Source organism: Aethalodelphis obliquidens, unplaced genomic scaffold (genome assembly GCF_003676395.1).
Source record: "Aethalodelphis obliquidens isolate GAN/ISIS:26980383/991018 unplaced genomic scaffold, ASM367639v1 scaffold15, whole genome shotgun sequence".
NCBI classification, from domain to species: domain Eukaryota; kingdom Metazoa; phylum Chordata; class Mammalia; order Artiodactyla; family Delphinidae; genus Aethalodelphis; species Aethalodelphis obliquidens.
In genome coordinates this window covers 23,615,934-23,676,190 of record NW_020837959.1, presented here as the reverse complement: position 1 = coordinate 23,676,190, position 60,257 = coordinate 23,615,934, and the positions used below count along the sequence as shown (strand labels likewise).

The 60,257-nt window shown below is 34.1% G+C and overlaps 2 pseudogenes; one reads left to right on the top strand and one right to left on the bottom strand.

The window, feature by feature from the left end:
- Positions 1 to 7,098: 7,098 nt before the first annotated feature.
- Positions 7,099 to 59,509, bottom strand: LOC113625300 (60S ribosomal protein L7a pseudogene; annotated as a pseudogene).
- Positions 17,184 to 17,296, top strand: LOC113625518 (uncharacterized; annotated as a pseudogene).
- Positions 59,510 to 60,257: the final 748 nt, after the last annotated feature.

Here is a 60,257-nt window from a genome sequence, read left to right as displayed (position 1 = left end):
TCTCTCTCTCTCTCTCTCTCTCTCTCTCTCTCTCTCTCTGGCATAATAATCCCTCACAACACAAGATACCCATATTCTAATGTTCATGAACCCGTGACTATGTTACCTGACGAACATAAGGTAAAAAGTATGTGCAGAGATGATTACACATCTTGAGGTGGGGAGATTATTCTCCTTTACTCAAGTAAACCCAGTCAAATCATATGAGACATTAAAGCTGAGACGCTTTGCTCGCTGAGGTCAGAGAGAGAGAGAGATGTGATGAAGGAAGAGAGTCAGAAAGATGCAACATTGTTGACTTTGAAAATTGAGTAAGAGGGACAAGAGCCAAGGAATGCATGAGGGTCTCCAGAAGCTCCTGCTGTGCCTCCAGAAAGAAACACAGATCTGGCAACACCTTGATGTTAGCCCAGTGAGAGCCATGTCAGACCTTCTGACCTCCAGAACTATAAGACAATACATTTGTGTTGTTTAAGTCACTAAATTTGAGGTAATTTGTTACAGGAACAATAGAAAACTAATGGATTATTCCTCTCTTCATTTCATTAAAAAGTGGTAAGGCACGATATGTAGCTCTTGTTTGGGAGAGAGGGCATATGTCTGTAGATATTATATTTAATAATTGTTGTAAAAGAAAAAAAATAGTTGTTTGTTTTCAGATAAGTTTTGTGTTTGTTTCATAGCACATTGGATCTATAAGAGACTAAAAATTTTACTTTGACTCCATAAAGATGAGCATTCAAGTAACTTGCTCCCATCTTGTGTTGCACATCTGATCTAGAACATGCATAAGTATTCTATTAGGGAATGTTTACACTGTTTACATCACATTGTTGCTCATTTAAAAGAGACTATGGTGCCAGACATGACTTTGTCAAAGTACTCTTTTAATGAAATAAGAGCTAATATTACAAATAAATCCTATGGAGAAAAAAAAGGAGCATTCATTTAATCAATTATCATACAAGGCAGGACAATAACTTAGTATTAGATAATTAGTCACAGTTGTGAAATTCATTAAATGTTACAGAGAAATGCATGCAATTAAATGGAACTTTTTGGCATATCCTGACTCCCAGTTTAATTTCCCCACTGTTTCTCCTCTCATGAATTATTCATATTTTCTTTGTAATGAATGTAATATTTTATTATTACAATAATTTATCATTTAAAAGTTTCTATAATGTATATTTTGAAATATATAGGTTTATTAATTTAAAATGTCTAATACAGTATTTAGGTGCAGAAATTTCAGGTTTTTTGAGGTTATATACATATCTACCTGTACAAATTCTTAACAGATGTCCCTTGAAGGTCTTTTATATGTCAATCTAATGAATTTTGCAAAAATGTATCTTATAAATTTTAACTGAAATGCAAACAAGGATTTATAATTTTAGATGATTAATTATGACTGTTCACAGCATTTTAGAGAAGTTAGAATTCTCTTGCATCTAAGTTCCCCCTTCCATCACTTTGCTTCTTGTGATCAAGGGTAATAATTTATCTCTCCCACCACCACCATGTGTTTTTTCCCGTCCTAACACCAAATATGTGGCTGTATCTTTTCCAACACCAATTCTCCAATTCCGACACCAACTGGGTGTCCAGTAATTAAATTCAGTTCTGACACTAACTACCTAGCATTAACATCATCTCCACAGGTAAGGGCTCAGACCCACAAGACTGCCCCTACTTCAGATGCCAGCAGCAATGGGGTGCCCAGGCTACCTGCACTTCTGTCTGACTTGGCTACAAATTCAGGGTTCCCACAACCCACTTCTCAGGTCCAATAATTGACTAGAAAGACTCACAGAATTTGGGAAAGTGCTTTACTTACTATTCCTGGTTTATCATAAAGGGTGCAACCCAGAACAGCTAAGTGGAAGAGATACATAGCACAAGTTCTGGAGGGAGAGGCACAGAGCTGCCATGCTCTCTCCAGGGCACAATACCCTCCAAGCACACCCTTGTATTCACCAACCTGGAAGCTCTCCGAACTTCATTGTTTAGAGGTTTTTATGGAAGTTTCCTTACTTATGCTTGCTTCATTAAATCCTTGTCCATTGGTGATTGAACTCTTTTCCCAGCCTCTCTCCTTTCCTTGGAGTTGGGAGAATGTGTATGGGAGTGAAGTTCCACGCCTTGAATCATGGCTTAGTCTTTCTGGTGACCCGCACCCATCCTGATGCTATCTAGGGGCCCAGAGCCACCAGTCATTCATTAGCATACAAAAGGCATTCTTATGACTTGAGATTCTAAGGGTTTCTGGATCTCATGTCAGGACCCTGGGACAGAGACCAAATATATAGCTGTTGTTACATCACATCTTCACTGTGATTTTACAGCCCTTTTACAACTTTCAATATGGACCCAAACATTTCTGGTTCCAGAATAGGAGGAAGCTGATTATACTTTAATCCATGGGGGGGTTGAAGTTCATTCCTTGCCATAGGTTTATGAACACATTTTTTTGGTTAGTTGTTATTAGAGTCATACATATCCAGTAAGGAAAAACCTACCAATCTCTGAGGGTTGGTCTAGCTTGATAGCTTCAATAAGCTCATTACAAAATAATCCAGTATTTGTTGGAAAAACCAGTTTGGTTAGTGTATGTGGTGGTATGAAATGTTATAAACAATGCAGACAAACAGATGAATGAAATGTGATCCCTGATCCTAAAGCATCTATAATGTAATAAAATAGTTATTCTGTTTATTGAAGAACTAAATCTTCAGAAGATGTCGGTTTTTCTTCTGAAAATTTACCATGGCACCTGGAAGTCAGGCTGATTTCTTTCTCCATCAATATCCTCTCTATCAACCCTCTGACACATTGCAGTGCCTCTCCTTTTTATTTTTGACTTGTGCTTTGGTAGTAAGAAAAGTCTTACTTGTTCTAAATATTTTCTTTGTTTTATTGTTATATCTCTTGTATAGTCAACACTGTAAGAGCTGCAATTAGATAACTGAATCTTTTTTATGTAATTGATCATTACTTTCAACTGACCAAATTTCCATTTAATGGACTCCCACATAGTAAACCTTAAAGTGGAAGATATGTGTGCCACATTAGAAATAAAATTTAGAGTTTTTCAGTTGCTCAAAATTTAAAAGGTCAACTTCTGTACAGTCCGGAAAATCTGATGAATGTGAATTCAGTAAAACCCCTTATTAGTAGAATAGAAGAAGCACGAAAAGAAACAAGTGTATATAACTGAAGATTATAAATTTATATTTAAGTACAGTTTAAGTAAATGGCATCCTTGTTCAATGACTGCTTTTCTCAATCCATTAAGACTCTCTTCTTGCTACAAAAATAGATCAGCCATTAAATGTCTGAAATGCTGGCTTACTGTCTATTAACATAAGGACAAGAGAAAAAATTAAAGACAATTGTTGACAAATATTGTTAAAGAGAAAACTTTCTACTGACTGGGTGGAAAATATTTAGAAAAAGATAACTGAAAATAATGTTTATACAATAGCTAATGTACAGTTAGGGTATAGAATGGGTCAATTATTTTGTTTCAAAAATTCTGAGGTTCAAACTTTCTTATATCAAATTAGTTATTTTATTAAATTTTAGTAGATTATGATTTTTCAGCCTTACTATGCAAAATAAGAACAAATTAAGCAATAAATTGTAAATAATGTTCTTAAAACTAGTTATAGTCATTTTGACTAAATTTCCTTTTAAAATTGAGAATGTCTTCCAGTGTATGAGGATTTAATTGTTTATATAGAATTTTTCGTTGGTGAGTGAACAGCAGTTTTGGCATGAAGATTATTTTAAGCTGAGACATTTGAGATTCAAAAGATGTAGAAAGAAGTCTTTTGCAAGCTTCTCTTACTTGATTAAAGGCAGAACCTTCTGAGGGGAGGCAACTATAATCTCCCCTTCAAGGCAGCTTCACTCCTAGAGAGTGTAATTGCTGTAAATCCCCTTTCTGGGGGAGTTTCACCACTAGAAAGAAGAAAGATCTGAGGAGATATTGCATGAGCAAACATTATCACAAACTTCGTAACTTACATTTGTTTACCCAAAAGCTCATTGGCTTCCCCTGCACCACACAATAAGCCCATTTGTTCTTCCCATGTCTTTTCTCCCCTCTCCCTTTCTCCTAGCTAAGTGGGGATATAAACCCATTTCTCTAGTTACTCACAGAGCCAGTTCTTTTGTGCACCTTCAAATACACCTGCATATGAATACACTTAACTCCTTTAATCACCTTTAATCAGACTTTTGTTTGTTAACTCCCAGGCCCCTAATCAGTCAAATCTAATGGGGTAGAGGCAAAGTTTTCCTCCCAGCATGGATCAAACTTCTCTCTTATTTTTTAAACTGAACTTCCTCAATTTATAATATGATATTGTCTTAATGTGTTGAAGGTCGATACACAATTTTCAGATGCGTATTTTCTTTTCAATCAAGAATAAAGTTTGCAATTTTTAGCACAAATTGATCTAGGAAAAGCATCTTCATAATTATCAAAGCAATAGTGGAATAATATATAGCCCTGATGAAGTGGTTCTCAAAGTGTGGTTAGTTAGCAACATGCCATCAACTAAGAACTGTTAGCAACATTGCCGTCAACTAAGAACTGTTTAGTAATGTCTCACCCCAGACCTATGGAATCAGAAACTCTAAGTTGGGTCAAGCAATCTGTATTTTAATAGGCTTTCCAAGTGATTCGGATGCATGTCTTCCTCTCTGTCAAAATCTCTTCCCTTTCTCTGTCTCATTAGTTTACAAATCAGGATATGTCAACATTCTTTTAGTTTCTTTAGCTCATATAATTGAAATCATGCAGTATTTGTCCTCCTGTGACTAGTTTATTTCACTTAGCATAATGTCCTACAAGTTCATCGATGCTGTTGCATATGGCAGGATTTCTTTCCATTTTAAGGCTGAATAATATTTTATTTTTTTCTATATACTATAGTTTCTTTATCCATTTATCCATTTATCCATCTACAGACCTGTTTCCATATCTTGAATCATGTGAAAATGCTGCAGTAAACATAGGAGTGCATATATCTCTTCAAGTCCCTGATTTCAGTTCTTTTAAATGTATACCCAGAAATGGGATTGCTGGATTATATGGCAATTGTATTTTTAATTATTTTAGGAACTCCCATACTGTTTTCCATAGTAGCCACAACATTTTACATTCCTACCAACAACGCACAGGATTCTCATTTCTCCACATCCTCACCAACACTTATCTCTTGTTTTTTTGATAATAGCTATCCTAACAAGTGTGAAATGATATCTCACTGTGGTTTTGATTTGTGTTTCTGTGATGATTAGTAATGTTAAATATCTTTTCATATACCTGTTGGCCATTTGTATATCTTTTTTTGCAGAAATGTTTATTCAAGTCCTTTGCTCATGTTTTAATTGGATTATTTCTTATTTTGCAATTGAGTTGTAGGAGTTCCTTACATATTTTGGATATTAGCCCCTTATCAGATATGTATTTTGCAAATGTTTTCTTCCATTCCTTTGGTTGCCTTTTCAGTCTGTTGATTGTTTCCTTTGCTCTGCAGAATCTTTTCAGTTTGGTATAGTCTTACTTGTCTAATTTTTGTTGTCGCTGTTGTTGCCTTTGATTTTGGTGTCATATCCAAGAAATCATTGCCACAACCAACATCATGAAGATTTTCCCTACTTGTCTTCTAGGGGTTTTAGAGTTTCAGGTTCTATGTTTAAATCTTTAAAACATTTGGAGTTGATTTTTGTGTATGGTGTAAGATCAGGTTCCAATTTCATTTTTTGCCTGTAGGTATCCAGTTTTCCCAGCATCATTTATTGAAGAGACTGTACTTTCTCCATTGTGTATTTTTGGCACCCTTGTTGAAGATCATTTGACTGTGTATGCATGCGATTATATCTGAGGTCTTTATTATGTTACATTGGTCTATACGTCTGTCTTTATGCCAGTATCATACTTTTCAGTTACTGTATCTTTGTAATATAATTTGAAATCAGGAATGGTGATCCCTCTCAGTTTTGTTCGTCTTTCTCAGGGTTGCTTTGGCTAAGAGAAGTCTTTTGGGGTTCCATATGAATTTTAGGATTATTTTCTTTTACTTCTGTAAAAAGTACCATTGGGATTTTAATAAGTATTGCATTAAATCTGTAGATCATTTGGGTAGTATGGACATTTTAACAATATTAAGTCTTCTAACCCATGAACATGAGATGTTTTTCCAATTATTTGCTTCTTCTTTAATTTCTTTCATCTATGATTTGTAAATAGGATTGTCTTCTCAATTTCCTTTTTGGATCATTTGTTTTCAGTGTATAGAAGTGCAACTGATTTTTGTATGTTGATGTTGTGTACTGCAACTTTACTGAATTCACTCATTAATTCTAATAGTGTTTGTGTGTGTGTGTGTGTGTGTGTGTGTGTGTGTGTGTGTGTAATCTTTAGGATTTTCTACAATTATGATGATTTATATGTCCCAAAACAATTTAATATCAGATAATCATTTGAATAGGATAAACATTATTTTATACATATTTCTTCTTTGTGAATTGTCCAATCATAATCATGTCATTTGCACAATTTAATGTATATTTCATAGCCTTTGTTTGTTATAGTGTATTACTTAGGTTGAATATTATTTCTTTATCTTACACTAAAAAAACCTTTCTCTAATTTTTATCTGCCTCATGTTTTGCTTTATGGTGTTATTAAATATATCAGATCATTAAAATGCTAGTCTTCTTAAAATTACTTATATATTATATTATGGTTTCTTTCTTTGAAAACATTCTCATAAAAACTGTTTCTATTCCCATGTGATAGTCTTTAAGTAAGGTTTCCAATAATTCATTTTTTCTCTTTATGCATGCCACTGTTCACACCAAAAGGTAGTCTTTCTCCTCCTCTTAAACCTTGGTTGGCCTTGTGACTTCCTTTGAAGTGCAGTGCTGAAGGGATAATCTGGACCTCTCAAGACTAGGCCTATTATGTACCATTAGTTGTGTTACCTTTGCTGGTGGCCAGAACTACAGGCAGGAGACTTTCAGTCAAAACTAGTTAGGCAGAGAGGAAATTATTTTGGACGTTGAAGAAAGAGGAAAATATTATGAATTGGTGGAGCAGTTAGAGGAGATATAGAATGTGTCAATACTTGACAAACTTGTAAATTTGGTATAGATGATTTCTGGTAAGAAATTTAAAACTGCAGATTAACTTTTTGTACCTACCTGTGTGAAGGTGATAGTGGTATAGGTATTCCTGTGGACTAGACTTCCCAGCTGGCCTTCCCCTTGATAATGCAGTCAGTAACTCTATCCTATGACACATGGAAGGCAGGTAGACAGCCAGCTCCATGGGATCCATGTCATGTGCAATCAGTACCTTCTGAGTCTTCTTGTTCTCCACCAAATTGGTAGCACTGTTAACCTCTGCTCGAAAAACAGGTGGCCACTGAGAGGGGAAATTCCCTTTGCTTGCAGTTTTCTTCTCAGCCTTGGCAAACAGTCTCTGCTCCTTCTCTTGCTTTATCTCTGATATGTATTCATCGGCCAGCCCAAGCAGTTGAGAAGCTATTTGGTGGCACAAGGCCTGGGTGAACTGGTTAATCATGGGAGGCACTTTTAGTTGCTTATGGTGGATAGCCCTTTGCCACCACAACTGGATGGAGCAGGGGCATTTTACAAAGCAGTTGAGGGCCCTTTGGGGCTAGATGTCCTGTCAAATGCCAAATTATCGGGTCTTTTCTCAAACAGGGGATTTACCACCTTCTTGGCCTCCTGCTTCTTCACGACAGCAGGCACCAGGGCCACTTTCTTCCCCGTGGCCTTCTATCCCTTTGGTATCTTGGGCAGCTGGAAGAAAAGTTGTATTCTAATATATAGATGATTTATTTGGAAATTTGAAAAATAACTCTGAATTTTTAAACTTCCCTGTTTGTATAATTTAACATCAATATTTTGATTCATTTTGGATTTATTGATCTTATTTTTCCTAATATTTTGTTTCTTATATTTAAAAAATTCTACATATTTTTTTCCAAATTCTATATATTAAATTTTCCAAAGGTAATAAATTATAAGTTAGTGGTCTGGCTCAACATTGCAATCCTCTTTCTCTCTCTCTTTACACACACTTTATTGTATATTATAATTAATAAATAACATTTTAATTTTTATTTAAATATTGCTCATAGAATTATTTATGGCCTTGATGCCTGCTGTTGCATTGAACCAGTCTTGCATAATTTTTTTTTGTTACATACTTGAAATGACTTAAGGTAGATTGTTCATATTTACATATGTTCAGTAAAATTAAAAACACAACTCTGTGCAACATTTTATTAAAGTAAATCACAATCTTTTGTCAATGCCTGCATATTTTCTACACAATGCCTGCAAGTTTTCAACAAGGGAAACTTTCTGATGTATTTGAATTTTCTCCTTTAGGTAATGGTCACTATGTTACAGTGTCAATTTCAAACCAAAATCAGTATGTCTGTGGTCCATAGATAATTTATATATCAATTTATCAGTTACTTGGAGTGAAAAGAGAATATCTTCTTGGAATGAAAGATAACTACTGATGATAATTGATATACACTATAGACATAGAATTTTAAACCATGCTATCTTGAACAATGCTATTGTATTACAATATAGATTTACTATGGTTCTGGGGAGACCATTAATGACACAAGACTGATGGATAATTTTTGAGAACTAACTTATGTTCCTCATTGTTTAATATATGTGGAAATGTCACAGTGTCACTTTTTCTTTAATTACATTAGCTATTTTATTAAAATGTTCAATAAGTTCATCCTGAAAACACTGGATGAGGGATATTTTGACTGTCTAAAAATGCTAAAGGGAAGAGTAATTTGGGGAATTGGTTGAAGATGGGACTTAGGAAGACACAGGTCTCACCTATTCCCAGGGACACACCAAAGTTACAGCTACCTGTGGAATAATTCTCTCTGAAGATAATCAGAGGACCAGCAGAACAGCTCTTCCACAACAAACAGTAAAAAGGCCACATTGAGTAAGGTAGGAGAGGAAGAGAGGCAGTCTCCACAGGGCCCCTACCAGTAGAGTAGCGACCCACAAGCAGGAGGGATATCACAAAATATCACAAAAAAAGGAGCTTCTTCTTGAAGAATGAGGCATTTGAGTCTCACATCAGGTACCCCAACCCTTGGGAACTGCGCTGGAAAGATGAACCCCAAAATAATTGACTTTGAAAAACAATAGGGCTTATGTCCAGGAGACTCAAAAGGCTATAGGAAACTGAGACTCCACTTTTAAAGGGCTCTTCACAGACTCACCCTGGGACCCAGCTCAAAAGCAGCAATTTGGAAATCACCTAGACCATACATGAAGAAGATTCATTAACTAACCTAAAGTGTCTGTCAGAGGGACAGATGTCTCTTGAAACTCTTTCTGGGGATGTAATTGCTTGCAGGTGCCATTTTTTTTCAATCTCCTACTCTGCTAGCTTGAGGCTGGCAGGTGCCATTTATTGATAGTCTCTCTCTACCTTGCTAAGGCTGCTTGCCCTGCCCCAGTGTTACACTATTCCAAAAAATTAAACTGGAGAGAACATTTCCAAACTCATTTAATGGAGGCCTGCATTACCCTGATACCAAACCAGACAAGGATATCACAAAAAATGAAAATTACAGGCCAATATCTCTGATGATCAAAGATGGAAAAATCCTCAAGAAAATATTAGCAAACTGAATTCAAAAATATATTAAAAAGAACATACACCATGATCAAGTGGGATTTATTCCAGAGATGCATGGATGGCTCAACATCTGCAAATCAATCAATATGATACACCATGTTAGCAAAATGAAGGATAAAAATTGTATGATCATTCCAATAGATTCAGAAAAAAAATTGACAAAATTCAACATCCTTTCATGATATAAACTCTCAACCAACTGGTTACAGAAGGAATGTACTTCAACATAATAAAGGCCATATATGACAAACCCATAGCTAACATTATACTCAACAAGGAAAAACAAAGTTTTTCTTCTATGGTCAGTAACAAGACAAGGATATCACTCTCACCACTTTTATTCAACGGAGTATTGGAAGTCCTAGCCAGAGCAATTAGGCAAGAAAAAGTAATTAAAGTTATCCAAATAAGAAAGAAAGAAGTACAACTGTCACCATTTGTGGATAGAAAACCCTAAAGACTCCACCAAAAATCTGTTAGAACTAATAAGTGAACTCAATACATTTGTAGGATACAAAATCAATATACAGAAATCTATGGCATTTTTATACACTAGTAATGAATTATCAGAAAGAGAAATTAAGAAAACTATTTCATTTACAACTATGTAAAAAAGAAGAAAATACCTAGGAATAAATTTAATCAAGGTTAAAAACTGCACTGAAAACTATAAGACATTGATGAAAGAAACTAAAGAAGTAACAAATAAGTGGAAGGATGTTCCATGGATTGGAAGAATTATTAAAATGTTCAAACTACCCAAAACAATCTACAGATTCAGTGTACTCCCTATCAAAATTCCAATGGCATATTTCACAGAACTAGAACAAATAATTCTAAAATTTGTGTGGTTTATAAAAGATCCCAAATAGCCAAAACAATCTTGAGAAAGAAGAACAAAGATGAGGTATCAAGTTCCTGATTTCAAACTATACTACAAAGTTATAGTAATCAAAAGTATGGTATTGGCATGACAACAGAAACACAGATCAGTGGAACAGAACAAAGAGCCCAGACATATATGGACAGTTAATTTCCAACAAAGGATCCAGGCATGGACAATGGGGAAAGGACAGTCTCTTCAATAAATGGTGTTGGGAAAACTTGACATGCAAAAGAATGAATCTAGACTACTTTCTTACACCCTACAGAAAAATTAACTTAAAAAGGATTGAATACTTGAATATAAGACCTGAAACCGTAAATTCTTAGAAGAAAACTTATGTGGTAAACTCCTTGACATTGGTCTTAGTGATTATTTTGGGAGGTATGAATCTAAAGGCAAGGGAAACAAAAATAAACATAAGCTGCTACATCAAACTAAAGGGCTTCTGTACATTGAAGGAAATCATCAACAAAATGAAAAGGCAACCCACTGAATGGAAGAAAATAATTGCAAATCATAACCTTGATAAGGGGTTAATATCCAAAATATATTTAAGAAAACAAAACAGTCAGGCATCTCAACAACAAAAAAAGAAACAGCCCATTGAAAATATGGGCAGAGGATCTAAATAGAAATTTTTTCAAAGAATACATACAAATGGCCAACAGGCACATGAAGAGATGTTCAACGTTACTAAATACCAGGGAAATACAAATCGAAACCACAATGAGATAACATCTCACACCTGTTAGAATGGCTGTTATCAGAAAGATAAGAAATAACAAATGTTGAAGAGGATGTGGAAAATAGAGAAATCTCATATACTATTTGTTGGAATGTAAACTTGCATAGCCACCATTGAAAATGATTCGGAAATTTCTCAAAATTTAAAAATAGAACTACCATATGATCAAGCTTTTCCATTTCTGGATATTTACCTGGAAAATGTGAAAACACTAATTTGAAAAAATATATACATCCATGTTCATTGCAGCATTATTTACAATAACCAAGATAAGGAAACAAGCTAAATGTTCATAAATGGATGCATAGATAAAAAAGATGTGAGCCATATATATATATATATATACACACACACACACATATACATGTAATAGAATACTACACAACCATAAAAAGAAGGAAGTCTTGTCATTTGCAACAAAATGGAAGGACTTTGAGGGTATTATACAATGTGAAATAACTCAGACGGAGAAAGACAAATACCATGTTTTCACTTATATGTGGAATCTGAAAACAAACAGACGAATCAAATCAAAAACAAACTCATAGATAGAGAGAACGGACTGGTGGTTACCAAAGGAGGAGGTTGAGGGGTAGCAAAAGCATAGGGAGTCAGTTGTATGGTGATGGATGATAACTAGTAGACTTTTGGTGGTGATCAATTTGAGGTGTATCCAAATATCAAATTATAATATTATACACCTGAAACTAATGTAAGGTTATATACCAATTTTAACTCAATTTTTTTTAAAAAACTAATTTGGCAAAGGATTATCAAAATAGAAAGACAACCTAAAGGATTTAAGGTAAATCCCAAAGTGACAAACATATAGCTCCAGTTTTATTTCTGCCTATATGCCAAACTGAAAATGGAGATGTATACTGATTAAACTACTGAAGAGCTTACACACTAAAATTTCTTCAGGCTGTTGTTATACTACAATGAATGCCCACAGTTCAAAACACATTATAATGTACTTGGAAAATTCTTCCTATCACAGAATATATTGAGAGTGATATATATATATTTATTTATGCCACAGATTTATTTCTATGCCACAGATTTGGATATAGCTAAAAATGACAAAATTAGTATTAGGATTCAAATATATAAAAAATAAAATGAACAGAAGTTACCTTTCTTGCCCTTTCAAATGATATCTTATTGTAAGAGGATGTGAATACATTCAGAGGTAATCTAATATGCATTTCATTATTCACAAAATTCCAATAAATTATGTATCTTTCCTCTAGTGTGACATTAGCTTCTTAATGAAATGAAGCACATCTTTCTGTGCAAATATGTAGAACAAATATCTGATACTTGTTAGGTTTTATATTTTTTATTAACTAATTTAAATGAGTAATTTTTATGGTTAAATAGTGACTTTTATACATACATAATCAAGAAATTCCAACATTCACAGGACTGGATTTCAGAATTTTAGGATCAATGACTACTTCTCTCCATTTCCCCCCGTTTTAATGGGAATGCCTGTAGATGTTCCCACGTGACTGTTCAACTGCTGCATGTTGTTGAGGAGGGGCTGGAAAACTTGTCTCTATATTTTACAGTTAACTGGTTTCTTTCATTACAGAGAACTACACACAAAGAGCCTCATCCATATGTAGATCCAATCTTGTTAGGTGATAAGATTATAGACTTAGAGCAAAATCTTTAATGGGATCAGTGTCTCGTGAATGTCTCATTATAAGGAGAATCAATGTATTTTGCATGTGGGAAGGATATAAACAACTAGAGTCCAGAGGGTGATCTGTGGGGAACAGATGCTAGGGTTGCACACATGATCTCTAGCTCTTGGTGTTCACATCCCTGTGTGATCCTCTTCTGAGTGTGGACAGGGTCTATGACTTGCTGGTAACGAGTAGAATAAGGCAAGATGATGGGTACATGTTTTTACATGTTCACGATTAGGTTATGTAAGGCTGTAAACTGTGTTGCTACAATAATTTCTCTTCCTTGCTGGTTTTGCAGAAGGAAGCTGCCATGTTGTGTGTGAGTTGCATGGCAAGTTGCTAAAAGTGACTTCCAAGGAACACCCAGCAAGAAAATGGGGTTTTTAGTTCCACAGCCTTCTAAGTAACTGAATCCTGCCTCCATGAAAGATTAGAAGTGGATCATTTCAGAGTAAAGTGTCAGATGAGACCACAGCATCAGCCAACACAGTAATTGCATCCTTATGAGAATTTGAATTAACTAAGTCATGCCCAAACTCTTAAAGCTTTAGACACTATGATATGATAATAATAATAATGTGTTGTCATAAACACTAAGTCTGTGTTAATATTGTTATGTCACAATAGATAACTAATACAGAGGAATTTCATAATGATTCAGAAATCATTCTTAATCTCCAGATTGCCATCATGGAGAAAAAACACAATTATTTCAACCAAACCTCTTCTTTCACTTCTTAGAAAATTGTACTGAAAGGCAAATGATCCTAACTAAAATACTATATTTCATGTCTCAAAACAATTACTCCAGCCATTTTTGATATGGGTATTTCTTGATTGGAAAAACAAAAATAATCAGTTATACTGGGGAAGATATTTGACTGACATGTAAAAATTGAATAGGTGGAAGGGAAATGGTATATAATGTTCCATTATATTCAAGCAGGAATATTCTTATGGAGAAGTGATTGAAAGGGATGAGCATCATGGTGAAGATGCTGTACTAATAGGCTGTTTACACCCTCTGTTTTGATATATAGTCATACTAATGTTTACAAAATATAGGCTATAACTTCTCTTTCCTCAATAACCCAAAGATCTTCCCAAGTTGTATTTTCAGTGGTCATGTGACACAAGTTATAGAGGTATGTGATCAATGGAGGCTGATTCTTTAAAGATTTAAGACCATTTCCCATAATTCAATCCAAGTTCAAAAGGGAGGGAGAGGATCATAAATAATCAATTAAGTGACTACTAGAAATAGCCCTTAAAGATACATCAACACAAAAATACCTTTCACAGTGTGGCATGGGGAAATAAATACACTACATTAGGTGGAAGTAGTTTGAAGTAATTTATGGTTTTTGAAGTCTAGACCAATTAGATACCAAATTGCTGTGTGAAACTTGGGCAACTTTTTCAACACATTGTGAGAATTTTATCTTTATGTATAAAATGAGGATATAATCCATCATATAGGGTGATTGTGGTTCCTTGAGTAAATGAATGAGAATGCACTGTGTGCCATAAAATAACATCACTAATTAAAACCATTATTGTTATCATTAGTTCTGCTTCTGCCACTAATCAGTGGTGAGAAACTAAGAGTGTGATTTTCTGAAATTCATTTATGTGTAGGAGAAATGATGATGTTGTAATTAATACTGCTAATAATCTGTACCAACTATTGATTATTTTAACGAATGATGTCTTTCTGGTTGTGGAAAATAAATGACCAACATTCAGTTTTTCCCTTAAAGTTATACTAAAAGTTTCTTCTATAAGGAAATATAACATGTTAAAAGTCTAATTTACAAAGGCATTAACTTACAAAATGCTTTTTTATTTGATATTATTTTAACTATTGCATGGCTTTATGCCATTTCATGGTTTTGATTAAATCCTGAATCAACAATTTTTAATAGCCTTTGATAAGACTACAAGTTTCCTTAATCCTTGTGAACATTGGAAGATGGGAAAATGTATCCAGCTGGACCTTGCCTCAATGAATTATCTTCTATATAATCAAGCATTAAGTAATCATAATAAAAATATTTAAAGACTTACATATGTTTGGGGAAAAATGTTTTTTTATACCCATCTTGTAAAGTGAACCTGGAGGGACATTTTCCCCTATCTTGCAGTAGCAAAATAAATAAAATTATGCACAATAATACAAAAACAATGTGGGCAATTTGTGTGTATATATAACAATTATATTTTTACATTTAAATTTTTTTTGAAACAATCTCAAAGTTAATAAGTGTGGCAAGTACATCACAAATAACTTTTTTCTGAATCATCTAAGAGTAAGCTGCTGACATGATGCCCAATCACTCACAAAAAATTTTTGTGTATATTTCTTCCAATCATGTTCTAGAAAACCACAATGTAAACATGAAGATCAGGAATTGATATTAATATATTACTACCATCTACTCCTGAGACCATTCAAATTTCTCCAGTTATTCTCGTAATATCCATTAAAATAAAGGAGTAAAGTCCAGAATTACACACATGCATTTATTTTCTACGTCATTTTGATTTTATTCATTTGGAACAGTTCTCAGTTTTTCCTTGACTTTCATGACCTTGACACATGGGCATATTAAAAACCAGTTGTTTTTGATAATGCCTTTCTATTTGGGATTATCAAATATCTCATCATAATTCAATTCAGATTAAGTATTTTGGGCAGGTTTAACAAAGAAGTGATGCCGTGTCCTTCCCATCCAATCCTGTAATGGCATACCATTTTAATTTGTCTCATTACTTGTTTACTTATTTTGACTTTGAGCACTTGATTAAGATGACACATACTAGTGTTATCCATTCTAAAGTTTCTCTTTCTTTTTCTCTCTTTTATTTTTTTCCCTTTCTTTATATATATATAAGTACTGGGATGGAGATAGTCTGAGACTTCATCAAACATCTATTCACTAATTTATATTAGTGTAGACTCATGAGTTCTTATTTTAGTTAATCAGGTGTAATCCATTAATATCATCATTTTGACATTTAAGTTTTTTACAGTGAGGATCTCTTTAAATGGACTTACATATCCTTTGGCATGCACTCATCATTCTTTGAACTCTTCTTTATTTTCTGGCCTAGAAAATACCCCATTGGAATCTCATTTTGTATTTTCCTCACCCCACTACTAAAATGAGTCATTTCTCAATGGAATTCTAGGTTATTTTAATGGAGAATAGAGTACAGAAAAGATTTTAGTGCTAGGTGTGTTCATTGTTATTGGTATGTCACTTCTCATAGGACCATTGTAGTAGATAGAGCCAGAAATACACACACACACACACACACACACACACACACACACACATTTATTTCTATATCCATCTCAATAGGTTAAAATCTCTGAGTTTACAATATCTCTAATTTAAATCCAATAACATAGGGTTGATTTTCATTTTCTCCATTTCTACGCAGTCTCCTCTTGCATGCCCTTCTCATACTTAGGTATTATATACTAAGCCAGGCTTCAGCCTCCCCAAGAAGATACCCTTCTTACACTGCTCTAAATCCAATACTCTAGCCTGGGCAGCTGCTGTCATCTCTGCCCCCCTGCCCAAGATTGAGTTCTAATCCTGTTCTGGTACCAATAGCCCTTGCTGGGCTGTCTGTTTCCTTTGAACACCATCCTCACTCTACTTACTTAGCCTCTGACTCTGGATTGTGGAGCACCTTGATCCCTTATCAACACAACACACACACACATAAGCACCTGTCTTGCTTATCCCCACCTACTGTTTGTGACTGGAGTCATCAGGAAGGGAAATAGGTGTGGAAAAGGAAGAATAACTACAGTTTATTTCAATATGTTGCATCACATGTTAGAATAACAAAATCCCAGAATGAGCCAAATTTCAAACCTCACAAAAACAAACTCTTGTACATAGCACAAACTCTGTGACATACTGTCTATGACTATTGAACATTTTGAAGAATGGTATCCTAAAAAAGTATCTATTTTAAACTCATTACATGTTCATATTATTGGGTTAAATGTTTATTGTTATCTTAAATAAGTTTCTTGTGTCATAAGATTAAAAACTCAAATTGTTGTTTGATATAAGAAATTTAAAGAGTGTTACAGTAGTGCTCGCTTCAGCAGCACATATACTAAAATTGGAACGATACAGAGAAGATTGGCACTAGCACGGCCCCTGCGTGAGGATGACATGCAAATTCGTGAAGCGTTCCATATTTTTTACCAATAGCATTTTTCACAGAACTAGAACAAAAAGTTTCACAATTTGTATGGAAACACAAAAGACCCCAAATAACCAAAGCAATCTTGAGAAAGAAAAACGGAGCTGGAGGAGTCAGGCTCCCAGACTTCAGACTATACTACAAAGCTACATTAATCAAGACAGTATGGTAGTGGCACAAAAACAGAAATATAGATCAGTGGAACAGGATAGAAAGCCCAGAGATAAACCCATGCACCTATGGTCAACTAATCTATGACAAAGGAGGCAAGGATATACAATGGAGAAAAGACAGCCTTTTCAATAAGTGGTGCTAGGAAAACTGGATAGCTACATGTAAAAGAATGAAATTAGAACACCCTCTAGGACCATACACAAAAATAAACTCAAAATGGATAAAAGACCTAAATGTAAGGTCAGACACTATAAAACTCTGAGAGGAAAACATAGGCAGAACACTCTATGACATAAATCACAGCAAGATCCTTTTTGACTCAGCTCCTAGAGAAATGGAAATAAAAACAAAAATTAAAAAATGGGACCTAATGAAACTTAAAAGCTTTTGCACAGCAAAGGAAACCATAAACAAGATGAGAAGACAACCCTCAGAATGGGAGAAAATATTTGCAAATGAAGCAAATGACAAAACATTCATCTCCAAAATTTACAAGCAGCTCATGGAGCTCAATATCAAAAAACCAAACAACCCAATCCAAAAATGGGCAGAAAACCTAAACAGACATTTCTCCAAAGAAGATATACAGATTGCCCACAAACACATGAAAGAATGCTCAACATCACTAATTATTAGAGAAATGCAAATCAAAACTACAATGAGGTATCACCTCACACCAGTCAGAATGGCCATCATCTGAAATCTACAAACAATAAATGCTAGAGAGGGTGTGGAGAAAAGGGAACCCTCTTGCACTGTTGGTGGGAATGTAAATTGATAAGCCACTATGGAGAACTGTATGGAGGTTCCTTAAAAAACTAAAAATAGAACTACCATACGACCCAGCAATCCCACTACTGGGCATATACCCTGAGAAAACCATAATTCAAAAAGAGTTATGTACCACAATGTTCACTGCAGCTCTATTTACAATAGCGAGGATGTGGAAGCAAACCTAAGTGTCCATTGACAGATGAATGGATAAAGAAGATGTGGCACATATATACAGTCGAATATTACTCAACCATAAAAAAGAAACGAAATTGAGTTATTTGTAGTGAAGTGGATGGACCTAGAGTCTGTCATACAGAGTGAAGTAAGTCAGAAAGAGAAAAACAATTACCGTATGCTAACACATATATATGGAATCTAAAAAAAAAAAAAAAATGGTTCTGAAGAACCTAGGGGCAGGACAGGAATAAATACACAGACATAGAGAATGGACTTGAGGACACAGGAAGGGGGAAGGGTAAGCTGGGACAAAGTGAGAGAGTGGCATGGACATATATATACACTACCAAATGTAAAATTGAAAGCTATTGGGATGCAGCCACATAGCACAGGGAGATCAGCTCGGTGATTTGTGACCACCTAGAGGGGTGGGATAGGGAGGGTGGGAGGGAGACGCAAGAGGGAGGAGATATGGGGATATATGTATATGTATGCCTGATTCACTTTGTTATAAAGCAGAAACTAACACACCATTGTAAAGCAATTATACTCCAATAAAGATGTTAAAAAAAAGAGTGTTACAGTAAATCATAAGTTATGTATTAAAGTTATATTTTAATTAATTCACATAAGTTTAATGCTAAGATATTAGTATGAGATATAATCATATGTAAACATATTCTGCTATAAAATATCAAATTAAGAAATAGAGTAAAAAAATCAGTATTATATATATACTGTCAGTGCAGATTGAGTCAAAGGTCTTTCATGACCATGTAACAATATTAGTGAATTTATTTCTGAGCTTTATATTCTCTTATACTGATGTATATGTCTATATCAGAGCTAGTCTATATGATGTTAAATTGAGTAGACTTGTAAAATAGCTGTTTATACCACAAAACCATTACAATATGCTAAGAATTTTTAAGTGGGTAAAGATAATGTGTGGATTACTAATCGTGGTAGAATAACAATAATGTTGACCAGTGATAAAGATAATTTAAGAAATTGTAATTGACAACAAATTGTTTAGGTTAAATCAAACCACATCCAACCACACTCAGAATAAGCAGTTTTATACTAGGCTTGTATCTACTATAAGATGAGAAAATACAGAAGGCAAAATTGAAAATTTTAAATAGCAACAGTATATAATAGAAAGATACAACACTCAATACAGACATCTTCTGGGGAAACAATTAAGATTCCAAAACTGAAGTACATAAGAAGGGGACTTGTCCACCTGGATGGTGGATATAAAAATTGCCAAGGAGGGGAAAGGGAAGCTGAGACGAAGTGAGAGAGTAGCATTTGATAAATTTTACATTTACCAAATGTAAAATTGATGGCTATTGGGAAGCTGCTGCATAGCACAGGGAGATCAGCTCGATGCTTTGTGATGACCTAGAGGGGTGGAATAGGAAGAGGGAGGCTCAAGAGGGAGGGGATATGGGGATATATGTATACATATAGCTGATACACTTTGTTCTACAGCAGAAACTAACACAACATTGTAAATTAATTATACTCCAATAAAGATGTAAAAAAAATAAAATTGCCAAGAAAGACGTGAAAGTTTTGGCTTTGGTGCTATGGTTCATTAAACATATCTGAAGTCTCAGCTGATTTAATATGAAAACCCTAGCTCTCTATGGCTTATGGTAAAATCATACCTGCAGTGGGGGAAACTAAGAATTATGAACTTCAAGTTATGAATAAAATTATACAAAATATTGCACATCCATTAATTAATATAAATAATAAAATCTGACAGAATTAAGTGTTAGAATCTGACTCCAGATGCTACATAACTGGTAGGATTTTAAGTGGCTTCTATTTCTGAAGGTTGAAAATGCCACATACCCTACAACCCAGAAATTCTGTTTGCCAGTATATACCAAGGGGAAACTTTGCCATATGTACTCTGGGATACATTTCCAAGAATGGTCAGAGCACTACTTTTCATAACAAATTTCAGAAAACAAACTTGATTTCACTGGTGGGAAAATGGATGTATGAGCAAGACAGAATATTATGTGGCTGAAAATGATTGAATTAGGGTAAACACAATAATATAGATAAATCATAGAAACGTAATAGTAACTGGAAAAACAGATGACCCAGGAATGTGCATAAAGAGTGATATCCACTTTCTAAGTTAAAAAAAATAATAATGTGTGAGTGTGGGTGTGTATCTGTGTGTGTGTGTGCATATGTCGTTTTTAATAGCACAATAGACGCTTTAAAACTGTATAACAATGATTGTGAGATTCAGGATGGTTTCTCAGATGAAATGCTGGGGGATAATGGTGCCCATGGAGCAAACAGGTCAAATTTCCCAGTAGATTTACTGGCATTTATTAACTAATGAAAACAAGATAACCAATGTGAGAAAATAAATATAAAAAGACCATGCAAGAATTTAAAAGATTGCAATAATTCTAATTCTATGTAACTATGTTTAAAAAAAAAGTATACCCATTTGTGTTAGAACATTTGTAACAAATGCAGTCTCAGAGTACTAATCAGGTTTTTAATAGTAGCTTTGTTTTTATCTTCAGTGTTTAAAAATTAAAAGTTTTTAAGAAAATCTGAAGTATCTTAATGTGAAGAATGTTTAAGTCATCAATCAATTTTAAATTTTGGAGGAAATGTAATTTCTGAAACTAAAGCACATGCTTTAATAATTATTTAAGCAGAATGGGTGTTGGGTTTGAGTGGAGTTAGTAGGGCATCCATGCAGAGATAAGTGGCAGTGACTGCAGTGTGAAGTGTGAGGGGGAGAGAAGTGAATCAGTGCAGGGGTGCAAACTGGCCTGGGGTTATTGCTGAATTGGTGATTCCACATAGGAAGTTAGGGGTACAAGTTCAGCAATGGGGTGTTAGTGTCCAGTTAGTTTGAAGAAGGAGGCTTCCATGCATTTTCCAAGCTGGAGTTGATGAGGAGAGAATTTGCATGGTAGAAGACGTGACTTCTTGTGGGATGTCACAGTTCAAGGAGAGTCAGGTGTTTAGATAGTGGTGGTGGAGTGGCAGAATCCCAACAAGAACCCAAATACATTGAGCAGGGTGTCCACACACAGTGCCAGCGCTTGCTTACATACTGAGAAACTAATCAAATAAGTAAACACACTGAGAAAAGCAGGAGACTGGTTACTCCTTGTCTGAAAAGGGAGATACTTACAAACATGGAATTTGAGAAATCAGTGTGCTCCTTGATTTTGATAGATGATAGAGGTAGAGAGATAGACAGATGATAGGTGATAGATAGGTAGATAGATAGCTCTGTGGGTGTGTGCACGCGCATGTGCGCACATGCACTTATACATGTGTGGGAAGCTTGCTCTGTCCACTGTCAGGGCATGAGTGCAGCAACATTCAAATAACAATGAAAACATCAAGGTCTAGATCTTTGTTTCCAAATATAATCCTCCACAGTTGTCTAGAAACGAGGATTCCTTGAGGAAATTACAGGTTTCTGTGCTAGGGGAGGGAAAGTACAAGGTGAGACTGGAATATGTTTTGTACCAGACAGTAAGAACTCAAAGAATGATTGGGACATGATAAAAATCACAAAAGCCAGCTTAAAGAATTTTCATGGACAAATATGGGGCACTTTGAGCATCAAAATAATAATGCGAATGGATTAAAACTCACTAAATACAAAAGGAATCTATGAGTCCATCGCAATATGAATAAGTGAACTCTGCTTCAGTAATATGGCTGATTGTCTGAGTACCTGGAGTACAAGAAATTACATAGGGTGAGTTAGCTGCTTCCTCAGACCTGAAAACATAACATTGGGTCAAAATATAAGTGCACTACAGATATGAATTAAGATATTTCTGTTTTAATAATGCTGTAATGGAGACAGAATTAGGAGTTATCTACAGTCTTGTGAAGTTCTCAGGGCTATTTTAATTTACAGAACCATTAAGTTTTGTTACACACCAGAAATATCTTGAAGGGAAAGAAATGTTACTATGTGTCACTGTTACCTTTCAAAGTGACCAGCCTTATGTGAAAATTGTTACATTAATGTGGTTGACTTGCTTTGGTGACCATGAAACAGGCCTCCTAATATTAGCACTCTTCTGTGGTCCCTTCTCAAATTAATTCTAGACTGGCCTGTGAGTACTTTAAATATAAGTATAAAATATACTGAAGTATTTATAAATAGATTGTGGTATATAATACCTGCAAAGTTCTATTACATGATTAAAAACCAAAAAAATGTGTGTGTGTTTGGGGAGGGTGATATAGATAAACAAATGACCAAAATGTGAGTGTGGGTAACAGGAGTTCTGTGTTCTATTCTGCAATTTGTCTATAATTACGAAAACATACTAAGATAAAAAATAATGAAATCAATGTTTATTTAATAATTTTTATTGAGTGGAAGATTTTTCAGAGACAGTTTACACAAATTAAAGGCATTAAGTAATGGACAGGTGTATACAATTAAGGTCTTTTGGCAGAAAGCATCACTTCTAGATTGTAGCTGAGCTGAAAATAAACCTCTGCTGAGCATTTCCTGAATTATGGGTCTAAAACATTCTCCTTAGCTCTGGCAACTTGGTGTTTTACTCATGCTGTCTTATAACTTGTGCAGACTGAAAAATGATATTTCATATCATTACTCCCCTGCTTCATCCAGCCACTGAGAAGAGAATGTTGAGTTTGATAGGTGTTCAAATAAATGCAAATTGGCCCTCAAACAATCACTCGCCTACCTGATTTTTAAAAAATCATACATATTTGAAAGATCCAAAATGATGCAACTGAGCTTCTTGGTATTATATAAAGTAAAACTCATGTGAAAACTGAACACAAGCTCTCAGAATTATAAATGATGTACTTTATCCATCCAAGCTAATATGTGGATAACCATTCATTGTCAAATAATCCCTTTTCCTCAATATTGAGTTTTCTATTGCTTGTTGAACTTTTCACCTCCATTACTCACTTAAGGGTTTCATTAATATTAGTTCATCTCATTTTGTTTTTATTCCCGTATTAAACACAGAGATGGAAAAATAAAGCCTTATATTAAGCACTGACAAAAAAAAGGTATTTAATTGCCTCCGGTTCTTTCTCAGCCTCAACAAGGCCATTTTCAAATACAGAAATATTGTTTATCATTTTTAATGCTGACTTGAGATTTGCAAATAGAAAAGAATTTATGCATCTGCTATCCTTGCAGTGGAAAAAATGAGAACAGTACACATTTACACAGATAGGCAATTGGAAAATATAATAATAAAAGTTTGTGTGTATTTTTAGAATCAGAAGTCAAACTTTAAAGTTTTAAGGAGTCATTGCCTAAAAAGTGATAAGCCAAATATTTTACAGGATATGTTTAATAGAGCTATGAAACCTATTGTTATACTGTGCCATGTTTGTGTACCTGAAAGGAGTTTCAATGAAACATGCCAAATGTTACTTTTAGTCAGCATGATCAGAATAGTCTGTTTAATAATGGTACTGGTGAGTCATATACTTCCAGGTTTCTATTAAATTGAGCCATCATAGACTTTGCTATTATAACAATAGCCAGTACCTCGGGATTTAGACAATTTAAAACAGGAAGAGTTATACAACAAGAAATACCAAACCTTGAAATTGAAAGTCAGCATCTTGTAGCGATAAGTTTTACTTGGAGAGTGCATACTAGAACAAAACTATTTTAAAACATAGCAATTATCTATGTGAGGATTTTATTTTATATTACTTTTTTGTGTTAAGATATTAACATGATTCCAGAATTTTAAAATTATATATTAAAAATATTTTTAAGGATGTACCTCACCCTCAATCTTTTCAACTCTCTTCCCACTTACCCTGGAGGTAACCAATTTAATAAGTTTCTGGTTTATCCTTCCTGTATTTCTTTTTGCAAAAACATGAAGATAAATGAATGTTTTCTTATTTCACTTTTCTTTTAACATAAAATGCAGGACACTATGCTCTTTTCTTGCACTCTTTTACAAATAATGTTGCAAAAAATAACCTTGTGCAGATGTATTTTTCAATTGTTGGAGATTATTGGATTGAATGTTGAAGCATGTACAATTTTGTTAGATGTAGTCAAATTCATATTCATGAGGTTAAAACATTTTGCATTTCCAAAGCAATGAATGAGAGTGCTTGGTTCCAAACTTAACATATTATCAAGCTTTTATTTTTGGTCATTATAACTGATGAGAAATAGTTGCTCAGGATTCTTTTAATTTTTATTTTACTTATGATGTGTGAGGTTGAATATCTTTTCAAAGTTTACAGGCAATTTTCACACCTTTTAAAATAATTATTTGTTTATGTCTTTCCATTTTTTCTGTAAAGTTTTGTGTTGTTCTATTTATACATATTTATACAAGTATGCTATTATTGACATTGACTCTTTATTTGTATTAAAGTTGCAAGTGTGTATTTACTGTTTGTCATTTTTCTTTTGACTTTTCTTCTTACATTTTTTTCATACCAAAATTTCAAAAATCTAATTCCACTGTAGAAAAAAGTGTATTCTCTATTACCATGTGGCAAAGTTTTACCTGTTTCCATATGATCTAAAAATTGATTACACTCTAGCATTTTTTCTATATTCTACTTTTTAAAAAATATTTATTTGGCTGTGCTGGGTCTTAGTTGTGGCACAAGGGATCTTCGTTTCTGTGTGCAGGGTCTTTTTTAGTTGCAGCATGTGAGATCTTCAGTTGTGGCATACGGGATCCAGTTCCCTGACCAGGGATTGAACCCAGGCCCCCTGCATTGGGAGCTTCGAGTCTTAACCTCTGGACCACCAGGGAAGTCCCTATTTCTAAGTTTTTTGGGCCATTTTTTTTACCTCACTTTTACTGAGAGTGGTGTGTTAACCCTTCTGATATTTTTAGGCTTCTGTCTCTTTTGTCCCCTCTTTCTGCTCTAGTAAGTTTATTGCAGTATTATTTGGTGCATATGTATTCATATGTGTGGTACTATATTGTGGATTGTGGCTTTTAGCATTCAAAAACACACATCTTAGAATAGTTAATCCTATTTATTATATTTTGCCTGATATTCTAATAGCAATGCCTATTTTTCTCCTTGTTTTTACTTGTGTTTTTTTATTTATTCAGTTTTAAAAACACTTTGTTTTAAGTGAGTCCCTGGGAAACAGCATTTAGTATGTTCTTTCTCTGTAAGGCAATTTGAATTTTTTAAATAGGTGATTTGACCCTCATGTTTATTCACAAAACTGATATATTTGATCTCATATCTGTCAAATTACTCCTCAATATAATACTATGTTTCCAAATGCTATATTTCCTGTGTTTTCTTCTTCACAAGATATTTTTTTCCTTTGTTAAAATTGCCTTTAAGTTTATGAATGCTTGTATGTTAAGTATATCAGTTGACTTTGAATGTATGCCATTTTAACATCTGTAAGTCACCTGTTTCTTATTAATCTTTTTATTAGCTTGTTTCTCAGGTTTTTATTTACATACTTTGCCTTATATTTTGTCTATATTAGAATCAATAAACTAGTGTTCTTTCCTCTTTCATCACTTATCTTCTCATATTTGAGTTACATTATTTCTACTTTGTTAGTAAATATAACTTGTAAATGGTTATTATTCTATCCTCATTCCCACCTTCAATTACAACTTGGATTTACAATTAAATATTTTAAATTCTATTCATTGTTCATTTTCCTAAAATTTTATCATTCTTTAATAAAGCTCACCATTTCTAGAATCTTCAAAAAGTACAGTATTGGCTGCTATCTTGCATGTTAAAAAACTTTTTCTCTGGCCTTGATACTGGAAGAGCAGCTTATATAGGCAAAAAATTCTTTGTTCATAATTTAATTCCTTGATTTTCTTGAAGCTGCCCATACACTTTTGTTTCACTATGTATGTGGCTCTAGAGATGTTTGATGCAAGTCCAATTTTCAGGTATTTGCAAGTAACTTGTTTTTTCTTTACATGAGGCCCTATGGACTTTGTTTTTCTAAATGTTATTCTATATGCAGATATATCTTGAAATTGCTTTCTAAACCAATTTTCTTAGATATCCTAAAAATCCTTCAATATTAAGATTCAGGTTGTTTTTACATTTGGACTTTTTTTCTTGTAATTTTAAATACTAGTTTAGTTCAGTTTTTGTTTTTCTTTAGAGCCTCCAATTATATATATATATATATACTAGATGTCCTTTGCCTTACTGACACCTCAACCATTTTCTCTAGCACCTTTTTTACTTCTTTTATAGTCTATTTTTTATTCTATTGTTGGTTTGACTAACTTTCTTCAGTAATCATTGTTAAATTTCCATTTGATATTAATGCACTTGTGTATCTTGCAATTAAATGTTAATTTCTGTGATGGTTTTTACTTCTTCCATTTCTTTTCTCAATTCAATAATCTTCTTTTTTCTCCTCTTTTATTTTGAACATTTGTGTTTTCTGGTTTTGGATTTGTGATTCAAGATGGTTTTACATAATTCTAAATGTTTTGTAGAAAATAATCAGGAACGTTTTTATTAATTTTCTTCTTTGTACTTTCTGGTGCATTTTATTTGGGTGGGGGGAAGAGCATTTCATTAAGCCATGTTTTTATTCTCATTTTCTGTTTGTTTGTTTGGTTTCTCTTTCTAATAGAAAATTTTAAAATATTTAGACTGGGATTTCCCTTGCAGTCCAGTGGTTAAGTCTCCATGCTTCCACTGCAGGGGGCATGGTTTATCTCTGGTCGGGGAACTAAGATCCCACATGCCGCATGGTGTGGCCAAAAAAAAAATTTAGGCTGCTTTTTTTCTATTTATTTCATATGTATTTATTTCACAAATTTGGAGTGAATTCCTAGTTCAAGAATGCTTTTTCTGCCAGTGTAGTAAAGAATAATTTCTTTAATGGATGCCTTTATTCTTCTGGGGGTTTAGGAGAAGGATTATGTGGCTTCAGTGTCTTTTGCTGTTGTCCTCTTTTGTTTTGCACAACATAAATTTGCAACGCTTGCTTTATTTTGTTATATCACCCTATATCTAAAGAGTACCTGTCCCTTCCTTTTCACATTCTTTTTCCCGAGAGCAATGTCTTGAAAAGCTGCCACCTCAGGTCACACATTTTAACTTCTCTCCCTGTAGTATCTGCTCTGATATGCCCAAATTCTTTTTAAATGTTTTCAAACTTAGTATTGACATTTCTCTCTAAAAGTGATTTTAGAACAATCTTAGGCTCCCTGCTAATTCCTATTTTCTTTATTTCACATTTTTTTTTCTAGATTTCTCATAGTGTCCTTAAAAGTGTAATGACAGGTGACTCTGCTGTACTTGGTTTTCTGGAATATTTAAATATAAGTATTTTGAAATTTGCAACCATCTCTGTCATCTGTCTTTATTGTGGGCATTTGTGTGTGTGTGTGCATCTTTATTTATCTTTCTTTTAAAGTTTTTTTTCTTTTTTTGAAGAAACCTTCAGATTACCATTGGTTATCAAAACTCCCCTCATTCCATTAATGATTTTGAGAAAAATTATGATGGACTTCATTCCAATTCAAGATACACAATTTTCAGAGATAGAAAATTATGTATAAGTTTTAAAATTCTGAAATAATTGCATGTAGGGATAAACAATAACTGGTGCTCTGTGATTTAATTTTTTACATAATGTAACGTTGTGGAGGTTTTCATAATTATTATTATTTTTTCATTTTTCCTGTACCAATTTGTCAGTGTTTCATACATTTTTGCTTTTTATGGTTATCTCGCATTAAAACTGCATGAAAATACAAAGTTTAAGCACAAAATCTATTTTAGGGTCAAATAAAACCTAAATACAAGCTCCAAGAGTTTAAAATGTTAAGCATATTTGCCCAACATATTGAATTGTTCTAAAGATGCCAAATCTTCACCCTTTCTGCATGAAATACATACATGAATTAAATGTTCTCTGTTTACCAATAGATGTTGAATATGGCTTTGATACGCTTTTTTCTTTTAGTGTTTTGATGTAATGGTAAGTCATTATATCAAAACACACAAAGCTACAAAACCCTGTTGTCTAAAAAAAGTGGATGATAATTCAAGAGCTATTTTGAAAATTTTTTACGAAATTAGACACATCAAATAATTATTGAAATACAACTATGTTCCTGTATTAAACAGGAAGAAATAGAATTAAAAGAAACCAGGAAACTCATCTGTCAGGTAACAGTAAAGAAAGAGAGCCTAGAAAAATATGGAAAGAACAAGACAGAAAAGCAGAAGGAGTGGGAAGAGGAGAGGAGGAACAACAACGATAACAACAAGAAACAACCACATATAAATAGAGAAACCATACTGCAGAGACTGAAATCAGGCTAGGAAAGCTTGGGACAAAATGTAACATTATCTGGAAAACCTACCATATTAGATGAGATACTGTTGTATTACTTTTACATGGTTAATCATTTTTACCAAATCTTCAGTTAGGAGTGATTGAAATTAATATTAATATTAGGTAACGATAGTTACACATAAGCCAAGAAATGAGCTCCCAATGGCCAAATCTGAAACAACTAAATAAATAAAGTAGTATTGGATTATAAGGTAAAGTGGAACTAGATATTTATATGTCCATAAAGGTGTAACATATTATTGAATAAATAAATAAGGGATGCTATGGATTGAATTGTGTCCCTCCCTAAAGTCATATATTTAAAGCCCTAACCTCCATTGTGATTGTAGTTGGAGATTGGACTTTTGGGAGGTAAAGATTAAGTGAGATAAAAAAAAATGGCCCCTAATCCAATAGGATTGGTGGTCTTAAAGGAACAGGAAGAAAGAGAGATCCCCCCACTCTTCCAGCACGCAAAAAGGAAATGCTGGGGCTTCCCTGGTGGCGCAGTGGTTGAGAGTCCGCCTGCCAATTCAGGGGACACGGGTTCGTGCCCCGGTCCGGGAAGAGCCTACATGCCGCGGAGCGGCTGGGCCTGTGAGCCATGGCCGATGAGCCTGCACGTCCGGAGCCTGTGCTCCACAACGGGAGAGGCCACAACAGTGAGAAGCCCACGTACCGCAAAAAAAAAAAAAAAGAGGAAATGCCACATGAATAGAATAATAAGAAGGTGGTCATTACAAGCCAGGAAAAAGAGTCTTCCTTCACTAGGAATTGAATCCTAGAACTGTGAGAAATAAATTTCTGCTGTTTAAGCCACCCAGTCTATGGCATTTTGTTATGGCAACCCAAACAGACTAAAACACGCACTGAATAAAATCCCTGTCCTTACGTCAAGTGGGGGAAACTAATGTTTTAAAAAATTTCAATCTTTCTGTCACTCTCCCTCTCTCAAGATACATAATCTCACTCACAATACATAATTCCAGTCTAATAATGAGAATAATATCAAATTCCACTAGAGAGCATCCTACAAAATACTTCACAAAAACTCCTCAAAATTGTCCACGTTATGGAACAAGGAATGTCTGAAAAGCTGTCATAACCAAGCGGAATGTAAGGAGATATTAGAACAGATGTAATGTGGTATCCTGGTTAATATCCTGGGGCAGAAAAAGGACATCAGATAAAACTGAAGGAAATCTGAATAAAGTATGAAATGTTTTAATAATAATGTATCAATATGGTTTACTAATTGTAACAAATGTCCCATACTATATTAAGATATTTATTATAGGGGAAATGATATATATGGGAACTCCCTGTAAAATCTTCACAATATTTCTAAAGTCTAAAGCTGTTTTCATAAATAAAGCTTATTTTTTTAAGTAAACTACTGTTCAGTAATATTTGCTATTCAGTTAAGTTCCTAAACACAGTTACTTTGTTTTCCAGTGGGCACACACCAAAGAAAAAAAATGCTCACCACAGGAGTATAAAATACTTTTTCAGGTATCTGTCTTGCCTTGGTCTTGCAAGATGTTTCTACTTTTCAGTGTATAGTGTCATTTTGATGTCAACATTAAACAATCATCATATCTGGAGTAGCTGTGAAAAAGGAATTTAACAAAGAGTGAATAAGTATGTGGTGTGTGTGTGTGTGTGTGTGTGTGTGTGTAAGGGGGGATATTAGTAGTATGAGGCATAGATGAGAAATCCATGGATCCATGACATAGATCTTATGGGGTACATCTCTCAAAAGAAGGTGCTCATAGTATAAATGTAATTAACTTTCAGATCCTTGAATTAAAAAGAGATAGGTTAAGATGAGAGAAAAGAGTAATATTGTAGGGCAGAAAACTTTAAAAGATGTATTTCAGAAAGCTGTAACAGGAAAAAAAAATCTTAAGAACCAATGGAAAGTGCTGCCATTGTCATATGGTTTCACAATTTCTATCTGTGGAAAGTTGGGATGCAAAAACCAGTTGAAACTAAAGAAGAAATATGAACCTTAAATGGTTCTGAACCTGTTTGTCTCCACAGTGTCAGCCCTCCAACATCTATGTGTTTCTGGATAGTAATACTTTCTAGATAATGACTATTGTAAAATCATTAGTTATCTTCCCTGAGCCGTCTTTATGGCATAGATGTAATGGTCTACAGACCATGAAGTCAAAGTGTCTATGGGATCATCCAGGAATACTTGGAATAAAACATGCACTAGATAAGGATTCTCATTAAGAATACAGATGGAATTGGTGAAGTACACATTGAACATAAACCAGCTTTTCACTCAAAATAAAATTATCGAAGTTTCAAAAAAATTTGTTCCAAGTAATATTATCTACAGGTAGTAACTTCCAAGTTTTAAAACATTTAAAGATACTTAAAACACACACACAATGAATTTTTACCTGGAAAAATTAGAGGAGGTAAAACCCATAGCAACACCATAAATATTCAGTTATACTGTTTAAGTTATACAATGCTTACACACATTTCCATCCAAAAAATATTCTAAAACAAGAATCCAATTTTTACTGCCCTGGTGTATACCATTATAAAAAATGGGTCTTTTAATAATGAAAACATAAAATCATCACACTAGATACTAAAATTCTATGGCTAGAATGGCCCTAGACATAACATTTCCTGAGTATAAGTTTGAAAAAATGAAGTGATTGAAAGTCATTAACTGTTAGAAATATATATGAACAATTTGTGGATGTGATAATTTGGCCAGTCCTTGCCTCCTTTCTGAAACTTAAGGTGTATTTTAAAACATTATCCAAATTTAATTTTCTTGTACTTACTTTACTTATAAACATGTTTCCAGGACCCCAAAAATACTTTAATTATATTTAAAGAAGTCAGAATCTGATATTAATACTATATTAACTTGAATTTTTGCAACAGAAGAGCCAAGTAAGACGAGGGGTAGAAAGCACTATCCGTACAATCTGTGCACTGTAGGTGGTGATCACGGGCTAAGTAGAGTGGAGGAGAAATGTCCTGCTTATAAGAATGCAAAGCTGGACTCAACTGGCTGTAGACAATGCCACGTCACAGTGCTGCTATCCAAGATGTACAACGCCATAGCCTTCCATTTGGAAACTGGTCTTTGGGTGGGTTTAATCATGGAAGTGGGAACAATTGCCTTTTGTTTTATTGTATAGGATGAAGACTATTCTAAGAGGAAAGGAAATCTAAAGTAGGCACCTCATTAGGAGAAGCTACATATAAAGCTACGACTTTAGCACTAGTTTTAAAAACACTCCACCTTTTATTAGCCTCAAGCTTAAGTGTTATCCAGGCAGCACTCAACTGTAGCCTCCACTTTCCCTTGTGGGTTTTTTTTTTTTTTTTTTCCCTCAAATGCTTTCCTTCTCTTGTCATCCTGGTAAGCTAGAGAATAAGATAAATGGCTAAAAAACAAAGAATGCTAATTTGGTGTGAATGCAGAGTCTGCACTTTAGAGATCAGGGCATCACAACTTTGAACACTAAGTGTGCCATGCTGAACCTGATTTTGTTTCAGGATACGTCCTTATAAGTTAACTGATTTTTTTAAATGAGATAGCTTTGCAAAGCCCATTATGTGTATCAGCTTAGGAGGTATTTTGAATTTCAAATAAGTGTTTTTTTGTTAGTCCACATTTGCAAGGAGTCTTTGGAAACAAAATCCATATTTGAGTTGGGAACTGCTTATAATACTATTTCCTTAGTAAAGACAAGGGCTTTGATAAAGATATGTGGAGTGAATAAATGTATATGTATTGAATTGGTAAACGTGCATTTGTAACTTTGATTTCAGTCTATAAAATGCAATTCAAATAAAGCTGGAGGAGGTTCGACCATTTTGTTGCCCTCTATGAAACTGATAACAATTTAGATTAGACAATTTGCTTTTGTTTGTAGACCAGCCAATGCACACTTACCATTACAATAAAAATTTTAAAATAATGAATCTGGAAAACAAAGAAAATAGCACTTCCTAAGAGCTAGGAGATTATTCTGTTGTTTTCATCATTTAATTTGCATAGTAGCTAACAAAATGAAAACTATTGCTTCAATGAAATTTACAGTAAGTAAATTAGAATGCAAAATAAGGGAAATAGAATCTTTTAAGAAAACTTCAGAAATACATTGTCAAAATCAAGGAGTTATGCACAATAACGCTGAGGTTTGTGATGCAATATCTTACCATGCAGTAGGTCTCAATTTCAATTTAACAATTCTCATTCTTCTCATCCTCTTTCTATTAAAACAGGAAACTGCAAAAAGATGGGCTATGTTTTCTTTTGAATATTTCTTATTCCTAAATAGATGCAATGTTTACCTGAATTCAAACTTAGAAATACCTAGTGTTCACACTTGGTCCTGATGCTAATCCCTTTTTGTGACTATTTAAAGTTTATTTTTAGGGACTTCCTGGGAGGTCCAGTGGTTAAGACTCCACACTTCCACTGCAGGGGGCATGGGTTTGATCCCTTGTTGGGGACTAGATCCCACATGCCACACGGTGCAGCCAAATAAATAAATAAATAAATAAAAATTTTATTTCTATACATATAAGTCCACATAATATAATAAGACAGAAATATTTGTACTTAGGCATGAAAAAAGGGCTGAAAATTGTATGAGTCCAAATACATAAAGCTAGTTAACTGTTGGATTTGTGATGATGTAGGTGATCCTGCAGTTCTTTCTGCCCATCACAGACTTCTCTCTGATTTCTAATACCTCAGTTTCTCTTGAGCAGGTTCACTGGATAAACACTTCTGGGGAAGTAGAGACACAGGTACATGAAATACATAGACAGGCCTACTGGCTTAAAGAGGAACATTTCTTGACTTATTTGATTCTAACTGGTTTGGGTCATGGGGTCTCTTGGCTCAGGAGTGCTCCCCAAACCATGAGTGTTTTTTTTTTTGTTTGTTTGTTTTTTTGCGGTACGCGGGCCTCTCACTGTTGTGGCCTCTCCTGTTGCGGAACACAGGCTCCCGACGCGCAGGCTCGCTGGCCATGGCTCACGGGCCTAGGCGCCCTGCGGCATGTGGGATCTTCCTGGACCGGGGCACGAACCCGTGTCCCCTGCATCGGCAGGCAGACTCTCAACCACTGCGCCACCAGGGAAGCCCATGAGTGTTGTTTTGTTGTTAATAATTGTTTCCCTAATACACTGTATTCTCTTAAAAGTTATAAATGCATGTGGACAGTCATTGACCAGCTGACAAATGGTCTCTCTCCAACTGGGACGACAAAAGAAAACAGAAAAATGTAACCTGCTCCAAGAATATGAGCCTGACATTGTCTCTTGTGGATACAATGCTGAGACCCAAAGAGGCAATGGTAACTAACACCAGGTATCTTTGATCAAGCATCTTGAATGGTCAAGAGGATGATCAAAGGGGGGACATTTGAAATAGATTTCTAGATCCCCAAAAGAGCCACTCCTGCCCAGGATGCCACATCACCAAACTGAAAGTTGGATATCTTTCCTGTCCCTATAAATGCTCTGCTTGTCCAGAAACACTGTATATCCAGTCAGCGAATCCCTAAACTCCAAGCCAACTCTGGGCCTTCTCATCCCAAACAAGGCTGGCTATGTAGCCCCAGCCAATCAGCTCTTTTCTATTTGTCTCTTTCTTGCTTTTTATTCTTTATCCTATAAAAGCTTCCTGCTTTGTGCCATTTACTGTTCTCTGAAAAGACACTCTCCACTTCATAAAGTAATTAAAGTTTGTTTGTATAACCTAAATTGTCTTCTTTAATCATTTTTAACATTAGGCATGATAATCAGAAGAAAATGCAAATTCAAGAAGGGCAAAATCTCTTCTATGTATTACAGAGCTAAACCTGGGAGGAAGGGAAAGGGCTATAATCATAGAAGAAAAATATTTGAATGAGTAGGTGGTTTCATTTTGGTATAAATAACTTGAAAGCAGCATACTAGGTTCAGAGTTTTAATTTACAGTTTTGACCTTTCTCACTAGCTAAGCTCCTCTTGTTATATATCTCAAGTTCTTCATGATGCACTGAGGAAAATGTTATCACTTCACTGTTTTCATAATTTATTTTTTGTTCAGTGTCTGTCTCCAGCATAAAAATTTAAGTTCCAGGAGGGCAGTGAACGTGTCTTTATTGTTCATTACTATAATCCTATACTAGAGGAAGTGTCTAGAACATAAGAGAAAAAAAAAAAAGCTCAACGAATAGTCATTGAATACTAAATGAATTAATTTCTGAATGAATACAACAGTAGTTATAGCACATCACTGGGCAGTGGAATTGCAGGTATTAGCTCAAAATACTGCTCAGCCGAAACCAACCAATACAAATTAGGGATCAATAAAATAGAAAATGCAAATATCAAAGAGATACCACTACATACCTATAAGAATGGCTAAAATCCAGAACACTGACAACACCAAATGCTGAGGAGGATTGAAGCAACAGGAACTCTCATTTATTGCTGGTGGGAACACAAAATGGTACATCCCCTTTGAAAGACAGTTTGGTAGTTTCTTATAAAGCTAAACATACTCTTATCATACGAATCAGCAATCATGCACCTTGGTATTTATCCAACAGTATTAAAAACTTTTGTCTAAACAAAAACCTGCACGTAGATGTTTATTGCAGCTTTATTCATAATTGCCAAAACTTGGAAGCAACCAAGATGTCCTTCAGTCAGTAAATGGATAAATAGTGGCACATCTAGACAATGGAATATTATTTAGCACTTAAATGAATTGAGCTACCAAACCACGAAAGGACATGGGGAAACTTAAAAGCATTTACCAAGTGAAAGAGGCCAATATGAAAAGGCTGCAAGTGTATGATTCCATATATATATATATATCTTTGAGCTATAAGAAATACCTTAAAATTTGAAGTAGATTATCCTTTGGCCTAGATTAATTTATTATTCTTAATCATTAATATACTGAGTTCCAAAGCTCCATATTTTAGGATTTTCTTTCAATAAAATTATAGTATACAAAATTTTATTTGAAATAAGAACAATCCATTATTTTGTTGGTAGGGAAGGAAATGTGTTTTGTCCCCTGATGTACTAGAGCATTATATAGTCAATAAATATGACACAGCTTTTAAAAGCTTTGGGAAACACTATAGTATTCTTTAATTGTTTCATTTTTTTACATTGCACGTTGTAATAGTACCTAAAACAATAGATTTGTTCTAGTACTGAGAAAAATATGTATTTTCATAAACTGTTCAAATTCACATAATTATATAAGTATCACACGATGTTTTTTAAGTGACTACGTTTGAAATTGTTTGACAGTTCACAACTCTATCAACTACAATTAAAATAACTTTTGTTTTTATTTGAGCAAGTGTTGACTGACCTCTCCAGTATCTCTCCCTGTTAATTCCACCCACAAAGGAATTTCAAAGCTCCATCTTCTCTTCTCTTTTCTCAACTGGTATCTACCTCCAAAGTTCTGGTTTAGAGCATTCTATTCAACAATTCTTCATTAAATCCTTAAATCCAAACATTCTTTCCTGTTTCAGAATTCTGAGGTTCTAATTTCAGGCAGGTAGGAGAATACTTTCACGAATGACAACTACAAAATCCAAGAGTAAAACAATTTCAGGAATTCCTTGGACCTGCCTATCTTAATAACATCAACAACAAAACAAATGGGAAGGATGATAACAGAGAGTAGAGATGGCCGAGCAAATTCTAGCTGTCAGCTCAGTGTTGGGAGCTAGTCTCCACTGATTTTTAGTGTGTCTGCACTTTGCTTACCCTGAAGCTGATTAAGAGAAAGCAGTGGTCTTTTTTAGTTTTTGTATTAAGACACCGGAATTTGATTCATTAAGATATATCCCAAGATATATGAAACAGAAGGGGAAGAAAAGGTCCAGACATGAGAAAATGTTGATATTTCTGGTCATTCAGGCCAACTATTATGTGATATGTAATGTATGTATACATAAAGACTAGTAGAATTTCATGAAACATATAAAACTGTGAGAATTATAGAGATATTTTACAATTTAAATTAGGCATTAATTTAATTTTGAAGACTATACAAGTCAGGATAGACTCTCCTATTTGCCCAAATACTGTATGTGAAAAGATACTTTAAATGATCTATTTTATAGCTTCTTATTGTACATTGACATTTAAAATATTTTAACATTATCAAATAAAAATATTTTAAAGAATATCAATTATTTGTTTTCATTTTTGATACAATATTCATGCATTTAGGATTTTTAGGATTTAATTTTTTTCTCTCAGTATGATGCAAGATGTTATGAGATAAATGAAATTTTACAATTCATATTTCTTTTGTTCTACTTGTTTTCTCATTTGTTAAGTGTTACAGATGTGTTTTTCTGTGGCACTAAATTAATTTGCATAAAGTTGCTATATCAAATTACATCTACATGCTACAATAAAAATTGCAGTTAATTTGTTCTTTGTTGATACACTTAAAGAAAACATTAGTTATGAACAAAGCAAAAATGTGTTTACCTCATTAACACACAAAGAAAAAAAGGTTTGACCATTTGAAGTTATCTTGTCATTGTAAAAAATGTGTTTAGTAAAGATATGTCCATTTCTTTCTCCTTTAAAAAAATGTTCCATGCCTGTTTTCCTCAAATTGCTTTATTTAAGATTTCAGTTTGCTCTGTCCTAAAAATATAAACTCTGGGTACCATCTTAGGCCTATTGAATATAATTTCCACAGGAATAGTCTGAAAATCTGACCATACAAACTTACATTAAGCAAATTTGATACAAACTCTAACTTATAACATTTTAAGTGTTGCCCCCCCTGCAACATGCACACACTCACATAGAAACATATATATGATGTATGAAAATAAAATCTGAAGGAGAAAATTAAACTAATTGCACAACAAAAGAAATCAGGACTATTTCATCTTTATGTATCATTGTACCTGAAAATATTTATTTACTACTATTTTAGTCTTATCTTTGTGAAGACCATTAAAGCCAAGAATAGAAGAAATAAAAAAGGAAAGAAAGAAAGAATGAGAGAGAGAGAGAGAGAGAGAGAGAGAGAGAAATAAAGGGAAAGGAAGGAAGGAGTAGAGAGGGAGAGAGAGAAAGAAGAAAAGTAGGTAAAGCTGAGGAAGCCAATACTGAGAGACAATTCTTTATGGGTACCTGAGGTTTCCTGACATTTTGCAGAGACTTTGACTGCCTTTGTTCCAGACTGTTTTCAAAGGTATTTGTTTAGCAATCAGCCTAAGAAGACAGAAACAATGTCTCCCTTTGTAGCAGGCATGCTTACCTCCCTTATAAAAGAGTTCAGTTTCCTAAAGTCGGGATGCCTTTCATAAAATGCAAACTATTGCATTCTCAGACATCTATTTGGACCTATTTGGGTTATTCCCATGAGCCTTAGTTGCAAAGTGGACTGAGGAAATACTCTGATGTTCATGCTGCTTATATTGCCATTAGCCATAAAGTTCTATGACTCATGTCTCCTGTATTCTGCCAGCATTTCTAAAATTGTGGCAAATTATGTGCCAGCTTTTAAGTAGAGCAAAGTCACAGATCTCTCATAGTTCTTGACAATTTTAGAATGAGGATAGCATGCTGACATAGATTTACTTCTGGAAAAGGAAGAATATAGGCTTTCTGTATATTGATTAATGGGATGTGAAGAAATTTCATGGGAATGGATAGTGAACATGTTGTCCAAAATGTTATGATCTACTGGGTAATAAATGATCTTCTGCTCTATCTGGTTAATGGGGAAGAATTTGGGATAGTACTGCATGCTGTATACCTGATAATAGGTTCAAAGACAGGTGACCAAATGGTATCCTAATTGTTGGTAACACTTCTCTGAGATTAGTTCTTGTTAATCTGGCCTCAGGTCTGCCCTATTGTAAGAAGTTGTATTTATTTCCATTCTGAGTAGCCAGAAGGTTCTAACCCATTTCAGACAGCAATTATCCATTCATCCATGTCATGGAATTGCTGAGTGATAACTATGGGGGTGGTTGTGGGAGGATATCTAGAAGCTTTCACACATGTTTTCCATGAGAGGCACAGGGGCTAGGGAGGGCCATCTCCTATTGTTTTTAATAGAGTTATCATTAAGGTTATATAAAAGGAAAATCACATCATGGTCTAAACTGACTCATGGTAGATGACAAACCATATATTTAAATGTAAGGTTCTTGCAAAACTTTTGGAGAACTGTGACACATAATTTTGTTTTGAGAGAAAAGATATAGGAGTGTCTCTCTAAGATAGAGTGTCATGAGTGCCTTCCTTCTCTAGTACCTAATGGGCTCTTGTATAATTGTAACTTTATACCCATTGCATACTTCATATAATACACTACTTCATATAATACTTATAATACTACACTATACTATACTTACTATACTTACTACTATACTATACTTATACATATAATACTTATAATACTACACTATACTATACTTACTTACTATACTTACTACTATACTAATAATACTACACTACTTCATATAATACACTCAACCTCTCATATTTTAGTAGAGAGCTAAAGAGAAACTTAAGGTAGAATTCTATCATGTTACTACTTTAATTATATTAACAAATGTTAGATTAAGAGGAAAAGTGAAGGAGAAAGAGAGAGAATGATCACTGTCATACGTAACTCTGTCCATTGTAGTCAAGGACAGATTTTCTTGAAAATAAGTTATGTGAGAGATGTGAACTTAAAGTTTTTTTGCTTGTTTGTTTTGTCAAAAGCCACTCTCTTTTAACTTTCGTACAGAACCAATTATTACTTCAGTGTATAAAGACATATATTTACAATGTAGTCCATCAAAAAGGCAGCAGTGATCAGGCCAAAAAGGTGATCTATTTCATAAATGAATTAAAAATTGCTTGCCTTAAAATACTTTAGAGATGTTCTGAATGCAGTGTATTTTTTCCTAAGAATTCTAAAGGAAAATTTAAATGATTTTCACTGTTAGTGCTGATTTTACATTTCAACACATAATAGGCAACTCAATTGTATATACAACAGATGAGGAATAAACTTAACTGAGAAAGCAAAAGACTTGTATACCAAAAGCTATAAAATATTGATAAAAGAAATTAAAGACACATAAAAATGGAAAAATATTTATATTCATGGACTGGAAGACTTACTATTGTTAAAATATCAATACTGCCAAAGACAACTACAGTTTTAATGCTGGAGGCATCATGCTACCTGATTTCAAAGTATAGTCTACAGTAATCAAAACAGTATTAGCACTGGCATGAAAACAGGTACATAAAACAATGGGACTGGACCATTATCTTACACCACATTCACACACACACACACACACACACACACACACACACACACACACACAAAACAATACAAAATAGATTAAAGACTTAAATGTAGACCCGAAACTGTATAACTACAAGAAGAAAACAAATCCAACAGTGTATAAAAATAATTATACACCAAGACATTGTGGGATTTATACCAGGTATGCAAGACTGGCTCAATATTCAAAATACAACTAATGTAATGTTTCACATCAACACACTGAAAAGAAAAATCATATGATCATATCAATAGATGCAGAAACAGCATTTGACAAAATCCACCACTAAATGTGACAAAAACTTCTGGTAAAATAGCAATAGAGAGAAATTTCCTCAACTTAATGAAAAATATCAACAAAAACACTTATTACGTAGCATCATAATTGTGAGAAACTTGAAGCTTTCCTATTAAGAGCAGGTACAAGAAAAGAAAGTCTCCTCTCACCACCCCCTTTCAACATCATATAGGAAGTTCAAGCTAATCCAATAAGACAAGAAAAAGAAATAAAATGTATACCGATTGGGAAGGAAGACATAAAAGTGTCTTCTTTGTCTATGCAAAAAATTCAAAAGAATTGACAAAAACATCCTAGAACTAATAAGAAATTATAGTAGTTGCAGTATACACGGTTAATATACAAAGTTTGTCACTTTCCTATGTACCAATAATGAACAAGTGAAATTTAAAATTAAAAATGCAATACCATTTATAGTAGCACCTGCAAAAATGAAATACTTAGGTAAAAATCTAGCAAAATATATACAAGATGTATATGAGGAAAACTATAAAACTGGAATGAAAGGAGTCGAAGAAGAACTAAATAAGTGGAGAGAAATTCCATGCTCATGAATAGTTAAGATTCATGTCAATATTGTCAAAATATCAGTTCTTCCTAACTTGATCTATAGATTTAATACAATTAAAATCAAAATCCCAATAAGTTATTTGTGGATAGAAACAAATTGTTTCTTACATTGAAGTGGAGAGGCAAAAAACCCCAGAATAGCTAACATAATATTGAAGGAGAAGAACAAAGTTGGAGGACTGACACTAGCTGACTTCTTCATGACGTACTATAAAGCTACAGTAATCAGAACAGTGTAGTATTGGTAAGAGAATAGATCAGTGGAACATAATAGAGAACTCAGAAATAGACTCATGTAAATATAGTCAACTGACCTTTGACAGAGGGGCAATGACAAATACAATGGAGCAAAGACAGTCTTTTTACCCAAAGTGCTGGAACAACCAGTACATGCACCATTGGTGTGACTGCAAAATGGTAGAGCTTCTACAGAAAACATTTTTAAAAATTTCTCAAAAAATTAAAAACAGAACTACTATATGATCCAGTAATCACACCTCTGGGTAATTTAAATCAGGTTCTCAAGGAGATACTAGTACTCCCATGTTCACTGCAGCACTATTCATAATTGCCAAGGTAAGAAAGGAACATGAATGTCCATTAGTAGATGAATGGATAAAGAAAATATAATGTGTATGTATGTGTGTATATATATATATATATATATATGAACACACACATACACACACAAACACAATGGAATATTATTCAGCTTTAAAAACAAAGGAACTTCTGTGATACATGACAACATGGATGAAACTTGAAGACATTATGCTAAGTGAAATAAATTAGACACAGAAAGACAAAAAACTGCATGATTCCACATATATGAGGTATCTTAAATAGTCAAATTCATAGAATCAAAGAATGTTAGAGTGGTTGCCAGGGGTTGGAGGAAGGAGGAAATGAGGAGTTACTAGTCAATGAGTAGAAAGTTTCAGTTAAATAAGATGAATAAATTCTAGAGATCTGCTGTACAACATTATACCGTCAACATTATATCATCAACAATACTGTATTGTACACTTAAACATTTGTTAAGGCAGTAGATTTCATGTTAAGTGTTTTCACTAAAATTAAAAAAAAGCAAACAGATAAGAGTGTAACTGTCCTTCTCTAGGACACTTCTTTCTCTCACAGTAGTCAGAGAAGCAGTACTTCACACTTACAGGATTTGGTGGAACACAATTTATAAAACACTGTTCTAAGGCCAGTTGTGATTATCGATGATGATTTTTGTAATCATTAGTTCAGATGAGTGCTTCTCACCATTTAATATGCATTCAAATCACTTGGGGATCCTGATAAAATGTACATTTAGATTAAGTAAGTCTGGGTGGGTACTGAGATTCTACATATAATGAGCTCTCAGGGTACTAATGTTGACCACACTGAGAGAAACAAGGGTCTTTATCATTTAAATCAAAATTCCTTTGTTTTACATAAACATTATAACATTTTTTGGGCCAACCCCCATATATATCACTAAATTACAATAGATTGTATTTTTACTTAAGTTACTTTTATACTTATCATTCCTTAAGCACATTAAGAACTGAATATTGGGGTAAGGCAGTCTGGTGTGTATGTGCTGGCAATCATTAGAGAACACAGTCTATAATACAAAGAAAGCTCTAGATAATATCTATAAAGAAGATTAATGATGGCCTACAAAGAGTATGCTGTAATTATCACACATTAGTTGATTTATATGAGAATATACTTAAATACTGACTTGTATTACTAATTTTCAGAAAAAGGGAAAAAATGATAACATTAAGTCAATATAAATATTTCTCATCACTTGAGTGTTGAAAATATGGTACTGCCACCTCTTGGTAAGAGGTATAGTAGCAAGATAAGGGCTGTTTAAATGATTAAAAATTTTAAAAGTAATACATTTTCATTGTTTTATGTACTCATAGTTGATGACATCAGATTTAAGTCAGTTCTCTAGAGATAAATCAAGAATTTAGACTCACTTGTGAATATCTTTCCTTGCGTTGACGTATTTTGGTAAACAGTTCCTTAGAGTAAAATATTTTGCTAACCTGTTCCTCTTTATTCTGATGTCACTAACACAAAAGAAAATGGGAACTTATTTATTCAGTAAAAAGTAGTATCAGTACTCATTTTCATTATGAGCAAATTGAGACTATTTTCTTCTTTTCCCTTCACATAAAATTGAGTCATTTGGGGTCAATCTGGATAGCAAATGAAAGAAGAAAGCAATAACCAGTCACATTATTCTTAAAAGAGATGAGACTTTACTATTTGGTAACATCCCAGGACTTAATAAACTTTTAATATGATATTCATATGACTTCATGGACTAATTCATCAATTTCGTTAGGCAAAACAAATCAAAAATCAGTTTTTTTTGTCTTTTTCAGAACATGAATTGCAATTAAAACTGTTTACCAAAGGTGGAAAAGCCAAAGCACTGGCTAAGGTAGGAATGTTGAGTCTCTGATACTCAAAACATATTTGTTTAAATAGTGGATGAGAAATAAAATGGAAAGATTATACCCTTGGTACAAACTGATACCATATGCAAATTTAGGGGAGAGTTGCCAGATCTTATTTGTTTAGAGAAGTACAGCCATTTAATTTTTATGTAAAATTTTCTGTTTTGTAAATGATATGTTTCTGTTTTCTTTTTTTAAACCTATAGGCTTCTGGTTTGCGACCTACCATATAAAATACAGAATCTTAAAACAGGATGTTTTGTTAGAGATCATGTCTTTCTTCTAACAATTTTACAAATGAATATCTTAAAATCAAACTGATTTGACCATGATGTTGGTCAAAGTTCCTGGATTAGAAGGTAAATCTAATGAATGATCTTTAGTATGATATCCATTGATAATGTATACTGAAAAACACTTCAAGGCTACCCTTACAGTACAAACTTTAAAATAAAATTTAATTAGATTATATCAGTTTTCTTCCTTTATCATATCCCATAATACTGTACCTAGTATACATTATAGAACACAAGTTATATACACATCTATTCATGAATTCCTCAAAAGATTTTACAAACTTTCTTCTTTTCCTTCGATGTTTTTCATTATTCATGTCATATAGTGAATGATGGTCTTTGCTGAATATATTAAAATACTATAACATATTGATAATATTAACATGTCAATTCTTTATTTCTTATGAGGAACTCAATGTGTATTATGAAACTAGCACATTAATCTTGCATTATCTCTTTGAAGTAATGGAAAACCAGTATTATTTGACACATAATTTGACTTACAGATTCAAGAGAGAAGCTGAAGTATATTTTCCAAGTAACAAATAGAAAGCTAGTGATAAAGTGATTACACTTGGTGATAGTCAACTTCACTGGACCATGCGGTGCCCAGATGTTTAGTCAAATATTATTCTGGGGTTTCTGTGATTGTGTTTTGGGATGTGATTAATGTTTAAATAGGTAGACTGAGTAAAACAGATTGCTCTCTTTAATGTGGATGGGCCTCATTCAATCAGGTGAAGGCCAGAATAGAATAGTCCCCTGACCCTCCCCCCCAGTAACAGTGAATTCTGCCCCAATGGCCTTATACTTTTGGTTCTGTTTCTCTGGAGAACACTGAACAAGATCTACTTCTTAAAAACTGTGCCTTCTAACGGAATGAATGATGTCTCATGTAATTTTAATTGTATTTTTTATAAGGTTGTTGTTAATACCACCTCAACCATTTATTCTTCCAATAAAAATATGGTGAGTGGTTATGATCACTGAAATATACTGTTACCTGATTAATATTCTTCAACTTTCCAAGTAAATATTAATGAACAGTCAAAAGGGGTGTAAAATTCAAATAATTGTAGGGAATTTGGAATATGATCAGAAACACTGAGAAATTTCCACCTTTCTTACATTACAGCAAATTCTCTGGTAAAACATTGGACCACAGTGGGAAAGACAGTAGAAAAACATCTAGTCACTCCTTTGAATTTTGCTCAATTTAAACAATTGTTTCCTCAATTTAAACAATTGTTTAAACAATTGTTTAAATTCCTTAAGAAGTTTTCAAGTATCCTTTAAACTTCTTAAGGAATTTAAACAATTTTGTTTCTCAATATACTCCCTTGTCTCTCTACCTGTAACCTATTGCTCTTACTGAATTGAGCACTCATAACCAGGTACTTTAAAAATAATGCTTTTTCTTTAAAAAGAGATGTATTCATCAGATGTCATGAACTTAGAAGGCAAAAGAGGAAGTGCTTGCATCATCAGCTGGCCACCTACTCTACATTACAATGCATTTACAACCAGAGATTTTCCCTCTGGACAGGTTTGGCTAGTGACAGATAAGATGGCAGTGACCAATTTGGTCAATAATCCTTGCTTGATATCTGTTTTCAGTTTTTTATTCTTAGGTGGGCAGTTATTGTAATAGAATTGGACAACAAAAGACCATATGTGCAGGAAATATGCATTTTTCCAACATTTTCATATCCTTGCTAGAGCTTAGTCATGTCCATATCAACTGATACAAAATATATTATTGAATAATCTCTTTTATATGTTAAACCAAAACATACTTAGTACTTGTACTATAGTTGACTTTATTTTCTGAGAAGTATTAATCATAATTATATTAATAATATTGTGTAGGAAATTTTCCATTATGTGATTGCTTTCCCTTTATTTCTAAGGTGATTATAATCAGAATTCACACACGATAGACCATATTTATGAATTGAATATCTTCTGAGAAGGGTCAGGGGAGGTTGCTACCTTGCTATCACTCTACCTTCATGCTTTTAGTCCTGAGTTTCTTTCCAAAATAGCTAGAATCACTTTACCTCCATCTTTATTCCATAGCTGTTTCCTACTGTACATTCACTATAGATTATTACTACCTATGACATGATATGGTGGGAGACAGAAGTGGAAAGCAGTGGGTCTACATAAATGAATAGGTGCACATATTACAAGAAAGTTAATAAACTCAGTATACTCTGAAGGTTATTATATTTTGTTCATTCTCAGGAGAGAGAAAACCACAAATACCATTAGAATATTTAAAATAAACTACATGCTTCCATGTAAGAAGACCATGCATCAGGATCAAAGATCCTTACAGAGACTTGCACAGCTACAGATGTATATTAGTAAATATTCAAATTTAAGAAAAAGTTTGTGTACATCAATGTCCTACAGCTTACGGTTTAAAAGGAGGAATTAATATTAAACAGTTAGAAAATGTGGGGAAGCAAAAGCAATCTGTAGATGTTCACAAGATAAAACATATCTCTGATCATTCAAAAATATATCAACAGATAATCAAAAACAACAGTCTATGAAAAATGTATTTGACTTCAAAAAATGCCAGTTGAACCTGTAAGACATAGAAGATAAACGTTCTTCAAAAATCCCCACTACAGACTGTGATTCAAATAGCAAACTGAACTTAGATAACACTTGTCTCATTCCAAAAGCCAATTTTAAATATTCAATGCAACAATAAAAATAGTAAAAAAGTCTAACAAGATCCACATTGCAGAGCCTTTTGCCATTTGCATACGCAGTCATTTGTGGAAAATTTTTGATATAAGCAAGAAAAGACAAGATGAGAATAAAAACACACTAATAAAACAGGGGAAGAGAAGCCCACATGGAAGAAAAATGCTCAAAGGGCAACACATGGAAAGCACTAGGATCCTCCCCCACCCCCGAAGATAAATAAACATGAGCAAGAAGAAAAGGTGGGTTGTTGGTATTGATAACATATCTCAATCCTATGTTAGTGCAATAGAGTAACTGGCCATAGTAGTCCGCCCCAGGGTATGCTGTAGTAACAATCTTAAAATCTCATGGCTTAGCACTGCAGAAGTTTATTTCTCACTCAGACTAGGAGTAGTATCATGTTGGCAGCATGTTTAGCTCATTATGGTGATTCTGGGATCCCAGCTGATATAGCTTCATCTTAATATTCGCTTTCAAGATCACCTTGGCAGAAGAAAAAGAATATAATTTATTTTCAGGCTTTGAAAAATTCCAGTGGAAATGACACATGTCACTTCTGTTAACATTTCATTGAACAAAGTAATCATTACTATTGTGCTCTATTTTATATCCTTAGCTATTCTGTTTTTCTGTATTCCACCTTAGTTTGGAGTTAAGTTTCCAAATACACTTGTAGAACAGACATTATAGCAGTGGTCAGAGTGTTTGTTTTACAAAAGAATTGTCTCAGAGTATTTTAAGGCATATTTTAGAACCTGTTTTAGTAAGTCTGAGTGTTGCCTGCAGACTGCACGTCTAAAAAGCACCACAGGTGGTATTTATGTAGGTGGTCTGGGTATCAAACTTTGAGTGAATGAAAAAAACAAGTGACTAACCTTTAATGATATCTCAGAGATCCCATCCTCTTTGTCTCTCCTCACTTGCTCTACTTGCAGGGAGAAAGCCAGATAGGAATCAAGACAGAAAATTTCTGCATGGTAATGTTAATTGAAGCTTTTAAACAAAAGGGCTAAGGGGAGAAAACTTTTTGTTAATGGGACTCCTAAAACCCCTGTGAGTATTGCTAGATGACTTTCTCCCTTTCTAAAAATTCTTTTCTCTCTTTGCTCTGAAAAGCTTTCAAGAAAACGGAATCTTATCCATCAAAAGTAGTTTCCTCGGGCTTCCCTGGTGGCGCAGTGGTTGAGAGTCCGCCTGCCGATGCAGGGGACACAGGTTCGTGCCCCGGTCCGGGAAGATCCCACATGCCACGTAGCGGCTGGGCCTGTGAGCCATGGCCGCTGAGCCTGCGCGTCCGGAGCCTGTGCTCCGCAACGGGAGAGGCCACAACAGTGAGAGGCCTGTGTAACGCAAAAAAAAAAAAAAAAAGTAGTTTCCTCTCCTACTTGTGAAGACTCAATGTTAGCAGGATGGAACAGGAGATGAAGGAACTACTAGGAAGGTTAGTTAGCATGATTCTATAATAGGCAAAATATGTTTTTCAAACTTCTTGACATTCTACATTATCTCAAAAGACACTGGTAAGGGATTAGGATCAAACTGCAAGCTCAGTATAAATAGCATCCATTCACTGATTTTTTTTTTTTCTCATAACAAATAATGCAAATAACCTCAGAAGCTTAAACTGGTATGTTTGTCTGTTCAGGATGGTATGATAAAACTCTATAGACTTGGTGGCTTATAAATAACAGAAATTTATTTCTCACAGTTTTAGAGCCTGGAAGTCCAAGATCGAGGCACTGGCAGATCTACTGTTTGGTGGGAGCCCACTTCCTGGTTCACAGACTGCTCTCTTTTCACTATATCTTCACACTGAGGAAGGGACAAGGGAGCTCTCTGTGATCTCTTTTATAAGGGCACTAATTTCACTCTTAAGAGTTCTACCCTCATGACCTATCACTTCCCAAAGTCCCCACCTTCTAATACCATCACACTGGGTTTAGGAATTAACATGGATTTGGGGGGAACAGAAACATTCCATCCATAGCAACCGGTAGAAGTCTGACCATGCCAGATTTGTGAATGAGAATTCTTGGCTTTGAGATTCTAGTCATATTCATCTTAACTAAAATGCCTTCTTATTGATTTATAATTTAAGGGGCTCCACTATATTTTTATTCTTGTTTTCCTTCTCTCCTTAAAAAAAAAATCACCTATTTTAATTTCTCTGCAAGAGGGTGATCTTTCTGTCCATTCTCCAGCTAGTTATCTAGCTTTCCACCACATTATTAAATCAACTGTCTTTACATATTTTCTTTCCACTTCTTTCTATAGCAATCTATAGTCCTACTTCTCCTGGGCTTTTATCAAGCTCTTTGTCCTTAGTTGGTTAATTTTTTCCTACTGAACTGTTTATTTTCTCATATTTTTAGGTGTTTAAAGCATTCTCATTGTGCTACTATCTTAATGAGTACTTTTGGATATTTACATAGGCATATTTTACACTAAACTTATATAAAATTATATTTACATCAGCATCATGTTCCATTCTGAATACATCTTTGATGCACATTTTACTCTACAATACTGTAAGAAATTAGTCATCTCCAAATATCAAGTATGAGTTTTTTCACACAACTGAATGACAAGAAACTGTTGGTCTATTTGCTCCTTCATCCATGCTTCTCTAACCCACTTTATTCATATATTTACTTGTTTGTCTAACAATCATTCATTGACCACTCACAATGCTAGGTGCTGAGTAGATAGAGTAAAATAATATGAGTTATGCAAGCAGTTCAGAACTACTAAAGTTTAACTTTCTTTTTTAAAATTTTTTATTGAAGTATAGTTGATTTAAAACATCATGTTAGTTTCAGGTGTACAACATAGCTACTCAACATTTTTATAGCTTATCCTCCATTTAAAATCACCACAAAATAATGGCTATATTTCACTGTACTCCTCCCCCTGTAGCCTGTCCATTTTATGCACAGTAGTTTGTACCTCTCAATTAAATTTAAACACTATTTGGAGAATAGTTCTGCTTAAGTATGAACAGCACATAGGGTTTAGGAGATGAAATGATAAGTGACTGAAAAGTAGTTACAGCCTAGAATAGAAATGTTCTTAATTTCTCAGTAATGAGCTTGATTATTATCCCCGAAGTATTTTAACATTGAACTACTTCAAAGGGACACCATAATCATATCTGAATTTTAATAAAAATCACCCTAGTAACTCTATGAAAAATAGGTTCAAGAGGATCAAATCAAGATAGAAAATAAATTGAGAAAAATATTAATTAACCATGACAGAAATTATGAGGTCCTGAACAAAGAAGTAGAAATGATTCATGTAAGTTTATAAATACAAAGGGAGCAAGAAATGACCCAAATTGGTAACAAATTGGATGAGGAATGAAGAAAGAATAAGGACTCTTAGTGGCATGCCTCCCAATTCTCTAGTTCCTCAGACTGCATAGCTTAAGTCATAAGTGTGAAATGAAGAAAGAGAACTGAATACACACATTTCAGGCTGTGTGAGATAATGTACTAAGAATTCTGTGTGTACGTGTATGTAGGTATATACATGTTATCATATCTATTACTCATAGAGCTGCAACAGCTACCTAAAGAGCCTCTCTTCCCCCCCCCCTTACCAAAGGTGGCATGGGGCAGAGGGACGGGAAGGCACGTTTATGGATCACCGTATGGTGAAAAATGGTACTAAGATGTTTCTGAAAATATATTCTCTGTGGTGTTGGGGGAAGCCATCCACAGAGAGGACTGTCACCTCAGAATGCACAACAGTCACCTGAGAGCCAGGTGAGGAGCCTCACTTGTGGCAATCTTTTGTGAAGCCATTAAAGAAGGTGTTGGGAGGACTGCAGAAAATCAACTGCTTTTGGAACTAGGAGCTGGCGAATCTATCTGCTGTCAACAGCTGGGACTGGAAGAAGTCACACCGTACCTTAGCCCATAACTGAAGAAACATCCACAAGCAGGAGCTTAGCACAGAATTAACTGTACTATGGTGGATTCTAGCATTGGAGGACGCTTTGCCCTTGAGGAGACTGGCAACTGAGACAAAATGGAGAGCAGACAAGAAAAGCCTTTTTCCCCTCCAGTGTCCTTCCTGTACCCTCTACCAACAATATTAACATTGTGCCAGCGTCCATGTGAAAAATACTGACAAAGGGTGACCCTGACTGAGGATGCAGTGCTGGAGCTGTACACATTTAGGCAGTACCAACAGGTCAGGCAAACATATATGTAAACCAGGCTTGAGGGTCTTTTTAATCCTTAGTCAATTAGTCATAAGAAACCCTCCAGGAAGCCACAGACATGGATTGTGGGAGAGGAAACTATACAACAGCAATTGGTATTGAAAATGTCTGAGTTACCTGCTCGTGCAACTTGTAACTTCTGGACCTGCTCGAGCTTTGTCATAATTTGTTTTACTTTATTTGTTTATTACAATAATAAACAAATAATAAATTACAAATTTATTATAAATGTGTAATAAATTACAATTTTTAATAAATAATAAATTACAAATAATAAAAAATAAATATTTGTTTATTATTTAGTCTAACCACCTTTTAGCAGCTTGTTGCATAGGAAGCTTCCAAGTCGGTTTTCCAAGAGCTCCAGAAGGAGGCTTTCCAGCAAGTTTCCACAGCACCCCCATGCTGGTTTCCCAGTGAGTTCCAACTCTCACCTCAGCCAGCTTTTCAGTAAGTGTTTTTGACATTATGTGCTTATTTACTACTTGCCAGCTCCTGGCCTACAACATTATAGATAACTTCTTTGCTATCCAGTAAAAGATGTTCTCCTATTCTCTTATGAGATCCAAATTTCAGACTTGGGGGTAGAGGTCTTCCAAATTTGTTCCTTCCTTTGTACTCATCCTCAGTCATGGAGACAGTGTTTTTTCTCAATGACTACTACTCTTGTATATTTAAGAGCTTCTTTATTTCTTAATATTAAACCTGTTTTAAAGTAGATAATACATATTTAGATTAAACTTTCAGTGCTCAAATTATTATGTGGTTTTTATTTCATGATTGGACCCTAAATGATACATCATCTTCTCCCTTGAGGTCCTTTATCCTCTCTAGAATTTCCTGTAACATACCAGATTGTTACTGAATACCAAATATATAGCAGGAACTGTGTCCAGTGTTGTTGAGAGATCAGTAATAAACCAAAATTACATAGTTTTCCTCCTCTTTTTGTGTTAAGTATAGTGATAGTGGTGGTGGTGGTAAAGGAGGAGGAGAAGGAGGAGAAGAAAATAACATTGTGTGACAAGAAGAACTACTATACACTTTATAGTGAGGAGATAAACTCCTAAGGTGTTAATATTAACTAAACTTGGAAACTCTTATCATATAGATATCTGGAAGGAAAGCTACTATGAATCACTCCTTAACCAAAAAAACAAAAACCTTCTGAGTTTACTGCTTTTTAAAATCTGAAATCAGAAGACTTCTGTCTAAACCAATGAGCTATGCAAGATTCAAGAGTATTGTTTAATTTTATTTAGAATTGTTTCCCAGCAGCTGCACATCTAGGTGTAGACCATTCTTATCCAACAAGACATTACTTTTGGTTTGCCATAATTTGGAGAAATTTTGATCCATTAGAAACCCTTCTGTGCTCCCTGTAGATAATATATATTTTTACCTCTACACCTTTCCCAGACATCAGAGTATATTTCCCCCCATCTGATTGTCTGGAGAAGTTCAATAATAACTAGCAAATATGCTCTTTCATATTGAATAAGATAAAGTATACACTAACTGGGGCTAATTGATGGGAGGAGGTACATGAGGGAAAGTCATTATTTGGTCATGGAACAAAAACATCAGTATTTTCAGATCGCAGTGGCTAAAGAGTGGATGGTCAACCAGTGCCTGAGATGATCAGGGACAACGGATAGCAACTGAAGGTATTAGCAGGGGCTTCTGTCTGATACTCTACTCTGGCCCACCTTCACTGACATAGTCTACTGAAACTGGATTACCCACCATAAACCAGCTTAATGAGAGATTCTACACATTCCATTAATTTAGGTGAATTCTCCATATATATTTACATTCATTAAGCTAAACTAGAATCCTAGAGAGTTTGGAGTTCACTAATTTAACCCACCTAAAAGTATTACTGTAGCTATCATTTAGAATTTGGGCTACAACCCAGGTTTCATTGATTCCAAGGTCTATACTCTTTCTACTGCATTTCATTTGTAAAATAAGATTTGCAAGTATAATAGTGGGGATGGAATTAACAAATGCATGAATACCTTCATCCAAGAAGGGGCAGAAAGGAGGAAGGAGAGTATACAGATGACTTGGAAGTAGAGAGACTCTATCATGTGTACTCGTAAAGTACTTGAAAGCTCAAGATTAATCAGACAGATTTAGAGCGCACAAGATTCTCTAGCCATGGGATCTAGAGAATGTTACTTAACTTCTTTAAATAGAATTACTAAACTTCTTTCAGCTTAAATTTATGTAAAGTGAGGATAATAACAGTAACTATTTAATAAGGCCATTGTAAGAATTATGTCATTGCTTCCTAACCTTTACTTTACTACACACAGAGAAGATGATAATATGTTTATGTCTCAATGGGTAAAACACAGAAGCCTGCTCAGGCTCCTTCAGGTTCCTACCTGTTAACTCAAAGGCTGAAAATAACATTAACATAGGATACCTAGAACTTTCTATGACACCTTAATTGAGAAGGCATTATTTAGATAACGAATGCATAGGCATATTACTGTGTTTCAACACAGTAGGTTATCAGTGAATAATAGCTACTATTTTAGAAGATTTTTCGCTGTGATTAAGTGGGTCAAAATTTTCTGCTTCATGTTAATATTCAGGATACTATAAAGTGTATTCAGTAAAGTGAGGAATTCCTCTCTCTTTGGAAGATCACATCAAACACCATATTTACTGAGTTTAACTTAGGACAAACACATCCCTCAGGTACATTCAATTTTCAGTGACAATCTAAGTTCCAGTAATTTAGGTATTGGCATGATACCTGAATTCATCTTTGGGATATGTGGTCCTAGAAAAAAAATTTTTCCGTAAACATTTTCTTATCTTATTTCTTCATTTTGACTCCTATAATGATTTTTGATGATGAAACAACTAGAGCAGCAATGTCTTCCCTCTTTCTTTTTTTACCTTTTTAATATATTTTCTATATATTTCTTTTCTTTTTTCCTGCAGGAGTTCAGGATTTCTCCATGTTTTTAAAGAATTCTGACACTCTCAATGCATCTGATGAAAGCTGTGTGTGTGTATTCTCTTCAGTTTTTTTTCTTTATAAAATGTTGAATGCATTAAGCAGACACCATGGTAACATAGTTGTCTAAAACTTCTTGTTCTGACAATTTAGCAAGCTTTAATACTTCTCTTAGTAAATCTTCTCATCTTGATGTTCATCATTTATTTTAAAATGATGTTAAATATGATTCTATGATTCTCACATATTACACATTGGGATGATTATAGTAGATGAAATTGGTAAGGCAGATAAGGAAACTGAGGGTCATATAAGTATTGGGTAATATGCTTTTCGTTAGATCACTAAATGTTGATTATTACATACAGGGTTAATCCTTGGATGGGTAACCTTTCAATTCACACACAGCCCCCCAAATTAAATATTCTACTTAATTCAAGTTCATCTCAATACTGTATTGAGATGAATACTGTAATCTCATGTAATTCTCATAACTACTTTATATGGCTTGAATTTATCTCATATGTTACTTGTCTACTTGTTTGCAACATAAATTTAATATTCTATTTCCTCCACAAACGACACTTAAATAATGCTAGTCTAAAATAGCATCACTCAAATTATTATACCACTTATAAAAACTCACATTTCATTTATCTTCAACTGTAATGACTAATGAATCCATGAATCTCTTTTCCTTCCTCAATAAAAATAAGAAATTTTTAATTTTTAAGATTGCTATTTATTCATTTTCCCAGTAGTGGCAGGCTCCCTCCTGGGCATTTGATAAAACACTTCTGTGAAATACAAAAACCTTCATGTCATGAAAAAAAATCTATAGAGACTTCATATTATCAGCATTTTAAAAGCAATTCCGTAATAACCAGCAGCTATTTCTGTTTAAAAAAGAAGGAAGATAGAAATACAGTAAATTACAAGATTGATTGCAAGGTAAATCCCTGTTTTGGAGAAATTAGTAGAGCAAATGCTTAAACTTGCTTTCAAAAGAAGATAAGGAAATGGAATGTTGGCACATGAATATAGACTTCTTCAACAAAAAGCTAATTGGTGTATCTTGAAAGCATCAGAAAACAGAAAGCTCTACAAGTTAGGACTACTGACTAAATAATGCTTCTACTTCTCTTTCCTAGAAAATAACAGACTTTTTCTTCCATGTGATGCTCTGATATCTGAATAATTTCTATAAGGAAATCTCTCTACAAAATGATTATCTGAGTGTTAATTTTTTTTCTTGACTTAAATGTTTCCATATTTTCTTCAAAAAGGTACATGTACTTGCCTTAGTAAAATCAAATAGTTTGAAGCTTGTAAAAATCCAGAAGCACTGAATTTCTCTTCATGATTGTAATTCAGTCCTAAATATAAATATCAAATCCTTTTTTATTAATCAGACTTTGTAGGCATTGGCTGTTTTGATATCTGGAGAGAATGGGCCTTATCTAGGGAATGTCTGAAAAAAGCTCCCTTTGCAGTTGATGTGCACATTTGGTTTAGCAGATGTTCTTTGTTGAGTCACAAATGACTTAAATCCTAGCACTGCCTAACATTCTTCTTTCTTTCAGTCACTCTTTTCACAGCCTGGGTTAATACTAATAGATGCTTCAGAAGAAGTAAATAGATAGAGAGAAACTGATTAATGTTTAAAAATAAGACTGCTTGGGGCCTCATAATTTTATGTACAAACTAAAAATATTAGCAAATGTACTTAAAATAAAGTATAAATCCAAACAGTTTAAGATTAAAGATTTAAAAACAATTAATTCAAATCAATTTTTGTTATTTAGATATGAGACTTTAGTTATATAATTTTTTGACACAAATTGATAAGAAGGTATTAAGTCATTTCCAAATGACACAGTTATAAAAATTTCAAATATTCAAAACAAAGAATGAAAAAACAATAACAATAAATGTAAACTCCATATAGAGTAAACACAGTAAGGGCCAATATATTATTATTTAGGTAGTAACTACTCAATAATAACTACTATGAACTGAATTGTATCTCCTCATATTCATATGTTGAAGTCCTACCTCTCCACCCATGTGACTGTATCTAGAGGTATGACTTTTAGGAGGTAATTACATAAGGTAAAATGAGGTAATAAGAGGAAACCCTAATCTGATAGGAGTGTGTCCTCTTATAAGAAGAGAACAAGAGCCATCTCTCCCTCCCTGTGCTGTGGGAGGCCACAGTGAAAAGTTAGCCTTCTGCAAACCAGGAAGAGAGCCCGAACCAGCACCCAACCATGCTGACCCTAGATCTCAGACTTAACAGCCTCTGTAACTGAGAAAAAATAAATTTCTATTGATTAAGCCATCTAATCTATGGTATTTTTTATGGCAATCAGAGCTGACTAACATAATGACAAATAAATTATTTAAATACTCATCAAGTACAGTACATAGTTATTAAAATCTTGTATAAAATATTACCATATTCAGATTGATATTTTTAATATACCATGTCATGTGAAAAAGAAAAGAAATATCACTTTTAAAAATAATTCCTGCATATTATCTTCAAAGTTTTATTTAAATGATGGCTTTTCTGAAACATATATAAACATTGTTATTTATCTGTAGGTATCAAGAAAAAGTTGCTAATGCAATATCAATGATTTGTCATGAAATGTGGGGAAGGAATAAAGGAAGTTGAATTTCTCTACAGAATGAAAGAATAAAATCTGAAACCCCAGGAAGGAAATTAAACAAGGATTCACAATGGAACTAACCTGAGAAGCCAAGAGAGACCAAGGTACTGGCAAGATAAATGGTAGATATGTGTTCTCTATATAGTGGTCAAGGAATTAGCTAAGCTTCTTGTTTGATTTTAAAGAAAGTGAGGATTATGATAGTAGGTCAAGAAGAAATGGTCACATAACTTACCAATGACAGTACTATTGGGGAACATGAGAAATTAAGTTCCTGTGAATATTTAAGAAAAAAATCATTGAAGACAGTCTTGACTTTCATAATCCCCAGAATTTTGGGTGTAATACAAAGTTATATTCATCTCCAAAAAATTGGAAAGCCCAAATGCTATCTAAGATACATGTTAAGTTATCCATTAAACATTCAAAATATATTTATTTTTTGAATCCAATAAAAAATTCTGTCTTTGCTGCTGATTATATAAAGCATATACACATACAGGCATTGAATCGTATGGTCTTGACTATCAACAGAACCTATATCTTCTCAACAGTGTGCCTTGAATAATTTATATAACCTAAGAAGATCAGAGAAATCACGTAAATAAATAAATTATATGGTTCTCTTTTATACTGGTGAAGGGATTGGAAGAAGATTAATATAGTGGCTGTAGTAGCTCATGTCAGTCAGTAAGCAGAAAATTCTCATCAGAATACCACCTCAATTTCCTCCACATTACTAAAGCCCCAGAAGTGAACACTAGTAAAAAATCACAGTAATATGTGCTGGGAGGCTAGGATTCAATTGGGAAGCATTAAATAGAACAATGATGTCATGAATATGTTCTATAAGTCATAAATGAACAAGTCAAAATTGATCGTTCTAGTGCCTTAAACATAACATTATAATAAATTAACACATTTTTCACCCAGAGTACTCATTTCAAGATCTAATCTATATTAAAATATATGACTTTATGTATACATATATAATGAGAATCCCATTTTAAAACGTATTGAATCGAGGAAACATTTATCAAGCACTAACTATAACAACTGCCTTTGATCCAAACCTTAACACTTATTAAACCAATTTAATTTAACATCATACACATAATGGCAAGAAAGCAATGAAGTTGTACGAACCTTCCCTTCCTACAGACAGCAATTATAAAAACTGAATACAATATGAAAAATAATTAAATACACCATACAATATCTAAATAAGACAGAAATTGGAGCTTCTAACAAAATTGCCAAATCTACGTAGAATTCAATATTTAATATATACCTCATATTTAAAAAAAATTATTTTATATTGGAGTATAGTTGATTTACAATGTTGTGTTAGTTTCAGGTGTACAGCAAAGTGATTCAGTTATACATATACATGTATCTATTCTTTTCCAGGTTCTCTTATACCTCATATTAATTTATAGGGTGACTAGACCAAAAAAAAATGATATGCAAGATATGAATGACAATGTCAGCATCATAACCTAATTGATATATGTGAGACATTATACTTAACAACTACAGGTTAAACATTATTTCCAGCACATATGGAGTGTTCCCAAAAACAGACCACATATTGATTCATAAAACAAATCTCAATAGATATTAAAAAAGGGTTTCTTTCAAACTATGTTCCCTGATCAGAACACAAACTAGAAATAAAAAAATACACATAGAAGAGCCCCAAATATATACATATTAGATAGCTCATTTCTAAACAGCACATGTATCAACATATAACACAAAACGGAATTACACACTATTTTGAGTCAAATGATATTATAAGGCTAGCATATCAAACTATATGTGAAACTGCTAAAGAAATGTTTAAAGGGAAATTTTTATGTTAAATGTAAATATCAGAAAAGAAGAAATGTCTGAAATCAATGCTGTAAACCTACAACCATAGGAGAGTAGTAAAAGAACAGCAAACAAAAAATATCCTAAGTAGAAGAAAGGGTATTATAAAGATAAAGAGCAGAAACCAACAAAATAGAAAACAGGCAAAAATACAGAATATAGAGCTGCCCCATATAATTCAGAACACTCAGTTAAATTTGGATTTCAGATAAAGTACATTTTTAAGTATGTCGCAAATATTACATGGAACATAATTATGCATGCAAAATATTAATTATCTGATTTCAAATTTAATTGGGTTCTTGTATTTTTATTTGTTAAATCTGATAACCTTAACATAAAAATCAATAACACTAAAAGTGTTTTTTGAAAAAAAATCAATAAAATTGATAAACCTCATAATCTATTGATCAAGAAAAAAGGAGACAGGGGCTTCCCTGGTGGCGCAGTGGTTGAGAGTCTGCCTGCTGATTCAGGGGACACGGGTTCGTGCCCCAGTCCGGGAGGATCCCACATGCCGCTGAGCGGCTGGGCCCGTGAGCCATGGCCGCTGAGCCTGTGCGTCTGGAGCCGGTGCTCCGTCACGCGAGAGGCCGCGGCAGTGACAGGCCCGCATACCCCAAAAAAAAAAAAAAAAGAAAGAAAGAAAAAAGGAGACAGGTGACAAATCGCCATTACTAGCAATTATAGAGGGTATACTACTCAAGATCTTTCAGATATTAAGATAATAAAAAGGGGTCATTATAAATAACACCAATTACATGAAATGAAAAAGTTACTTGGAAGTTGCATATTACTGAAAGTGACAAAATAAAATATAGATACTCTTATAAGAAAAGGCCAGAAAGCGTGCTAACTCTCTGCCGTATGAGGACACAGAGAGAAGGCTGCCATCTATAAACCAGGAAGAGGGCCCTCACCAAGAACCTGACCACAGTGGCCAGATCTTGGATTTCTAGCCTCTTAAGACTGTGAGAAATAAACATTTCTTGTTTAAGCTACCCAGTCTGTGGTAATTTGTTACAGCTGCCTGAACTGACTAAGATACTTACCATTTCCATCATGATTGTCTAAACTTGTGGCTTCAGGGACTTGGAGTGTGGAGAGCAAAATAATCAATTCCTTTTTATCCCTGTAGCCCCTTCCTGTTAAAATTAAACTCTGTCCAGGCACTGCTGACTTATGTGGTTCTAGGTGTGAGTCCTTCACGGTCTCTCCTGTGGCTCTTTTGCTGCAAGGCTCCAGGAAGTGAGATTTCCCTTCTGGCTCAAATTCTTCCATAGCTGCTAAGGTTTCCTCCAAATTAGAAGCCCTTTTTGGTAGGGTAACTACAAAACAGTTCAGGTCTTGCTAGCATTTTCTCCTTGACCCAAAATAAACTCACAGAAAATATGCACTGGACTTGAAAACAGAAATTCAGGCTGCCACATTCGTACCTCTCTCTAAATCTATCCATCTATCTGCCTATCCATCTCTCTTATCTGTCTACTGCTGGGGTAGCAGGAGGAACAGCCTAGTCATTCACTATTTCAGCCATCATTCCTATCAGGGTCTGAACGGTCTTTTCCCATCTTGCAGGCATCTTCGACCTCACTCAGATCTCTGGAGACCATTTCATTTAACTTAGGCAAGGAAAAGGGTTTGGCCGTAGCATGCTGGATATACCATTCCTTTGCTTATGGCATGGGAAGAAATGACTTCATACCATGGCTACTAAACTTCCGCCAGGTAGAAAACTCTAATACTTCTGTGTCTCACTTCCTGGGTGGAGAATAAGCTTAAGGGGTAATAATTCATGCTCTTGTACCAGTTCAATATTATTCTCCAATTTATACATATATAGACATACTTGTGCATCTTCATCTGATTATAGTAAACAACACAAAATATGCGTCAAGTTGCAGAGTCTTAAATGTTTAACTGCATGAGTAGTGCATTATAATGTTTTTGTTTTGTATTTTTTCATATTTTCTTTTCATTTTCAGAATTTTACAAATTCTCTACAATTATCACATAATAGTTTAGAATC